The sequence below is a fragment of the Vicia villosa genome, linkage group LG6 (assembly GCF_029867415.1).
Source record: "Vicia villosa cultivar HV-30 ecotype Madison, WI linkage group LG6, Vvil1.0, whole genome shotgun sequence".
Lineage (NCBI taxonomy): Eukaryota > Viridiplantae > Streptophyta > Magnoliopsida > Fabales > Fabaceae > Vicia > Vicia villosa.
Window position 1 is genome coordinate 68101603 of NC_081185.1, and position 72089 is coordinate 68173691.

The window sequence follows — 72089 nt, forward strand, 5'->3', positions numbered from 1 at the left end:
AAAATTGGGATGTTACAGCACGCCTCCTGACCACCGTGTTAGGAAGACTTTCGACACAAGGAGTCAGTCCTTTACTCGAACCGGGATCTGATACCACGGATGAGTTATCATGAGGAGGAAGCATTCACATTGGGTCAAACACTCACTTATTAAAAGTTAAAAACTCACTCAAACAAATGAGAGAGACACCACATATTCACTCAAAATCTTAAGGTGCTAGGTGTATGGATCATCTCACTTATAAAGTGTTCAACCTCCACTTTTCTAAACAATGTGAGACTTAAAACTCACACTTATTTCTCCATGCAACTCACACGTTTTTCTCAAGAGTTGGTAAGTCCATGCTTTTGAAGAAAGAAAGTTCAATAACAAAACTGATATCTTATTAAAGATTGAACATTTTCGAGTTGATTTTCTCATTAGAAAGGAAGAGATCACCATAAACTATCATGAGTTGACTTTACAACTTGTTACTTGTAGACTAAAGATTTGTTAGATAAACTCAAATAAGACAATCCAAAGAAGTCTTAAGTGGCAATCAAAACTATCTCCTAACTAAGTAAAACTTAAACTAACCAAAAATAGAAAGTTTAACAAACTACTTCAATCATTTGCTTGGTTTATTTCATTCTTTGATAGATAAAATTAGTGTGATTTGAGGACTAATTTAGCTTTAAAGAACCAAGTTTATACTTTATAGCACTACTATCTATAATATAAGAAAATTAGTGGTTCTGGTTTTTACTAAACTACCCATCCTTATTTTTTTTACACCTATTAAAATTGTTGGTTTTTTTGTCTATCTACACAATTGTCCATTATAATCTTAATATTTTATTCAACTATATTATAACTTACTTTAACCATTCTTTCTCTCTCTTCACCTTTTTAGTTTTCTACCATAATCTCTCTATACTCCATTTACTTTTTATAAGAAAAATGATATTTATGATCCAAAAATTTAATTCAAAAATAGTATTCGGGAAAAAATCTATTATTGATTTAAATATTTTTATATACGAAAATTTACTATTGATCCATATATTTTTGTAAATGATGCCTAAACATAAATGATATTTAAATACGGGAAAAATTTATTATTGATCTAAATATTTTCATATACAAAAAATGATATTTATGATCCAAATTATTTTTATTCAAAAATGGTATACAGAAAAAAATCTATTATTGATCTAAATACTTTTATATACAAAAAATTACTATTGAAATAGATATTTTTGTAAACGTTACCTGAACATAAATAATATTTGTCTACGGGTAAAAAAAATCTATAATTAATATAAATATTTTTCTATATGGAAAATGGTATTTATGATCCAAAAAAAATTTAATTCAAAAAGGTATACGGGAAAGAAATCTATTATTTATCTAAATATTTTTATATACGAAAATTTACTATTGATCTAAATATTTTTGTAAATGATACTTAAACATAAATAATATTCGTATACGGGAAATAATCTTTTATTGATCTAAATATTTTTCTATATGAAAAATGGTATTTATGATCCAAAAATTTTAATTAAAAAATGGTATACGGGAAAAAAAATATATTATTTATTTAAATATTTTTATATACGAAAATTTAGTATTGATCCAGATATTTTTATAAATGATACCTAAACATAAATAATATTTAAATATGGGAAAAATCTATTATTGATCTAAATATTTTTATATACGAAAAAATAGTATTTATGATCCTAAATTTTTTTATTCAAAAATGGTATACGGGAAAAAATCTATTATTGATCTAAATATTTTTATATACGAAAATTTACTATTGATCTAGATATTTTTGTAAACGTTACCTAAACATAAATAATATTTGTATACGGGAAAAATTCTATAATTGATCTAAATATTTTTCTATATAATGGTATTTATGATCCCAAAAAATTTAATTAAAAAATGGTATACAAAAAAAAATCTATTATTGATCTAAATATTTTTATACACGGAAATTTATTATTAATCCAAATATTTTTGCAAATGATACATAAACATAAATAATATTTGTATACGGAAAAAAATCTTTTATTGATCTAAATATTTTTCTATATGAAAAATGGTATTTATGATCCAACAATTTTAATTCAAAAATAGTATACGGAAAAAAAATCTATTATTAATTTAAATATTTTTATATACGAAAATTTACTATTGATTTAAATATTTTTGTAAATGATATCTAAACATAAATAATATTTAAATACGGGAAAAATCTATTGTTGATCTAAATATTTTTATATATGAAAAATGATATTTATGATCCAAAATTTTTTGATTCAAAAATTGTATACGGGGAAAAATCTATTATTGATCTAAATATTTTTTATACGATAATTTACTATTCATTCAAATATTTTTATAAATGTAACCTAAACAAAAGTAATATTTGTTTACGGACAACATTTATTATTGATCTAAATATTTTTATATACAAAAAATGGTATTTATGATCTAAAATTTTTTTATTCAAAAATGATATAAGGGAAAAAATCTACTATTAATCTAAATATTTTGATATACAAAAATTTACTATTGATTCAGATATTTTTGTAGATGATATTTAAACATAAATAATATTTGAATACGAGAAAAAATATATTTTTGTCTACATATTTTTATATAAGAAAGATGATATTTATGATCCAAGAATGATATAAGGGAAAAAAATTATTATTGATCTAAATAATTTTATATACGAAAAATTTATTATTGATCTAAATATATATTTTTTTAAATGTTCTATTTAAAATAAATATATTATGTAAACAAATGCGCGTATCAGAGCAGAACCCGTGCGTATGCACGGGTTTGTTACTAGTTGAAATAAAGAGAAGAAGTTGGTGGGGCATGGGTTGTTACTATGAGACACGTGAAGACTTCATTTGATCTTGGCTATAACCATTAATTGGTCGAGTAGGGACACCTCCATATATGTACTTGATTATAAGATCACTCATATTCACTATTATTACAATTGTACCAATGATGCAGCTATATTATCGAATCTTCCTTATCATGGAACTGGACAAGTTTTGTGTGATTCTCTTGTCAATAATTTCTATATTTCTAGTTATATTAAAAAACCAATTCAACTCTAATAATGTTTATACACGAAATGATAATAATCACTGCAATTTTAAATATCAAAATTTAGATTTTAGAAATGACATCCAACTTAATAATATTATTTTCAAATAACTTTATACTTTCTTTGTTTCCTCATATTGTGGCCAAATAAATCAATTTGTCACTTCATTAGATTGACAAAGAGGCTTATGTGGTCTTGTGAAAAGCAAATTGGGTCATCGATGGGATTTATGTGGTCCTGCAAAATCTTCAATGTTCCCCGTACAAAATCTTCAAATTTTCAATTTTTATTACCAACTATTGTTTTCCCTTTACGTATACTTGTTTCCACCATTTTATTGCTCTGTTATGAGAATTACAGTTTGAAAAGTAAAATAAATAAAAAAAATATTTAACAAAAACTAATCACGTTTTATCACTAAGTGGAAATTAATTAGTTGTTATTACAAAATCAAACACAAAATTCATCTCTAATAATGTTAATATTCTAATAATGTTAATATGTCATGTTGCGACTAGGGCTGTAAAAAAAACTATAAACCGAATCGTACCGCTAAACCGAACTGGACTGAAGTTAGAATAACCGAACCGTTATATTTGGTTAGTGAATCAAATCATATTATACAAACAGTTCTAGAACCGAACCAAAATTATAACCAAATTGACGAAATTATAATCGAACCGAACATAAACGAAACTGAAAAATAGAAAATACAAAAAACAAATTTTAAATTTTTTTAAAGAAAAAAATTAAAAATAGTTTAATGGTTTGATTCTTCAATAAACGGTTCGGTTTGAGAAAAATTAACTTTTAACGGTTCGAAATTTCAAAATGCTATACTAAACCAATTATTATGGTTCGGTTCTGTGTAAATTGAAACAGTTTGATTCAATTCGAGTTCATTTTTATTATGATTCAGTTCGATTTAATTTTCACAATAAGCCATACCACGAACCGTTCTAGTTATGACTCAATCGATAGTTTCAATAATTTTAATAGGTTCAAGTCTTGGTTTAAATTTTGGAATTCCTCATTTTTCATATTAAAGTATGAGTTTAACTAAAAATTATTTGATAAAAGAAATTATTATATATCAATAATAAATGAATTTAAATGCTTAGAGATTTGAAAACTTTAAATTAGGGATTAGAGTTTTGATTCCCGACTCTTGGAGGACATAATCCATTTTTAGCTTTCTTAGTTAATGCCAAAATTTAAAGTTTTTAGTTTATTAGATAATATGCTTAAAAATAACATGTTTTATAACCATTATTTTTTACGAGTTTATAATTTATTTTCAATGCTTTATGATTTATTTAATAAGTTAATATAAATAGTGTATAGCTAAAAACTTTTTACATGTTATGTTTTCTTTTCATTTTATCCTTGTCTTTTTGTTGTTGTGGTAATTAAAGAAAAATAAAGTCTAAACTCAACATGATTACAAGAATATATTCTTCATAGAGGAAGTCCCAGAGAAATCAACAATATAAATTTCATTCACCTCTTATGGCATTTGTCATAATAAATAATGTCGTGCATATGATTAACTCCTAATCTTGCAAAAATATCTGCACAATATTGAGAATTAAGCGTGAGGAAGAAGTTTCGCATTGATTAGAAAAAAGAAAATTGAGCATTTTATAAGTGAGAGAACTCACACACCTATCACCTTAAGATTTTGGGTGAGTATGTGGTGTGTCTCTCACCAAGGTGTGTCCCAAGTGTATAATGCTCTCACTCGTTGACCCCCCAAAATTCCTCCAACGGTGGTATTAGAGCTTTTGGTTTTGAGTAAAGGGACCGACTTACTTGTATCAAAAGTACTTCCCACAGGTGGTGGATAGGAGGTGTCCCGTTAAAGAGTTTTAACGGCGGTACAAGTGTATCTGGAAGAAAGAGAAATAACTTCCACGTGAGAGGGAGCATTGTGTATAGACTCACACTTGAGAGGGAATGTTGAGAATAAAGTGTGAGAAAGAAGTCCCACATTGATTAGAAAAGGGAAGATTGGGCACTTTATAAGTGAGAGAGCCCACACACCTATCACCTTAAGGTTTTGGGTGAGTATGTGGCGTGTCTCTCACCAAGGTGTGTCTCAAGTGTAAAATGCTCTCACTCGTTGACCCCTCGAAGTGCCTCCAACACACACTTGTTAGTTTCGCGGTACACATGCACCATACGAATCTCCAAATCATGATCCATTATGTTTTAAACCATTCGCATTCGACTCAACCTACTCTTATCTTCACATTCTCCCAGTAACAAAACATTAACTTCTTCTTCTTTTTACTACCCTTTTCTCCAATTTCTCTACTCACACAAACAAACACGTTAGGACCTAAGAATTTAATGTGTTTTCCACCATAAATTTGTAGTGAATTATGAATGGAGCGTGAATCTCTTTCTGAATAAGGAAACCAGATAATTTATCTTTGGGAGAGGTAAGGAGTGTGACCATAATGTTTCCACTTGCAAATTTTTATAAACCACATTAACATAAACAACCAGAAGCTTCCATATTACCTTTTTTTACGAGAAAGATAAACAATACCATTACTGTTTAACAAAACAAAACGCCTCTCAATTTTCAAAAAATCAACTTTTTACTTTTTGAATGAGTTTTGTCATAAAGCTTTGTGTACTTGTTCTGGGTTTGTTGAAAAAAAAACAATGAAAAATAAATCAAACATTATCATTTCTTTCTAAAAAAAGTCACCAACTTTTTTGAAGACAAAATGCCACTCATTTTTAAAAAAAAAAAAAAACAGTTGCAACCTTAAAGAGTGCTAACAAGTGAAAAGGAAATGGTTGGATAAGAAGAGAAATAGTTTTTTTATGTGAAAGAAATTTCATTCAAGGAAAGGAGCTCAAAATAGACACAAAGGAATCCGCTGCAGGAAACCCCCCAATCCAGGTTCTAGACCCGTACAATTTTCCAAAATTGACTAAGTTATAGGCATCTATATTATAACTTCTATTAATAAAAACAATAGACGACAAGTTAAAACTTCCTAGAATTCCTCTACAATCCGAGGCTATGGGCTCGATAACTACATAATCCTTAATAGCATTAATGTAGTCCATAACCACGAGTGCATCCGTCTGAACGATAAACCTCTCCATCTTCAACTCCTTAGCCAACATAAGGCCCCATCTGACATCCAAAATCTCGGCCACGTCTGGCTCCACCGTAACAAACTCCCTATTACACGCTGCCAAGGAGATGACCTTACTTTGGTTTTTAATGAGGCAACCATAGGCTGCAACGCCATCCTGAAAGATTCCCACATCAATTTGTATAACTTGCATATCATTTTGGCTTCCCAACTCCTATTCAGAATGCTGCAACTAATGTAGATATTAGCGACATGATTACCACCTGCAAAGTTGCGATGTGATTTTTACGTGGCAAAATTGCATAGTGTTTTTTACGTCGCAAATAAGTGGTGAATTGCGTTCTTGCGACGTGTTTCGTCATGTTGCTAAATTGGGTATTGTGATGTGATATTTTGGTTTGTGAAGTGATTTTTACGTGGCTAATCAATGTTTTTTTGTTGTGGCTTGTTCCTTATGAATCCACCACACCATTCCTTTCTAGAGTTTTGATTTATTTTATCTCATTTACAAAATTAGCCTTCTTATTTTAAATTCAAATAATTTTGATCTTCATATAACATTTTTCACTTAAAATTAAGGAGAAGTTTATTTTTTAAATGACATGTCATTTGTCAAACGTGAAAAATCATCATAAAAGAACTTTTAAAATACAAAAAATTAGGTTAAATTATAGTTTTTATTCCCGTACTATAGTTCACTTACGAAATCACTCTTCTCGTTTTATTTTGAAACAATGATCTCTCTCTATTTTTGGTCAAAAAATATTGATGTGTAAAAAAACAATAGCGATAGACTTTGAGTGATGTAGACACAACCGACTAACCCATATCATTTTCATTTTCTTATATTTATAAATTTAGACTAAAATAATTTTAAAAAATTAATATACATTAAATCAAAATGCAAAATTAAATCTTCTGTAAGATAACTTTTCCGTTTATTATGGTTCCTCCTAACTTGAGGGTTAATCTATATAGTTGCGCGTATAAAATATTTGATTTATATTAAAAAAAATACAGTTGAAAAATATTTGTTATTAATTAAAATAAGAAAACAAAAACAATAATTTATAAAAAACAAAAATAAAAACAGGCCAATAATTTATTCATTTGTTTCCAAAATTTATTCATGTGTTCCTAAAATCAAACTCAAAATCTTTTCATGTCTTAACATTATTTCTCAACCTCAAACCCTTCAAAACCAAACCGAACCATGATAGACATTTAAAATATTTTTAACAATAAATAAAAAAAGAATAAAATATATTTAAAACTAAAAGAAAAATATTGATTTCCTGAATGAACTAGAGATATCGAGCGGAGTAATTGATAATGAATATATTGATTTATTGTTTTTTTAATAAACTATGTTGATATGGCAACATTGGAGTGTGCTGATATGACAATATTGATTGATTTTTTACTTTTAATCTTAAGTTCCGTTGCTTTTCTTTAATCATTGGAGTGTGTTGATATGACAACATTAGTTGCTTAAATTTAAGATATGGAACTTCATGAAACAACCTCAAAAGTGGAGAACTTAACATTAAATATTATTATTTTTTAACCAATTCAATTAAAAAATGATCATTAAATTGTAGTACAAATAAAATAATATAAATTAGTGGAGTCATATATATGTTGCTTATTTATAATTATTATTATTATTAGAGTAAAAATGGTTGAAATTGTTTAGAGATTACTTAAATGTAATATGCACTAGTACAAAAATGTTAATTTACACCCATTTTTTATTAAATTTACACCCATTATTTTTAATAAAAATCGGGTGTATATCCACCGGGTGAGAAATGTCTAACGCATTTACACCCATTATTTTTAACAAAAATCGGGTGTAATTGGGCGTAATTACGTTTTTAATTACACCCTATTTTAATAAAAATCGGGTGTAATTACGTTTTTAATTACACCCTGTTTTAATAAAAATCGGGTGTAATTGGGCATAATTACGTTTTTAATTACACCGTGTTTTAATAAAAATCGGGCGTAATTGGGCATAATTACGTTTTTAATTACACCTGTTTTAGTAAAAGTCGGGTGTAATTGAACGTAATTACGTTTTAATTACACCCTATTTTAATAAAAATTGGGTATAATTAGGCGTAATTACATTTTAATTACATCCTGTTTTAATTAAAATCGGGTGTAGATACGTTCTTAATTACACCTTATTTTAATAATAATCGGGTGTAAATGCGCCATTTATGAATGAACAATTATATTATATTTAAATCTATTTACACCCTATTTCATATACACCATTTAGTTATATTTCATTTTCAGTCATAATATTGCAAATACTATAAAATCATACATATAAAAATCATATTTTAACTAAGTCAAAATATTTTTAATATTAACCAAAAGTATACAAAATCATGTGCATTCATAATATTTCAAGTACTATTAAATCATACACATAAAAATTATATTTTAACCAAGTCATAACACTTTCTTCATATATAATTTTACGCCATGCTTGACGGTTAGCTTCAGTTGTTCTCTAGTCCAATTGAATCCAACCGCTTTCCACATGTACCATTGGATTCATCCATGGCCAAAATACCACGCCCTGGAGAAGCAATTGCTTTCCACAATTCAATCCGAAGGAAGACCTTCTACATTCGTGTACACCGACTTCATCTTCTCAAGCAAAGTCAAAGTAGTTATCGGGGTTACCTTTTTCTTCATATTCACCAAAACTAGATGATTTTCAGTCCCACCGGAAACAAGTTCATAGCCTTTCTCACTCAGAGCCTGCAATATATTCAGTGTTAATTAATACACAACAGATTAATCTCTTTGGTCCAACAAGGAGACTGGCTCTTGTGTTGATTAACTCCAATATCTATGAGAAGAGACTACTGAGTTATCCTTTCTAATATGTACCTGTGCAAATAATCCATAAACACAAACAAACACAAACTCACCTTTTTCATTTCTTGTCATACTTTGCTTTTAACTACACTATGCACACATGTACGATCAATGTAGTTGCCAAATTGTTAGTTATTTTATTCCATTCACTCACTAAAAACTGCCATATTCTCATGCAGTTTCATATTGATGTGAATGGGGTTCAGTTGAGTTCTCAGTGGATATTGGCCATAAGTGAGAGTGTGTCTTAAACGTGGATATTGGCCATAAGTGAGAGTGTATCTTAAACTTATCTAGTTTCAGTCTTCCACTAGTTATTTGAAATAATTTAATTAAAAACACAATTATATATATTTGACTAAATAGAATTTTCATTCCTTAGGCAACTAAATAGTTTAATCATGTAATACTGTTTTCAATATTTCAACTATAGTAATTACTTTGATTTTTTTACTGACTAATTACTTAGATATAAATTAGTAAGTTGTATATAGAACCCAAGAACAATCAACAACGGCAACAAGAGAAAGTTGAAGGTACAGAAAAGAAATTTACCTTTTGTGACATTAGGATGGTTAGTTTATACCAAGCAACAACTTCTTGTGTAAGTTCATGCCTGAGAGTAGCAATTTCAGCTTCTGGCCTGCACCCTTAGTCCATCATTTTAACTGATTCTGATTCAGCTTCACACCTTACTATTATTATTAACCACTTTGAACACAATTATTTAGTACTACTTACTCTAACAAAACCCAATTCAAATAAATCATAGATAGTTCATAACTGATTCTGACGCATATAATTAAAGTGTCACTGCAAAGTTAAGCCATCAAGGTGAATCACGCATTCAAAGTTGCCAAAGTTTCATCGAAGAGAAAAAATTGATCATACTTGTATAATAAGGGAAACTCCATCAAAAGTCATGAACGTTCTTACCATTAAATTGATCTTACCATTACATCAGGGAAACTCCACCTTGAAGATCTGGATAGAGTAAATGTTTTGATTTCACGCCATGATGATCGTTTGTGTCTTGTGAGCTGTGATCAACATAAGCACGAAGCAAGGTATGAATCTCATTCATGCCAACATTATGCTAAAGCTGCATTTGAGTTAGGAGGTCGTCCAAACGACGTTATCGAGACTATGCAATGAAGATGAAGCCATGTTATGATCTAACACCCAATTCTAAACAAAGAATAAGAGATTGCTAATAATACCACTAGATGATTAAGAATCTAAGAAATATAGAGTTGGTAGGACGAAAGAATATTTTAAAAAGGAAATTTGATGTATCTACATTTCTCTTTGGCTATATCCATTATAAATGGTTGAGATTTATATAGTTTAAATTGAAAACTTGAGCTGTTGGGTATAGCTTATTGTGGAGACGAATTCTCTAGCAAAACAAATTTTGACTTCTCAAATGACTCCATCCAACAATAGTTCACCGTTAATATGAATAGATACTGTGGCATTATATTCAACCACTTTTCACAATATCATTACCATGATGCACTGAAAATTTTAGATAGCAAGTAATGAAATAGTAAAACCATAACTAGAGAAAACTGGTAATAACAATGTTTGGATTACAAATCAGATCAAACAAATTGATCGATGTTTTAGTTCCGAGTACATTTAAAAAGATATTCCCAATACCAAAGATAAAAGCCAAAATAAAGAACATTAAACAACTTATACAAGTACAAAGCACATTTAAATGCGGATTATACACGCAGTTACCAACATTAAAAGGCAATAGAAAGAACATATAAAACCGGAATGACGAATATGGTACCTGAGAGGTTGCAAATGACTTGAGATCAGACCTTGGAATGTAATTAAGGCCACAATTCCATCCAGGAACACATATGGCTTCCATATAATCAGCAAAAAGTGATGCCATAAAAGCCGCATTGACAACATATTGAAGAGATTGACCTTGTCCATGGTTCAGTTGTATCAAACCCCCTGCACATTTTCATGTTAACACACATCTTGCAAATTTTTTTGAAGCTTAACAATCACAATGGCACATCTTTGTATTGAGTTATTCAAGTTTATCTACTGATATAAATAGTTGTGATATTGTCCGGAAGAACTTATAGAAACAACTTATAACATGTCCAGAAATAATTTTCATCTTATTTATATAAGCTCTCTATAATAGTTTGTACATTAGTACTTGCATAATAAGTGTTTATGCTAAAAGTGCTGAATGAAGATGAAAACAGTCATACCTTTAGACCATTAAAAGACTTTGAATTGATGAAGATAAGAGCACATGGTAAGACTAGTAACATTATGGTACATACTCAACATATCTTCATAAGGGTAACCAGGATTAAGAAACATCCTGAACCTCTTGTTGATAAGTGCATTGTGGAAATCAGATCAAGGTTGGTTGTGGCACCTCCTAACTTTGTTATCAAAATTGTTGACAAGGATGGGGCAAGAGAGTATGCAGATTTGTGACAATGCATTAGACTTGTTTAAATTTTAATTTGGAAAATGTTAATTCGAGCCTTAAGGTGCATGTTAATGAACCATTTCTAGCAAAGAAGAAAAAAAGAGACAACATATTCTATTTTGTGACATGAACACATCAATTACAAAGTTAAGTAGAATATGAGTTACTATATAATGATCTTTCTATTCAAGCTTATAGACGTGAATACGATCACCATGAAAATATCGTTGAATTTAAATGTGTTTGAGAACATGATTTTTTTTAATAGTAAATTTTCCTTGGATATTACTAGTTTCATATCACTAATGCCTCTGTTCTTTCTTCTATTCTTATAAATCTAATCAAACCTTGTACATGTTTAGTACATGTTTAGATCGATAAAAGATAGGGTAACATTTACATGTGCAAGGAGAGCTTAGTTAAAGTTATTGAAGCTGAAAACCTAAGCTAAGCACTTTATAGTACTTTAGCTATAATAATGTAATATAGTACTTTATAGCCAAGAATTGAGCCAAAGTAATATAATTTATAACCTCAGAACATTAAGAGATTCACTATACTATTAAATTATATTGTTTGGTATCAGTTTCTATCACTATACTAATACTAACTAGTGAACATCAAGAAGCTTAAGAATACATACATTAGATAGTGTAAGTATTCAATGCAATCCAAACACTAACAGAAAAAAATGCTCGAAACAGCCCCATTCTACCAATAAAGAAGCCTCATTTTCTAATTATTTTAAGCAAACCATTTAATATACTTATGCATCAAACAGCTACAAGTATAAGAAAAAACTCACCAGCTAGCAAATAGAGTGTGAATCCAACAATTTAGTTGGAGAAACCACTGTGGATCTGTCAATAAATAACCACAATACCAAATATTAGGATAAGATTCATACAATTAAGTCAAAAGGAAACAACAGGGTGAGATACAACAGCAAGCAAAGACAACTAACAAAGTAAGAAAATTCATCCATCCATCTTAGATCATGAAGCTAAGATAACAAATACATGTTCATCCTGAAATTCTGGACTCAGACACGCGATGTCGAGAAGGATGTTACGACATTACTATCTGAATGCTTTTAAACAAATGAACAAGAAGTAAACAGAATAACAACACAAGAAAGTTGTTAACCCAGTTCGATGCAAACACACCTACATCTGGGGGCTACCAAGCCAGGGAGGAAGTCCACTATAAGTAATATCAATTTATAGGTAATACAGATCAAGATTACTCCTTTCACTTAATATCTACCCAATGCAACTTCAATCTAAACAACTTAGATCAGAGATCCTACTCACTCCCCCTCAATCACAGCAGTGATGAAAAACAGTCAACGAATAACAAAAGAAGACACACTTCTAAGACACAACTTGATCTTGCTTAAAAGCTTTGATCAAGTACAATAGTACTCTTGCTTAAAAGCTTTGAGTACTTCTTACAACTCAAATCAAAACACCTAGACCAAGACAACCATCATGATGATTGTTTGGCTTACAAGAAAGCTAGAACGAAAACTTAAACAACGAACTCTTAAAGCTCCTCAACCAAAAACCCTAACGTCATCAGCAGCTCTTACGTAGAATATATAGCCTTCATAAAAATACAGCAGCTGGGCCTTGGATCCACAAATAGTTTTAACCCTAATAAAACTAATCTCCATAAATCAAGGAACTAAAAATAATAACCATCAAAGACGTCCTTGAATCAGATCAGAATCCATCATTACCAAATAAAGCGCATAGGATCTTATCAGATCACATAACCATAAATAGAAATAGAAAAGAACGTAACAGCTGCGAATGTCATGACATCGGCCTTGACATCAGGTAAAGGCCTGCATAAGGAAAAACTTCACAACAGTAGAATGCATGTCATGACACCAAGTTTGACAAGATAGAACCACAATTAGTTTTACCAAAAATTACAGCCAATCAACAACATCTACAAACTCCCCCTTTGGCAAATTTTTGGCTAAAACACTAATAGATGTAACCAAACAAATATCAGAGCATACACAGCAGCCGACAACAGAAAAATAAATTCTGTAAGCAACATCAGCATCTATATCAGAGCATACACAACAACCAACAACAGAAAAATAAATTCTGTAAGCAACAACAGCATCTTGATTAATCACCAGAAAACCAGAAAATATCTACTTAATCAACTGTTACAGAAACCACTTGTCATTGTCAGGGAGAACCAGGTAACACCCAAAGTAAAGAAAACAACAAAAACAACCATGTCCAAGAAAAACCAAAAGACCACCAAAACAACAAAAACAACCACCACTATTACTCCCCCTTTTTAGCCACAAAAGGAGCCAAAACACAATCATAATCAGAGCTAATCATCAGACCCATCACTGTCTTCATCACTAGAGCCACCAGGATTGTCATCACTTGAGCTACTAGTCTCTTCAGCAGCATCACTATTCCCACTTTCAGCACCCTCAGCCTCAGCATCCTCAGCCTCTTCCTCAGCCTCTTCCTCAGCACCTTTGTCTTCATCCATATTGTCACCATCCTTTTCACCAGCAAGGTCATCATCTATGGACTGCTCAAGACTCTGGATGAGCTTTTCAAGTTTCAGCTTCCTGTTGTCCAACTCTTGACAGGTCTCTTTCAGCTCAGCAATAAGAAGAGCTTTGTTCACAGACTTGCTGGGTTGTGATGTCCCAGCAGATGTCATGTCATCAGACCTCTGCAGCAGCTTGTAGTGAAAAGACAAAGCACTCTCCCTCTTACATACAGAATCTTTACTTTTCAGAATTCCAGGGTGTTGCTTGAGGATTATCCCACATATCAGAGATGGGAAAGCAATGGGAAGCTTGGTAGCAGAGGTACCAACATGTCTCATAGTTTGATCAAATATGTAAGTCCCATAGTCAAATTTTGTCTTGGTTCCCACAACATATATGAATCTTCCTAGGCCAACAGCAATGGTAGAAGTGTGATTGGTAGGCACCCAGTTAGCAGCACCAATTTTGTGCAGCAATGCATACCTGACATTAAGAGAACTAGCAGACAGTTTGCTTTTTATGGGCCACTTCTTAACCTTACCACCAGTGATTACCTTGCACACCTCATTATCAGTCACTTCAAGCTCAGGTTGAGCCTCAGCATCTCTACCTAGATATAGGTTGATAACAGCAGGGGAAAAATCTATACACTTTCTTCTAACATACACCTTATGAAAATCATCAGTTCTTCCATCACCACAATCTTGAGACAAATTCACAATAAATTCCTTCACAAGCATTTCATAACACTTAGAGAAATGAGTAACAGTTTTAATCAAACCTGCAGACTTGATGAGCTTCATGACCTCTTGACATTCCAGAGCATCATTAGCTAATTCTCTTTCTAGAGCCAGCCTTCTTTGATAAACAAACTTCCACTGGATAGCATTTGAAGCATAGTGCAAGTAAATGTTGTCCAAAGGAACATCACGAACCTTTGTGGAGGATTTTGTGACAGCAATCTTCTTCTTTGATGGGATGTCAGGGACATCACTTAAGACATCATCTTCAGGGGCAGAAACACTTCTTTCCTTCCTCTTCTTCACAGCAGTCTTGCTCCCAGTGGTTGAAGGTTCAGCAGGGACCTTCTTGATCTTCTTTATAGTGACCTTCTTTTGAGGAGTAACTTGAGGAGTAGCTTGAGGTTTGGAAAGATCTTGATCACAAACCTGTTTTCCCTTACGAGTCTTGACTCTATGAGAGATGCTAGAGATGAGCTCATCATCAGCAATGTCAATAGAATCATCCAGATCATCCAGATTCACCACATCATGCACAGTAGGGCCTTCATTAGGGGTTTCTTTAGAAGGAGCAACAGGAACCTCTTCAGCTTTCTCAGGTTCAAGAGTCTCAGCATCTTTAGTACCAGATGTTTCAACATTGATAGCTTCAGATGTCTCAATATCTTTGTCACCAGGGGTCTTCTCATCATTGTTGTCAACAGATGTCTCAACATCACCCTGATCTTTGCTAGCATCATCTTGACCATCTTGATCATCTTTGCTGTTCTCAGAGGCAGGAATTTGGGCTAGAGGAACAGATATTCCATCAACCTGATGCCCTTCATTCAAGATTCTTGTGACAATATCTGCAATCGCATTGTGAACATAAGCAGAGCCCTCTCTACCTTGAACAGAAAAAGTTTCTGGAACAGATCCACCAGTTGATTTTCTTGCATGCATCTTTCTTGGAGGATTACGAACAGGATCGGTAGCAGGAACAGAGTTCAATGGTACAACATTCAACACAACATCTTGATCACTCACCACATTGGGTGCCCTAGATCCTGATGCTGCTTCAGAGGAAGGAGAAGATTTCTTTGAGGGAGAACTCTGAGACATGGTGAGAGAAAATGGAAAGCTGGGTAAAGGTTTGTGAATGCAGAAAAACAGAGAGATAGCGTGAGTGTGGAGGATAGGTTTTGAGGGAATGGAAACCGTTTGGGCAGATTGTAAAAAGGGGGGAAAACACACTTTAATGTGTAATGATATCAAATATTTGGAGAGAGAAATAATGCTGGCCCCACACCCAATTAATTGCTATAATCCTTCACAAAGACAAATGCCTAGTTTACTTCTTAGATTTTCAAATTGATTTGCATCCAAAGCTTTTGTGAAAATGTCAGCCAGTTGAAGATTTGTAGCAACATGTTCCAAGGCAATTATTTTATCCTCAACAAGATCTCTAATGTAATGGTGTCTAATATCAATATGCTTGGTCCTGTTGTGCTGAATGGGATTCTTTGAAATGTTAATGGCACTTAAGTTATCACAATATAATGTCATGACATCTTGTGTGACATTGTATTCTGTTAACATTTGTTTCATCCAAACAAGTTGAGAGCAACTACTTCCAGCTGCAATGTATTCTGCCTCTGCAGTGGATAAAGACACACAGTTTTGTTTCTTGCTGAACCATGAAATGAGATTATTCCCCAAGAAGAAACATCCTCCTGAAGTACTTTTTCTGTCATCAGCACTTCCAGCCCAATCTGCATCACAATATCCAGTGAGAATAGGTTCACACCCATGAGAGTAGAGCATCCCATACTCACAAGTTCCATTGACATATTTCAGGATCCTCTTGACTTGATTGATATGACTGATCTTTGGATCAGCTTGATACCTAGCACACACCCCAACAGCAAAAGCAATATTAGGTCTACTGGCTGTGAGATACAGCAGACTTCCTATCATGCTTCTATATAAACTTTGATCTACACTGGTTCCCTTTTCATCTTTTGACAACTTTAAGTGAGTAGGAGCTGGTGTTCTTTTGTGAGTAGCATTTTCCATTCCAAACTTTTTAACAATGTTTTTAGCATACTTACTCTGAGAGAGAAAGATTGAATCTTCCATCTGTTTAACTTGCAGCCCAAGAAAATAAGTTAATTCTCCAACAAGGCTCATTTCAAATTCTGATTGCATCTGATCAACAAAATGTCTGGTCATCTTGTCTGACATCCCACCAAACACAATATCATCCACATAGATTTGAGCAATCAGGATCTTTCCTCCTTCATCTTTAACAAAAAGTGTTTTATCTATTCCTCCTTTTCTGTACCCATTACCAGTAAGAAATTCAGTTAGTCTCTCATACCAAGCTCTAGGGGCTTGTTTTAGGCCATAAAGAGCTTTTCTTAGTTTGTACACATAGTCAGGATGATTTGGATCAGCAAAACCTTTAGGTTGCTCCACATAAACTTCCTCACTCAAGTATCCATTCAAGAAAGCACTCTTCACATCCATCTGGTATAGTTTGAATTTTAGAATACAAGCAACTCCTAGTAGTAATCTAATTGACTCAAGTCTAGCAACTGGAGCAAAGGTTTCATCAAAGTCAATCCCTTCAACTTGAGTGTATCCTTGAGCAACTAGCCTTGCTTTGTTTCTGACAACAGTTCCCAGTTCATCTGACTTGTTCTTGTAAACCCATTTTGTTCCAATGACATTAGTACCTTTAGGTCTTGGTACCAGCTCCCATACTTCATTCCTTTCAAACTGGCCTAGTTCTTCCTGCATGGCATTAATCCAGAACTCATCTGTTAATGCTTCCTTGACATTTTTAGGTTCAATTTTTGACACAAAACAAGAGTTTGAAACTACTTCCCTTGACCTTGTAGTAATTCCACTGTTGGGGTCTCCTATAATAAGTTCACTAGGATGATTCTTTTGAACTCTTATAGATGGACTCTTGTTAGGATGTTCAGTCTCAGATTCTGTGATAGTAGGATTGCAATCATCTTCTCTTGTAGATCCTTCAGCTGTAATATCCCAGAATGTTCCGACATCTTCTGTGACATCTGCTTGAGTGTGAACATCATCAACCACAACATTTATGGACTCCATTATTATTCTGGTTCTTGAGTTGAACACTCTATAGGCTCTACTGTTTGTAGAGTAGCCCAGAAAGATTCCTTCATCACTCTTGGGATCCATCTTCCTTCTGTGATCTCTATCAGCAAGAATGTAACACTTACTACCAAACACATGGAAGTATTTGACAGTGGGTTTTCTTCCCTTCCAGATCTCATATAGGGTGGTAGAGGTTCCTTTTCTTAAGGTAACTCTATTATGGACATAACAAGCAGTATTCATGGCTTCAGCCCAGAAGTAGATAGGAAGATTCTTAGCATGGATCATGGCTCTGGCTGATTCTTGAATAGTTCTATTTTTTCTTTCAACAACCCCATTTTGCTGTGGAGTAATAGGGGATGAGAATTCATGATGTATTCCTTCAGAGGAGCAGAAATCAGCAAACTTTTGATTCTCAAATTCCTTTCCATGATCACTTCTAATTCTCACAACACCATTTTCCTTTTCTCTTTGAACTCTTTGACATAGATCCTTGAAAACATCAAACACATCTGACTTTTCTCTGATGAAGTTTACCCAAGTGTATCTGGAGTAGTCATCCACAACCACATAAGCATATTTCTTTCCTCCAAGACTTTCTATTTGCATTGGTCCCATTAAGTCCATATGGAGCAGTTCAAGAACTCTGGAAGTGGTCAGATGTGTAACCTTTGGATGTGACATCCTGGTTTGTTTTCCTACCTGACATTCACCACATATTCTTCCTTCATCAATTTGTAGCTTAGGAATTCCTCTCACAGCTTCCAGAGAAATAATCCTTTTCATACCTCTTAGATGAAGGTGACCAAGTTTCTGGTGCCACAGCTTTGCTTCTTCTTCTTTAGAACAAACAGTTGAGTAGCTGGATTCATGAGACACCCACAAGTAGCAGTTATCTTTGGATCTGACTCCCCTCATTACTACTTCCTTTTCTTCATTAGTAACCACACACTCAGCTTTAGTGAAGTTGACTTGGTATCCTTGGTCACAGAGTTGACTGATACTTATGAGGTTAGCAGTTAGTCCTTTGACCAACAAAACACCTTCTAAATTTGGTACTCCTGAACAGTCTAGTTTTCCAACTCCTTTGATTTCTCCTTTAGCTCCATCACCAAAGGTTACATAGCTAGTAGAATGATTCTTGATATCAACAAGCAGATTCTTGATTCCAGTCATGTGTCTGGGACATCCACTGTCAAAATACCAATCTTCTTTGGCTGAAACTCTAAGAGATGTATGGGCTATTAAAGCCATATTTTTAGGTTTCCATTGTTGCTTCTGGATGGGCATGATCTGCTTAGGTTTGTAGTAAGGAGCTTGATCTGGGTATCCATATAATCTGAAGCAAAAAGGCTTAATGTGCCCAAATCTTCCACAGTAATGACATCTCCATCTTTGAAACTTTCTCTTCATTTCACTTTTCTCGTGATGTTGAGTCACATGTTTTGACATAGGTTTCACCATCTCAGCTTCAGGTTTGGTTCTGCTACTGTCTTGTGAATGTTTCTTTGCACCAACAAATCCTATGCCAGACATATCTCCTGAACTTTTTCCAATCTGCAAGATCTCTTCCAACATATCTGAGCCACTGTTCAACATTTTTACAGATTTTGACATCTGATCGAGTTTGGATTGTAACATGATAATTTCACTGTTTAATTCAGATATAGTTTTACTAAGCCCTTTGTTATCAGCCTCCAACTGAACTATGTATTTCTTCTGCTTTTCACCTTGTTGACAAACTTCAGCACTTCTGATACACAGCTTTCTGTAGGAGGTTGCCAGTTCTTCAAAGGTTAGCTCATCTTCACTAGAATCTTCATCAGAATTGCAAACCCCAGTAAGGGCTGTAACATGTTTGGCTGATTCTTCTTCAAAATCACTTTCAGAATCTTCATCAGACCAGGAGACTGACAATCCTTTCTTTTGTTTCTTGAGATAAGTGGGACATTCAGCTCTAATATGTCCATACCCTTCACATCCATGACATTGAATCCCTTTGCTGTGATTGTATTTTTCTTCTGGTTTAGCTCTTCTGCCAGAGTCATAGGATCTACTGATGTCAGATGAGATGTTCTTGGCATTAGGTCTTGGCTTCTGATCCATTCTTCTCATAATTTTGTTGAATTGTTTACCAAGCATAGCTATAGATTCAGATAGATTCTCTTCTCTACTTTCCTCTGCTTCTTGAGAGTTGGACACAAAAGCTATGCTTTTGTTCTTCTTTTCAGAATTTTCACTGATCCCCATCTCAAAGGTTTGAAGAGATCCAATTAACTCTTCTACCTTCATTTTGCTGATGTCCTGTGCCTCTTCTATAGCTGTAACTTTCATATCAAATCTCTTAGGTAGGGATCTAAGGATTTTTCTCACCAGCTTTTCATCAGACATTTTCTCTCCCAAAGCTCCTGAGGTATTAGCAATATCAAGTATATTCATATGAAAATCCTTAATACTTTCATCATCTCTCATCCTCAGATTTTCAAACTTCGTAGTTAGCAGTTGAAGTCTTGACATCTTCACTTTGGAGGTGCCCTCATGAGTAGTCTTGAGGGTATCCCAGACATCTTTGGCTAGTTCACACTGGTGTACCAGTCTGAATATATTCCTATCAATTCCATTGAATAAAGCATTTAAGGTTTTAGAGTTGCCAAGCGCCAATGCCTCTTCATCTTTGTCCCATTCTTCCTCTGGTTTAAGAGTTTTCTTGCCATCTTTATCAGTAATGACAGGATGTTCCCATCCTTTGTTCACAGCTCTCCATGCTTTACTATCCACGGATTTCAGAAAAGCTACCATGCGAGGTTTCCAATAATCATAATTGGAACCATCCAGAATGGGTGGTCTAATCACAAATCCACCACCTTCTTTGTCCATAGTACCAGAAAATATTGTCCCTAGATCTCACCCAGTAAAAACAGGCAGGGTGCCTGCTCTGATGCCAATTGAAATTCTGGACTCAGACACGCGATGTCGAGAAGGATGTTACGACATTACTATCTGAATGCTTTTAAACAAATGAACAAGAAGTAAACAGAATAACAACACAAGAAAGTTGTTAACCCAGTTCGGTGCAAACACACCTACATCTGGGGGCTACCAAGCCAGGGAGGAAGTCCACTATAAGTAATATCAATTTAAAGGTAATACAGATCAAGATTACTCCTTTCACTTAATATCTACCCAATGCAACTTCAATCTAAACAACTTAGATCAGAGATCCTACTCACTCCCCCTCAATCACAGCAGTGATGAAAAACAGTCAACGAATAACAAAAGAAGACACACTTCTAAGACACAACTTGATCTTGCTTAAAAGCTTTGATCAAGTACAATAGTACTCTTGCTTAAAAGCTTTGAGTACTTCTTACAACTCAAATCAAAACACCTAGACCAAGACAACCATCATGATGATTGTTTGGCTTACAAGAAAGCTAGAACGAAAACTTAAACAACGAACTCTTAAAGCTCCTCAACCAAAAACCCTAACGTCATCAGCAGCTCTTACGTAGAATATATAGCCTTCATAAAAATACATCAGCTGGGCCTTGGATCCACAAATAGTTTTAACCCTAATAAAACTAATCTCCATAAATCAAGGAACTAAAAATAATAACCATCAAAGACGTCCTTGAATCAGATCAGAATCCATCATTACCAAATAAAGCGCATAGGATCTTATCAGATCACATAACCATAAATAGAAATAGAAAAGAACGTAACAGCTGCGAATGTCATGACATCGGCCTTGACATCAGGTAAAGGCCTGCATAAGGAAAAACTTCACAACAGTAGAATGCATGTCATGACACCAGGTTTGACAAGATAGAACCACAATTAGTTTTACCAAAAATTACAGCCAATCAACAACATCTACACATCCATCCATCTTAGATCATGAAGCCATGTAGCCTAACCAATTAACTATTTTTATCCATCACTTGCATTAGAATTATTAGTTCTGACTTCAAAATAAATGTATTTGAAGGCAGATAACCTGAGAGGGTATAGTTGAAAGAGAACAATCTGGTTTTATTTCTTTTCAGTGTGTGTTTACGGTTCTTATAGATATGACCAATTGACAGCTTTTTTTCTCCAATTAGTCAACTACAAACTGGACTCTTATATTTCAATGTATGGAAGGCATTTAATCCCCCATTGCCTTGTCATTATGAGTTTACCTTGACTTGCTCATGCCACTAAATTTAGGCAACAACAGAGGTTTAGGTAAGAACTTTTCCAATCTTTTCAAATTCAAGGACAATAACAAATAGTCAAGAATATGTGTATGACTAAATTAATTTCATTGAATCTATTTCCGAATCCAAAACAATGAGAGCAGAAACTCATCTGAATAAAGTTTGACTATAAGCTCACCATATCAACAACTCTTAAACCCAACCTAATTAACAATTATCTAACACAATACAAGGCAAATAAAGTGATATAATCTAAAACAATTTAGTTGTGAACACAACATATAACGCGGGAAATACCAATGATCTCGAGTAAGAAGCCTACCAATGATGTATGTTGAAGCTCTCTTGATGAAACTTGATGATTTACACCTGAAGCCACAACCGAAAACCTTGATTCCACCTGAGCAAATCAGCCACAACTGAGCAAATCAGCCACAAGATTAACATTGAAATACGAGTAACTATAAGATATTTTATAGTTGATTGCGTACTCATTCATGGGTTTTTCCAGAAAATACGAGCAACTCATTCATGGGTTTTTCCAGAAAATACTATATGTTTACCTTGAAGTAGAAAACGCGAAAAATAGATCGACACTCGCCGAAGAGAAATCTTGAAAAGCTAAAGAGGGAATATCCAGCAGAAGAGACAACAATTATGAGAATACGAGACGTTGAGTTGCGATGCTGAGATGAATTGAGATATTAGCATCGAAATGTTGAGTTGAATTGAGATTGTAGCATCGAAATGTTGAGTTGAATTGCGATTGTAGCACCAAAATGTTGAGTTGAATTGCTAGCTAAATGGTTTCATCAAGAAATTGGGAGAATACGAAATTAGGGTTTAAGAAGAGTCAAAGTTCATGATGGGTCTGAGAGGAATCGAAATCAAAACCGACGAAGGATTTGAGATGAATTGGGGGAATTGCGCCGCTGTTGAATCTGCTTGAAGGATGGGTTTTGTGTGTTGCAGGTTTAGATGCGTCAATGAAACGAATATTTTGTGGGTTATAAAATTAAATAATTTTTTTAAGCAATTTAAATTTACACCCGTTTTAAATTTAATGGGAGTAATTGAGATTTGATTATAATAATATTTTTAATTTACACCTGATTTTTAATAAATAGAGTGTAATTTGTCACATGTTAATCCTTAAAATAAAATTTTATTTACAAAATTGCCATCATGTTTCTAATTTACACCCGTTTTTAAAATATCGGGTGTAAATTTTTAAATTATATTGTTCATTTTGTACTAGTTGACAACTTAGATCCACAAAATATGACACAAACTACCTAAAAAATTCCATCCATTAGAGATGCTCTTATGTGGCCAACACAGTCTCCAATTTCAATTTAAATAAAAGTATCATGCAGGTCTTACCTTTCTACAGGTATTTGACTACTTAGTTTCTTAGAAGAAGTATTAGAACTTAGAAGGTTCATGCATTGTTATGGAAATTACAAAGGCACTTTCTCCATTGCTTATTACTTTTGGGTTTAGGGTTGTTAAATGACGGCTTCAATGTAAATAATGCACATGTTTCAATCAATACTCATGTATATCAAGGTTGTACGAATTTGACTAAAACACACGGTTATTAGTTTGGGCACATAATATTAGTGTGAAAATGTGAACGTAAGTAATAGTTTTTTTTTTCCTTCATTTTATGGTAGAAAACCTAATCACGTTTTATGGCTTCCTTTTTAGAAGAAAATCTTATGACTAACAAAAGGAAGATCAAGAGGAAAGTTATTGTTAAAGTATGGTAATTATTATGTGGGAATGCTTCATAACATATATAGTAATGTAGCCACATCACGGGGCCTAAGTGCTCATTGATGATTAGATTTTAGGAACATAATCACCTTTTAAAACAGTGAAAAAAATCTAATGAATGTGTGCACTGAACAACTGTCGCATATAAAAACAATGGGCGGCGATAGTGATCATTTTTACAACTTAAATAATTTGATTAACAAAATAGAAAAAGAAAAAAATCAAATCCTAAAAAAAGAAGTTTGATTAGAGTTTTTTTTAATAGGCAATTGATTGATAAAGCTCGCACTATGAGTGCAACCCTTACAATCAGAGAATACTAGAGAATGATTGAATCAGATAAAGGAAGTTTAAACCAATCGTAATAATTGGATCTAAACTTAGAATATCTGCTCGATAACCATCTCCAAGAAAGAAAAATAATATTAGAACAAACAACATCAAAACAAAAAAACTCTCCCGTCGAAGATAATAATAAGCAAGATCCCTGATATTATAAAACTGAATTTATATTATTAAATTTTGATTAGGCTTTAAAAGGGTGACCCATAACTTAATTAAAATGGCCACTGGATAAAATGGATGGGCGCGACCATGTGGGCTATAGGTTGTTCAAGAGGAGTTTGGGTCTCTCGATTAAAGCTCAAGTCTATCACAAGTTAGCTAGCTGTCTTAGTATGTGATTAGTGAGATGTCTTTGAAAAAGATTAATTTTGACTAACATTGTCGATGAAACTGCTCTCCAAATTGAGGAGAAAATCTCTTCTTTAATTAAGGAGGAAATCGCTCCTCTCCCAACTCCCATGAATTCTTTGGAAGTTAAAGGAAGACTGTTTCTTTACTATTATTCCATCTAGAATTTTTTATAAAGGTTCTCGCATCTACTATCTATATATTAGGCAAACAGTGCCGACCCCGTGGGATAGGAGTGTGGGATGCATATCCGAAATATTCCAAGACCAAATTGGTCTTAGAATGTTTCGGAATTTAATAATTATTAAAAAAATTAAAATCAATGTGAATCAATACAATTAATAGGTATAAAATCAAGGTGAATCAATAAAATGAAGGTGAATCAAAATTTCCTAAACAATTTTAAAGTTAAAAATTATTTTACTAACTTATATAAATCAAAAACATTTTAATTTCATAAGTAAATTTTGAATTATATAGAGTTAAATATAAAATTTATTCATTAAATAAAATTAAGATAAAATCTTTTTTTAATTTTTTTAAACTAAATAAAAAATTATAACTCATTTTTAATTATGAATCAGAATAGAAATATATAATAATAATTATTAATTTTGTAAGTGAAATATATAAATATATAATATATAAATATATAATAATTATTATAAATTAAAACACTCATTTTTATAATTTTTATAATTATTATATAAATATATAAATATATTTATAACTAATATATAATAATTATTATATAAATATATAAATATATAAATATATAATAATTTTATAAATATATAATAATTATTATAATTATTATATAAATATATAAATTAAAACACTCATTTTTTTAATTTTTTTTAAATATATAATAATTATTATAAATATATAAATATATGAATAAAAAATTATAACTCATTTTGTAAGTGAAATTATTTTAATTTTTTTAGTTAAAATTATTTTAAATTTTAAAATATAAATAAGAATATAAATATATAATAATTATTATTCATAACTCATAAATTATATCAAAATATATAATTATTATTACTATTCATTACTCATAAATTATAACAAATTTATGATATGTGAATTAATTAATATCTTAAAATTAATTTTTGGGATTTTTAATTTTTTTTTTGTTTTTTGGGAGATGTATCTCCGAATTAATCAAAATCCCAATTTTGAGATTTTTTCGGAAATGCACTTTCGAAGTCTGGAAAAATTTTAAAAAAAAATATTTCGGAAATGCATTTCCAAAGCGGGATAAAGTGGGGTTTTCGCTGGGGTGACCCCATAGCGAGGTGGGTAAAGAAAAAACCATAAAAAATTTAGAGGTTTCTAAATGGTTTAAAAACTAGTGTTTTATAATATATAAAAAGCTTGTTCATAATATAATTTGAAAGATAATGCAGCCCAGCGGTTAATAACTTCTATTACAAACATGTAGTTTTGTGTTCGTTTCCTCCATTTTGGTATGTTTTTTCAATTTAATCTAATTCTTATAGAAATTCTATAGCCCCTGATGAACTACATTCATTGACGTTATGTTTAAAATAATACCAGTACATCAACTTATATTTACATACTATTAATGAAATGTAAATCTTTTTAATATTTCAATTTTTTCCTTTTTCATTTTTTAGATAATAAAATTTTAACTAATATAATAATATAATTAAATAATTTGTTGGTGATTTTAGTATCATCAATGTAATTTTGGTAGTAATGTGATTTACTGAAGGCCGATGCAATTATGCGTTAAGCTTGAAACGAGTTAGGGTAGTGCGGAGTGCACGCTCGTGGAGCCAAACGTACAATTGAATACGAATAATAGAAACGGGGTTCCAAGGGGCGGAGCCCCTGGCGGGGTGCGGGGCAGCGCCCCGTCGGGGTCCAAGGGGCGGAGCCCCTGGCGGGGTCCAAGGGGCAGCGCCCCTGGCTGGGGTCCCGCTGAATAGTTGCACCCATTTCCAACGGGCATAACCGTTTTACCGAACAGGTGCTTCGTTTCCAACCAACATAACTGTTTTACCGAATAGGTGTGTCTGTTCGTTTCTATTATTGGTCTCCTATATAAGGAGTCTTTTGGTCTCGATTTGAAATACGAAATCATATACTTCCTCTACATTCTGATCTGTTCTCCATTGTCAGAAACAGATTGATTCTTCAAGAATTATCCCCGCAAAGATTTCGTGAACCCAGACAAGTATAGGGTCGAAATACTTTGTTCGGAAAGTGAACGAACACGATTCTTGAAGATATCCAGGATTATCACACCTATATCTAACAAACGAACAAAGTATTCATTCTGATAATCATGGCTAGAGGAGGAAGCACCGTGAAGGAGATGACTAAAAGTTTCGGAAAATTGGACAAGTTTCAAGGACAAGACTTCAGGCGTTGGCAGAAGAAGATGCATTTCATGTTGACAACGTTGAAGGTGACGCACGTCCTGTCTACACCAATTCCAGAACTTGTAGAGGATGACACGGTTGAAAATCTGAGACGCCGATCAAAGTGGGAGAACGACGACTACATATGCAGAGGGCATATTCTTAACGGTATGTCTGATCCCTTATTTGATATTTACCAAAACGTGGAATCTGCAAAGGAATTGTGGGATTGTCTCGAAGCCAAGTACATGGCAGAGGACTCATCTAGTAAAAAGTTCCTGGTGACCGACTTCAATAATTACAAAATGGTTGAATTGAGGTCTGTCATGGAACAATTCAATGAACTCCTCCGAATCCTTGGACAATTCACACTGCATGGATTGAATATGGATGAAACAATATCTGTCTCAAGCATCATAGACAAATTGCCTCCTTCATGGAAGGATTTCAAACACAATCTGAAACATGGAAAAGACGAACTGTCTTTGATCCAACTTGGAAGTCACTTGCGCATAGAGGAATCTCTACGAGCGCATGAGGATAACAAAGGAAAAGGCAAAGAAATTGTTGGACCCTCGGTTAATATGATCGAAGAGGGTGGTAAGAACGATAACAACAAAAACAAAGGAAAGAAACGTGCTTTCAATAACAAAAAGGGCAATTTCGGTGTTAACAAGAAACCGAAACTAGAATGCTGGAAGTGTGGCAGAACAGGCCATTTCAAGAAGGATTGTCGTTTCGGCAAAAAGCACGACAACGCGAACGCAAGTGGTTCAGGAAAGGGGTCTAAGGACCAATCCGAAAACCAAGGTCAGAAATCAATTTGTGACTTGAATAGTTTGATTAAACATTCGGTTTCACTAACTTCTGAGGCATTTTATGTGCAGGATGATGCTATCGCGTGGTGGATTGATTCTGGTGCCACAACACATGTTTGCAAGGATCGTTTCTGGTTCAAGACATTTGTTCCAGTGAAAGATGGTTCTGTTCTATACATGGGAGATGATCACTTCGCTCCCGTTGAAGGCAAAGGAAACGTGGTGCTAGAATTCATTTCTGGAAAGACTATTACTTTGTTTAATGTATTGTATGTTCCTAAGTTACGTAAGAATTTAATTTCTGGTCCTGTATTAAATAAGCTTGGATACAAGCAAGTGTGTGAATCCGATAAATATGTTTTATCGAAGTCTGGTGTGTTTGTAGGATTTGGTTATTATAATAATGGAATGTTTATGATGAATTTGAATGGAGTTCCTAAAGATTCTGGTTCTATATTTATGTCTTCTTCGAATATTATCAATTTTTCATTATGGCACGCTCGTTTAGGACATGTACATTATAAAAGAATGCATGAAATGTCTAAAAACGATTTAATTCCTGTTTTTGATGAAAATAATGAAAAGTGTAAAACTTGCATGTTAACAAAGATTACTAGACAACCTTTTAAAAGTATAACAAGGAAATCTATCATTCTTGAGTTAGTACACAGTGATTTATGTGATTTGCATGCTACTCCATCATTAGGGAATAAAAAATATTTTGTCACTTTCATTGATGATGCATCTAGATTCTGCTATGTTTATTTGTTGCACGCTAAGGATGAAGCCTTAGATAAATTCAGAATTTATAAAACTGAAGTTGAAGTGCAACGGAATGTGCTGATTAAAACATTGCGTACTGATAGAGGTGGTGAATACTATGATCCTGTATTTTTCCAATCCGTAGGAATCATTCATGAAACTACGGCACCTTATACACCTCAACAAAATGGTGTGGCTGAAAGGAAAAATAGAGTTCTTAAAGAAATGGTAAATGCCATGTTATCTTACTCTGGTTTGAGTGAAGGGTTTTGGGGAGAAGCTATGTTAACGGCTTGTTATTTGTTAAATAGGGTTCCTAATAAAAGGAACAAGATTACCTCATATGAACTTTGGTATAAGAAAAGACCCAACTTAACATTTCTACGTGTTTGGGGTTGTAGGGCCGTGGTTAGACTCCCGGACCCAAAAAGGAAAACTTTGGGCGAAAAGGGTGTAGGTTGCATATTTGTTGGATATGCTGAACACTCCAAGGCTTATAGGTTTTATGTTATAGAACCTAATGACTCGATTTCTATTAACACAATTATAGAATCAAGAGATGCCATATTTGATGAGAATTGTTTCTCTTCTATACCTAGACCAAAGATATCTATACCTAATTCAGAGGAATCTCTAAGGGATGATCATTCAAATAATGTACCAAGTGAGACACTTGAACCCCGTAGAAGCAAAAGAGCTAGAAAATCTAAATCTTATGGATCTGATTTTCAACTATATTTAGTTGAGGGATCAAAGGATCAGATTGAGACTCAATACTATTATTGCTATAGTATAGAGGAGGATCCTAGAACGTATGATGAAGCTGTGAAATCTCGAGACTCTGTCTTTTGGAAATAAGCAATTGATGAAGAGATTGGTTCTATCATGGAAAATAATACTTGGGTATTATCTGATTTACCACCAGGATGCAAACCATTGGGTTGCAAATGGATCTTCAAAAGGAAGATGAAAGTCGATGGTACAATTGACAAGTTTAAAGCTAGATTAGTTATCCAAGGCTTCAGACAAAACGAAGGGATTGATTATTTCGATACCTATGCTCCAGTTGCCCGTATCACTACTATTAGATTGTTGATTGCCTTGGCGGCTATTCATAATCTAGTGATCCATCAAATGGATGTCAAAACAACATTTCTGAATGGTGATTTGGAAGAAGAAGTGTATATGAAGCAACCTGAAGGATTTGTAATGCCTGGTAATGAGCACAAAGTGTGTAAGCTAGTTAAGTCGTTGTATGGGCTGAAACAAGCTCCGAAGCAGTGGCATCAAAAGTTTGATGAGGTTGTTTTGTCTAATGGTTTCATTCTAAACCAAGCTGACAAATGTGTATATAGCAAATTCGATACATCTGGTAAAGGAGTTTTCATTTGTCTATATGTTGATGACATGTTGATCTTTGGCACCGACCAAAATCAAGTTGATAAAACAAAGAATTTCTTGTCATCAAAGTTCTCCATGAAGGATATGGGAGAAGCAGACGTTATTCTTGGTATTAAGATTAAACGGGAGAATAAGGAAGTTGTAATTACGCAATCTCATTACATTGAGAAAATACTCAAGAAGTTCAATTATGAAAATTATTCTCCAGTAAGTACTCCCATGGATCCGGGAGAAAAGCTTATGCCAAATACAGGTAAACCTGTGGATCAACTCGAATACTCAAGAGCTATAGGCTCTTTGATGTATGCTATGATTAGCACTAGACCGGATATTGCTTATGCGGTTGGAAAGTTGAGCAGACTTACTAGTAATCCTAGTAGACATCATTGGCATGCGATAACTAGGGTATTCAAGTACTTGAAGGGTACTATGAATTATGGATTGTCATATATGGGATTTCCTTCGGTGTTAGAGGTTTATTCGGATGCTAGTTGGATAAATAATGTTGAAGATTCATCCTCTACAAGTGGATGGGTGTTTTTGCTTGGGGGAGGTGCCATCTCATGGGCTTCCAAGAAGCAAACATGTATAACTAGTTCCACAATGGAATCTGAGTTTGTAGCATTAGCTGCTGCTGGTAAAGAAGCAGAATGGCTAAGGAACTTGGTATATGAGATTCCAATATGGCCTAAACCGATATCACCAATTTCTATCCGTTGTGATAGTAGTGCCACACTGGCTAAAGCATATAGTCAAATATACAATGGAAAGTCTAGACATTTGGGTATTAGACATAGTATGATTAGGGAATTAATCATGAATGGGGTGATATCTATTGAGTTTGTTCGGTCGCAACAAAACTTAGCTGACTACTTGACGAAGGGGTTAGCAAGAGACTTAGTGAAGAAGTCGGTAATTGGGATGAGATTAAAGTCCATTTAAATCTATTAGTTATGGTATACCCAATTCCCTTCTAATACAACGTTAGAAGCAGAATTCAATGTGGAAAGATCATAGTTAAAGATTGGAGCAATTGTGTTTATCTTCCCAAGGTATGTGCTCAGACCTGCAAGTGATGGCTAGGTTGAAGTATATCTTCTTAATGGTTCTTTTGAAAAATTGTTAATGCAGGTGCAAGATTAAAAGGATCACCTATGTGAGCATGAAGTTTTGCCGCTTCAAGAAGCTTGGACTTGGCTTCCTATATGCTTATTAATGGATAAGGAGACATGGCTTGTAAAGTGTCAAGTATGAATAGTAGAGTATTGTAAGAAACCTATGTGTAACACCCCAATTCTACCCAAAGCATTTAGGCAAGAAAATATCAGAGTATTAAAAAAATTTCATACAACACAATTAGGATGTTACACTAAGTAACCAAACAAACACCTTGAAAACAAACGGACATCACCGATGTCAAAAGCATACACACCTGCCAATAACATGATACATAACACACGAAAGATATGAACATATATATATACATATATCTCTCACTCTCAAAGAGGAGTTTTCCAAAATAAAGTGTTTACAATACACATCAACACATTATCACATATACATGTTCAAAGCGTCATATATAAATAAATAACAACAGACTCCCGACTCCCCGGTGTTACGTATCAGAGCAATTGACAAGACCGACTGGAGAACTACCTCTTCCAAAAGACTCCCAAAGCGGCTAATCTGCAGGATGCCACTCAAGCATCAAATCAGCAGAAGGGTGAGAATATAATTCATAATGAAAGCATGACAATTATAGTAATGCCAACAAGTATCATCAAGAATCATACAACAAAGTAATCCACTCATTCAACCACAATCAATATATAAGTAATGTGACACATGAATGATAACATAAATTATAAAGACAGACAATGATGAATGAGACTCGACTATGCATATGCATGTGGTACCAAATCCGGAGTAAAACTCCCCTTGTCATTATGACAAATACACCTTTGCCGAGCATTATGCTGGGACTTCTTTCCCTCAGGAAAATACACCTTTGTCGAGCATCAAGCTACGACTAAACGTCATCGAGCATTTAGCCCCCACTGATGACCTCTTGCCACTCGGGCAAATACACCTTTTTACCGAGCATTAAGCCCCCACTGGTAATAATTTCCAATTCAGGCCACCTGCTAATAGCATTCCGCCATTAACGTAATGAAATGTTATGCTGTGCAAATATATGACTCTATTACACGACAACAACATCATCAACAATATAACACGGTCACATACCCACGTTACACCGTTTATATTCTATCCAAAAGGATACATCACCAATTAATAACATCGTTATCAATTACATCACACCATAATTACCACACAGGCATTAATAAGCACACAACACACATTCACCGTTCAAACATACTGGCCACATCGGCATAGATGAACGTATAACACACTTATACACATCAAATTAATATTGGCCATCGGCCCACAACTTCATCAATACATAACACATATGAACATGATCTCATGTTATCGACAACTAATCACATACCTCGTACCAATATGATAACATTCACACAACACATCTTCATTATTTATCATTCACTAGTTCACAAAACCATTTATGCAAATCAACCAACCACTACTACATCCTACATCATTAACAATTACAACCAAGCACTATGATTATTTACCAATCATATCGCGCATATAAACAATTATGTGTTTTCATCAACAACCCTCATAACTAACTAATAACAAGCTAACCAAGCCTATAATATCATATAGAACATCCAACTAGCTTCCTAACACTTCGAACGGCGTACGAAACGGAGCTACGGATCAAAAGTTACAAGGTTTCAAAGTTTGGAAAACATAAACATACTTCATAAGTTAACCCTACATAGTTCTATCACTAAATCCTAATAAAAATAATAGGAGAACACATCCTATGAATCATTTAATTAGATAATAATATAGTTCATTGCGTTAGCTTTCCAACGCTTCGAACGGCGACAAAATCGGAGTTACGGTTCAAGAGTTACGAAGTTTCAAAGTTTTGGAAAAACAGAAAAAGCTGTCATCCGCTTCAGCTCCGCTCAGCGGACCTCGGCAGTGAATTTTCTGCAACAGGACCTCCGCTCAGCGGACCCACCTCCGCTCAGCGGACCTGCGTAAACCCAGAAAAAACCAGAACGCACCAGAACGGTTCCAGGCCCCTTATACCCACCAAAACCACTCCTAAACATCATTATAACACCAATACAACACATACAAACCATAGAAACAACCTAACATCAAACTTTTCATGGTTGATTCATCACTCTAACTCAAAACCTAACTTTATCTCCAAACTCAAACAAGCCATGGTAATGGAAAACAAACATGATCAATGAAGGTATCTATCATCACACTACACATACACACCACAAAATCATGTTTATAACTTCTAAACTCACAAAACTCACAATCCACCATTTTTGTCCAAACATAGAAAAGAACAAGGACAAGAACAAGAACAAGAACAAGAACAAGACTATAAGAATCATACATCCAAGATAAATTAGATTCACCCCCTTACCTTGCTATAGCAACGATCGGAACTCGAATCGGTCGAGAATCCACCAATCTACACTTTTTCCTTCTTTTCCTCTTCTTCTTTCTCTCTTCTCTTTCTTTCTTTCCTTTCTTTCTCTTCTTTCTATCTTTGTTTTCTTTATAAAGAAAATATCTTCCTCGCGGAAATGACCAAAATGCCCCTACGCTCAAATATCGTTCAAACGCCCCAAAACGCGGAATATTACCTTAATAATATTTCCGGTACCAAAAATATGAAAACCTTCAATTAAATATTAGTCCGCCATCCCGAACTAATACCGACTGAAACAACTCCAAAAACGGTACAATTCCAATAAACGTCACAAACGTCCAAATCAAGTATATACTTATTTTCCGGGCGTTACACTATGTGTACTATATCTTTAGATATTCAAATGGATTGACGGGTTCAATCATTGTGACACCCCGATTTTCGAATATTTGAAATGTGTATTTGTACTAAGATGAAAATTCAACCGCAAGACATTTTCTTCTATGCATTTGTTTGATCGTTATACATGTAAGTAAATCAAGGATTATACTAAAATGGGGGGAGTTTGTGGGTGATTTTAGTATCATCAATGTAATTTTGGTAGTAATGTGATTTACTGAAGGCCGATGCAATTATGCGTTAAGCTTGAAACGAGTTAGGGTAGTGCGGAGTGCACGCTCGTGGAGCCAAACGTACAATTGAATACGAATAATAGAAACGGGGTTCCAAGGGGCGGAGCCCCTGGCGGGATGCGGGGCAGCGCCCCGTCGGGGTCCAAGGGGCGGAGCCCCTGGCGGGGTGCGGGGCAGCGCCCTGCCGGGGTCCAAGGGGCAGCGCCCCTGGCTGGGGTCCCGCTGAATAGTTGCACCCTTTCCCAACGGGCATAACCGTTTTACCGAACAGGTGCTTCGTTTCCAACCAACATAACTGTTTTACCGAACAGGTGTGTCTGTTCGTTTCTATTATTGGTCTCCTATATAAGGAGTCTTTTGGTCTCGATTTGAAATACAAAATCATATACTTCCTCTACATTCTGATCTGTTCTCCATTGTCAGAAACAGATTGATTCTTCAAGAATTATCCCTGCAAAGATTTCGTGAACCCAGACAAGTATAGGGTCGAAATACTTTATTCGAAAAGTGAACGAACACGATTCTTGAAGATATCCAGGATTATCACACCTATATCTAACATAATTAAAGGTTTATCATACAAATAATTCACTTATTATTGAAATATTTAATTTTTTCTTATAGTTCAACTTCCTTCATATTACTATATCAATTGGAATAATATATAAATTTTAGTGATAAATATTAGTATATATTTTATCTTTAAAATATATAGCAATACGCATGAGTGACTATCGCGGACGGTTTTATACAAATGCAGCCTCACCCTAACACAATGTTTGGTAAAAGTTAGAATTCTTTTCATTTGTGTGTGAATTTTTTTATAAACCAAGAACATCTAAAATTAGAAAAGATGTGAAAACGTACTGATATGAGTCACTTTAAATCATTTATTATTTTTAATAATATTTACAATTTAAATAAAATAAACCTTTTTAAAATTTAAAATTTATTTTATTAGGATCCAATTTTAAATTAGAACGGAGTCTTCAAAATGTTTGGGACGGTCATTTACTATAACATCTTGTATTAATGTTATAGACCAAAAAAGTTACTGTTTATCCACAGCTTAGTATTAAGAATTAAATAAAACTTAACAAAGGGTTCTTGGTTCCTAAAAGATAAATAAGTTAATGAATCAGTGGGCCCCTTCAACCTATAAATCTTTTTTGGAGTAGTGGCATTGTATAATCTTATAGTTTAGGATTGTTTATGTCTTTGTTACATTTACCTATGGAAGTTTAGAAATAGTCCAGTATGTTCAGTATTGTATTCCTAAATTAGAGTTTAGAGCACTACTTATTGGTTTAAAGAAGATATTTAGTAACAACTAAATCACTTTGTATTATATTTTTTACTTGGATCTATAATACATTGAATTAAAAATAGTAGTCGTTTCTTGTTATATTTGTGAGAATTTTAAACAGTGCTGACTCCAGGATCCCCTTCGAGCATGGTATTGTCGGGCCATATCCTCATTGAATATGGGGATAGGGCTGGTCCTGATTTTTCAAAAGTCCAGAAAAATAATAAAATAAACCCTTAAAGAAAGTGAGTAATTAATCAAAAGACTTAGGGAGTGCGTTTGATTTGCTAATAAATGAGGTACTGGACAGGACAATTTTTTTTGTATTCTGTTTGATGCAGAAACTAATCATGGTATTGGACCAAAAAATTGGCAAGGTACTGGACAAAACCAGAATTTCTTGTCCCTCACTAAATCATAGGACAACTTTTTGTCTCAAGTACTAATTATAAAAAAAATATCAAAAAATTATTTTTTACTCTCTTTCTTATTATTTAATATTTTAATTCATAAATATAAAAAAAATGTTATAATAAAAATTATATTGTTGTCCAGTCCAGTAATCACCAAACACGGTATAATACAAAAAAAGTTATCCTGTACTGTTCTGTATTGTCTAGTCCTGTTCTGTCCAGTACTTCATATTTTGCAAATCAAACGCACCCTAATATTATAAATGTTGTGAATTCAATGCCAAGAACAAAGTATAAAACAAGGAAGAAGAGGAACACAAGAATTGGTTATAACTGCTATTCTTTTACTTTCTCTTAAAACAAGATTACAAGTTTACAAGAATAACAAATAACCTCTCTCACCCTAAATTAGGATTTGCAGCTTAGCAATGATGAGAGACTAGTATGCTATTTATAATAAGACCTAACATACTAACTAATGGGCTTTTTCAGCAAGGCCCATTGCACAAGCCAACTTAATAAACAAGCTAACTTAACAAATTAGGGTTTAAACACTAAAACCTAATTTAACATGCTAACAACTCTAGCATCTTCGACATCTGCATGCTAGACCCATCTTCGACTACAGCATGCACACTTCGACTCCAGCATGTGAACAATCCTTCGACTTCATGCTTAACTCTGTCGAACTGTCGAACCAAGAAGCTACCCTTCGACAATACTAGAGTTCAATCCAATATCTCACAAATCTCCACCTTGGACCTAACTCTACAACGTCAAGGAACAAACTAGCTTTCTTCATGCAGCTTTATCAACTGCATACAGTGGAAAAACTTGCAACTCGGCAATGTCTTGGTGATCATATCAGCAGCATTGTCTTCAGTCGAAACCTTCAGCACTTGGACTTCTCCACGCTCGATTACTCCTCTGACGAAATGCAGCCTCACATCAATGTGCTTAGTTCGCTCATGATAGGCTGAATTCTTCGACAGGTGTATTGCACTTTGACTATCACATTTAACAGTGATACCTCGACCTTGAAGTTTCAGCTCCTTCGCAAAACCTTCAAGCCACAATGCTTCTTTCACAGCTTCAGTTAGGGCAATATACTCCGCTTCAGTGGTTGATAGAGCAACAACCTTCTGAAGTGTTGCATTCCAACTAATTGCAGTGCCAAACATAGTGAAAACATATCCAGAAATAGATTTTCTAGAATCCATACAACCTGCATAATCAGAGTCGACATATCCTTCTATTACTGCTTTACTATCTTCACCCAAGGCTCCACCATAAATTAGGACTCTATTCAGAGACCCATTTATGTACCTTAAAATCCACTTCAATGCTTGCCAGTGAGCCTTTCCAGGATTCGCCATGTACCTGCTTACAAGACTGACTGCGTAAGCTATGTCGGGTCTAGTACAGACCATAGCATACATCAAAGAGCCGACTATATTAGCATATGGGATGCTATTCATATAGACTCTTTCGACATCAGTACTGGGACACTGATCAATACTCAGCTTGAATTGAGGGTTTGTTGGAGTCACAACTGGCTTCGAATTCGACATACCATACTTTTCAAGAATCTTCCGTAGATATGCCTCTTGAGATAAGCATATCTTCGACTTCTTTCTATTTCTCCGAATGTCAATTCCAAGAATCCTGGAAGCAGCTCCCAGATCCTTCATATCGAACTCCTTATTGAGTTCAGCCTTCACCCTCATCACATCTTCAACACTGTTGCTTGCTATGAGAATATCATCCACATAAAGCAACAAAATAACAAATGAATTACTAGGTCGAAATCTGAAGTAAACGCAGTGGTCGAACTGACTTCTAATGAAACTTATGCGTGCCATGAACTTGTCGAATCTCTTATTCCACTGTCGAGGAGATTGTTTCAGCCCATACAAAGATCTCTTTAACTTGCACACATAATCTTCCTTCCCCTTTTCGACATACCCTTCAGGTTGCCTCATCAGGATCGTTTCATCTAGATCACCATACAAGAACGCAGTCTTCACATCCATCTGTTCCAGTTCAAGATCGAACTGTGCCACCATGGCAAGCAACATTCGAATGGACCTATGCTTCACAACAAGAGAAAACACATCATTGAAGTCGACACCTTCTTTCTGAGTGAAACCCCTTGCAACTAACCTTGCCTTGTATCTTTTCGACGTCACTCCTTCAATTCCTTCCTTAACTTTGAAAATCCATTTACAGCTGACTAACCTTGCCCCATCAGGTTTCTTGATCAGTTCCCAAGTATGATTATCATGAAGAGATTTCATCTCATCATCCATGGCCTTCAGCCATTCAATCTTATTTCGACTCCTCATAACTTCCTTATAGTCTCTAGGTTCTTCGTCTAGAACCTCACTTGCAGAGATTAAGGCATAAGCTATAAGATCTGCATATCCAAGTCTTTGAGGTGGCTTGATGACTCTTCTCGACCTATCTCTCGACAATAGGTAGTCATCGTCAGTTTCCTCAACTTCAGCATCTTCTGCTTCTTCTTCGACTTCATCTGGGATATGCAATTCAGCATCAACATGCTCCACCTCAACAGGAATCTCTACTTGTTCCAGCTCTTCGTCAGATGTTTCTGTACTTCGACCAACATCATCAGTTTTCTTAAAAGCCATTTCAGCTTCATTGAAAACTACATCTCGACTGGTGATACACCTCCTGTGACCTGGCTCTAGGCACCATAGCCTATAAGCTTTGACTCCTTCAGGGTATCCCATGAACATGCATTTCAGAGCTCTAGGTTCGACCTTGTCTTGCCTAATGTGAGCATAGGCTATGCAGCCAAATACTCTCAGTTTTTCGAGATCTGGTGGATGTCCCGACCAAACTTCTTCAGGTGTCTTCATATCTAACGCTGTCGAAGGACATCTGTTTATCAGATATGTTGCTGTCGAAACAGCCTCAGCCCAGAACACCTTCTTTAAACCGGCACTAGTCAACATGCATCTGACTCTCTCCAAAATAGTTCGATTAAACCTTTCAGCCAAACCATTTTGCTGTGGAGTACCTGCAGTAGTTCTATGCCTTGCAATACCAGAGGCAGCACAAAAACTGTCGAATGCCTCATTGCAAAATTCAAGGCCATTGTCGGTTCTCAACCTCTTGACTTTTCTGCCAGTCTGATTTTCAACCAGAGTCTTCCAACTTTTGAAATTCTCAAAAGTTTCATCCTTAGTCTTCTGGATGAATACCCATAATTTTCTGGAATAATCATCTACTATGGATAGAAAATACCTTGCTCCTGAATGTGATGGACACCTTGCAGGCCCCCAAAGATCAGCATGGATGTAATCAAGGGATCCATGTGTTCTTTGTTTGCCTTTGTTGAACTTCACTCTGCAAGATTTTCCAAGTACACAGGGTTCACAAAACTTCAGCTTTTCGATTTTGTCTCCACCAAGCAGATTTTGTTTCCCTAATTCGACCAGACCCCTTTCACTGACATGGCCCAATCTCATGTGCCAGATTTCTGTTTTCGACAAAGGTTTCGTGGATGCAATATTTGTCGAACCACTTACAACTTCAGCCTCAAGGTGTCATACCCCAAAATTTGCCCGGTCAATTTATGTCTTTTAATTCATCAAGGATCAAAATTAAGAATCATGGGGTTTGACATTCCTATTGTCAAACCTGCGTTCTTATAGAATATTCTGAGTTAAAATGAGGGTTAAGGTTAGAAGGTGTTTAGGCTCAGCCATCTTCGAGATTTTTAGTCCGTTTCACAGTTGATCATATAGCTTATGATTTTTTGTTGGACTATTAATTTTGATATTCGATTTGATCATTTTTAACTATTATTATTATTAATTAGTATTGTCTGATTATTAATTTTAATATTTGGTTCGATTATTTTCTATTATTATTAATTTTAATAGGTTTATTCTTTTATTAGTTTTAATTGTTATTTATCTTTTGAAATACTAAATACAAAACAAAAAAAAATTATGAAAAAAAGAGAAAGAAGCTTTGTTCTCCAAATGGGCCCATATTTCTTGATCCAAACTAGATCCTAACCTTGGTAGAAGTCTCTTGGCCCCAATCCCATGCCTTTTTATTAGTTATTCTATTTATTTTGATTTAATTAATTTTAACATCAATGTAATTAGAATAATTAATGGAAAATTAAATATTTGGTTTTAAAATATATTATGGGATCAAAATATAAGACTGTATCAACATCGTGATTAAACCGGAACTGGAAAGTTTAGATGTTGATTTTCAATCAAGAATCAAATCTCCAATTAACCAAGATCTAACCTATAATTGTTAACCTAATCTCATCTAACATATATATACAGGCTTCCGAGAATACAAAAGGGGAGGATTCTGGCCTCCAGGAACGGAACCGAGTCCATGAAAACTCAAGGAGAGGACCAATTCGTTTTCCGAGTTAGCTCCTAATTCAGATCAGATAAATGGTGCTAGTCGCTTCCCTCGTGATGATTGATCGAAACTGAATCATCAGCGTCCATCAAAATGCCTGCAAACGTATATGAACGCTCACGGTTTGAGCTTCGAATTTTTTTGGATCGAGCCCCATCATGGACGCATCATAAATCGATTTTGGATACGGATTCATGTTTATAACTATGTTTACGACCTCTCTGTGCTATTTGATTGAAATTTTATTGCAGGTTTTGAAGAACACCATGGCTAGGGTTTCGGATTGATGATTTGGGGGTACATGATTTGAGGCCGAATTGCCCAAAATTAATAACAGTTTTGCACTCAGGGGATGAAGGTCGATCGATCTGGGTTGTTCATTGGGGTTTATCGGTGGTGGATTGCAGGATTTGGAGGAGAATACTTGAGGCCACGTTTGCAAACTGTAGCGGAAAAACGTTGCCATTGCTGGAATTTCACGAGGAAGAAGAAATACTACAGTGCTGGGCGCGAGTTCTTTTAAATTTCGTTCATGACGATTTAATATTTATATTAATCACGTGTTACTTAAGTATCAACTAGCGCACGTAGTCCAGTTGGCTAAGGCATGTATTGAGTGAGCTATGGCGCACCGGTTCGATCCATGGCTGCTGACATGTTTTTTGTTATTTTCTTTGGTAATATATGCTTGGAGATTCGGTGGTTTCTACACACGTGCTCCCACCATGCATCATCAGCCAACAATCCTTGGATGCAACACGCCACCAGATCCAACACATCAGAATGTGAGCCTACCATATGCCTCCAAGGACCAACTACACAGGATCTCAGCCCAGGTTTCCTTTATTTATATATATATATATATATATATATATATATATATATATATATATATATATATATATATATATATATATATATATATATATGTTATTCATATTTTATGTATATAGATGTTTAATTATATTAATATATTGTTAGTGTAGATAATTTATTTAAAGTAGGATTAACAAATAAAATTAGGATTAGGGTTAGGATTATAATATTTTCTCGATTTATTTTGATTACTCGATTATTCGAGTTAATTTATTTAATTATATTAATATTAATAAATCACAATTTGTTGTTCGTGCCGATTAAATCAATTAATCGCTATGGTCAATGATAATTTTAATTAAAATGATTATTTAATTAAAATACAAATTAAATTCTACTTGGTTAAATGGTTTCGACTATCTTATTAGTCGCGATGATTAACCTTTCTATTCTTTCTCTCTTCAAATTTGTTATTCTTTTTAATCGAATCAATCGATTGCGAGGGGTAACAATGCAAATCAATTCATAATTATTTAAAAAACATCATAATTCGTTACCAGTAATAATCAAACCAATTGATTAAAATTGGTAACGATACAACTTCAAATCTGTTAACTATGGCGATTGAATCTATTGATCGTCGCGGTTAATAGTGCTAAATTAAACCAGGGTTGTACGCCCAAATCCTAAAACACTTCTCAAAACCTTTCAAAACCACAATACTAAACTCTGGATTTTCATCCTCATCAATTAGATAATTCAAAAACGCTTTTCAAAGCACAAACAATTCCAAACATCTTCAATTCTAAATCCTAAGGCGTACAACCCTGCCCCGAACTACGTTGACTCTGATTCTCCATAAGGAGATACGTAGGCACTTGGCAACAAGGCGAGTCCCCCTCTTCCAAACTCTAATCATGTTCAAATAATTAGCCTTTAACTCTTATTACTCTCTGTCACCTTTCTTTATAAGCCTTGCCATAAACTTTTATCTTTGAGATGTTAGCCTTTAGGAAAGGGTTGAGGGTGCCTAACACCTTCCCTCGACCTGAATATAGTATCTTACCCTGATCTCTATACTGCGTAGGGTTTCCTATTCGCCCTTCAGAATAGGTGGCGACTCTAAAAGTCTATTTTTAGGGCAGGTTGCTACAGCTGGCGACTCTGCTGGGGAAGAACTTAATGGTGATTACTATGCTCCTATAGGTTTTGGCAGGGTTTAGGTTTGGCAAACTTTTAGGGTTTGGCTAATTTGCCATTTTTAGGGTTTGGCTAACTCGCCAATTTTAGGTTTTATTTTTTTTATATAAATATTTAAATTTAAACTTTTATTTATTTATTTATAAATACATTTATTTTACCTCAATTTAAATTAATATTTTATTTAAATATTTGTTCTACTGCATTGTTATAAGCGGCCGGATTCTAAGGTTAGTTTTTAAATATTTAAATTTAAATTTATCTATTTATTTACAGCCTTAAACTACAGTAATTTAAATTTTTATTTAATTACTATCATACTATATTGTCAAATTATAAGCGGCGGGACTTCGAGGTTAGTTTGTTTTTAAATATTCAAATTTAAATTCATTTGTTTATTTATCTACATCTATTTACAGTAATTTTATTTATTTATTTTATTATAATTTAAATAAATACTGCTTTGGTTGCTTATATACAATTGCTGCTTTTTATATTGTCGGGATATTATAAATTATTTGTTTAAACCCTAAGTGTGGGAGTTAACTTTGAGATCAATAGGGGAGTTTGAATCTCCTACGAGTCTCATTGATAACTCCACTCGGAGTGGGTTGAGTATTCGGAAATGTCCAAAACGAGGCTTGACTTTGTTGAGGGCAGGACTGGATACTTGGCTGATCTCTCCGGGAACCTACCCCAAAAATTCGAACCTCATGGATAAAATGAGTTGTTCTAAAACCCAAAGAGACAAAAAGTCTCGGAGGCTACGAACGACCCCATGAGACCTTCTAGAACCCCCCATAAAAAGGTTGGCTCCCTAGAGCCCCCTACGTCGAACCTATGAACTTAGGACTTTTGTGCTTTTGTGCTCATTATATGTTTGCAATTTATATACTTCGAATGTCTATACGTTTCAATTTTGCAGGTATCCCTGCGTGGTCCCTAGCCTGTAGGGATTCTAACTTCAAAGATCATGTCTTTCCCACGAAGGACATCACCATTTATGCATCCCTTAGCCTGTAGGGATTTTATTTTTATATCCTCGTATTCTTGCAAATACGTGTCCTTCCCACGAAGGATATCTTCGCTTACGCACGTCGATTGGCTTCTCGATAGCCATGAGACTAAGTGACTGTCATGAACAGTCACTCCGCGCCCGCACCTACGCACTCCCTAACCTGTAGGGATTTTACTTTTATATCCTTGTATCTACAACTGCGTGTCCTCCCACGAAGGACATTTCCATTAACGCACGTCAATTGGCCCCTCGATGGCCATGCGATCTAGTGACTGTCTCGAACGGTCACCTCGTGCCTACACCTACGCACTCCCTAGCCTATAGGGATTTTCTTTCACACTCGTGCGTTTTCACAACGACGCGTCCTTCCCCGAAGGACAACTTCATTAGCATGCGTTCGATTGGCCTCTCGATGGCTATGAAATCTAGTGACTGTCCTGAACGGTCACTCCATGCTTATTCCCGCGCACCCTCTAACTTGTAGGGTTTGGATCTCCATTTACACATCACATCCCTAGCCTGTAGGGATTTCTCTTCGTCCATATCGTCCTTAGATAGGTTGTGTTCCGCATAGAGAACCTTCCCACGAGGGACAAATTCATTGGTACACGTCAATTGGCTTCTCGATGGCCATGAGATTGAGTGACTGTCTTGAACAGTCACTAGCCTCTATCTTCTACATACTCCCGAATCTAAGGGATTTCCCTTAGCGTGTCATAACATTTACCCAGTAAAGATTCCAAGAGGGTCTAATGTCGCCTCTAAGGCTATCCCTAGGATCATATGTTACACGTCTGCATTGCATACACGAAGTTACAATATAAGGAGTCTCTCGCTTACGCATGCATTCGCATTTTCATGCAGTCATAAATTTGCATCTACATTTGCATTTCTATCTTCACCCGCATCCACACTTACCGCGCTAGCCGGTTTCCCAAAATTCCCAAAGAAGATCAAAGGATCGTAGACTATGGAGAAAGGAGGATAAATTATTGAGAAGGATCTTAACCTTACAAGGAGAAAAAAAGATGCCTTTCGCCATGCCAGCCGCATGTCCATGCCTTGTCATAACAGGAGTATAAATACAATAAAGGTTTTCATCGAGCAAGGACCAGTTCAACAAAGAGTTCCCTCATAGATACACTCAAGATGTATCTAGTTATAAAGGGGTTCATCTTAGAACATATCAAACTTTTGAGGACGCTCTACGATAACCTGGGGGCAAGGATTAGTCCAACTGGGGCAATATCCTGAACAAAGAGGCATGACTACGATGGAGGGAATTCGACATATGTCAGCCCCACACCAAGAAAAAAGGGTCATAAGTGATACTATCCTTAGGAAAATCAAAAGAGGTTCAGTCAAAGGAAACTCATGAAGTTCCGATACGACGAAAACCCAGCGCTAACGATTTATTCCCGCCAGGTTTGACATGTCCAAAGAAAATTCGAGGTTGCCCTCACTTCTACAAGTTTAAGAATCTAAGGAGTGAAACAAGGTCAGTGGATCTACAAAGGAGATTATCCCTAGGATCAATAGGTGTTTACCGTGCTCACAATTTCAACCCTTACGACCGCTAAGTGTTACCCAAGATAAAAGTTGTACCTTCGGATTAGTAATTCTAATGGGACAACCATGCAGGTTTTGGAGTCAATTCATTCACTCACTACTATGACTTTCCAGTCACACACTCCTATTTTTAGGGTTATTAACAAACTTGAGGGAGAATGACGAATACAAATAACTAAGTCCAGCTAAACATATGCTTTCAAAGTAAGACCGAGCCGAGGATGTACAGGCATTGCTTCAATTCCCAAACAGTGGAGATATAAGGATGTTAATCCCTCGTTACCCCCTCGAGCCAGGAGTTGGAGTTTGTTTCTACTTTTCAAAAGAACCTTGATTTTAACCAGGGGCAGGGTAGATGTCAACTAATTCAATGATGTATTTTGGTTGCCAAGAGAATCAGTCAATCCAAGCATAAGGTTCAAGCATATCTTCTTCCTCGCATTCATCCAAGATTGAGGAAGCAATGGAGGTAACATTTACAACACCTTCTTCCTCATTACATCATTCAAGATCGAGGAAGTATCAAAGGCGAAGCTTACAAATCAAAATCAACATAGCAGTCAAAACATGCAATATCCAAGAATCAATCTCAAAAGGAGCTTTCAAGAGTAAAAAACGCCCGCTAAGTCAAAATGAAAATTCCATAAAAGGAAACAAAAAGACTTAGGCAAAATTGGGGCATCCCGATGGGTCAAATTCAAAAGAATTAGCTCATGCAAAAATAAGGGATAAAAACAAAGGCGAAATACAGAGAATAATCCTGTGATTGCTAAATCGTCAAAGCTTTGCATCAATGCTTGGATCTCTACTAAGGCTTCTGCGTAACATCAGGACTGAAACAATTCTCTTGCAAACAAAGCACATCCATTGGATTAGGCGAATTTTTAGGATCTGGAGAACATCAAGGAGAAAGGGGTGGGATAAATAAAATTTTGAGCCTTATATCCATTGTTTCTTAAAACATGAACCAGGCCAAGTTACAACATTTAAAAGTCCTAATTGAGGCAAGGTTAACTACGAAAGCATATTAAGCAGGAATTTGTTATACTGACTCCTATGTTTGTTAAAACTACTTCTAATCACTATGCTTCTTCAAGCAATCTTTTCAAAACCATCCAGTCCTAATTCATAACGGACTTCGATTTCAAAACTTGCATACGCATTCCATTGGAGCTACTTCTCAAAAAGTACAACACCATCTACGATTATACACTTAGCATCGAGGAAATCTCGAAATAGGTTAATTAAAGGTGATCATTTCTAATAAAGACCCTGGAGTCGGGGGAACCACATCTAGGGGGTTCTCCTAAACAGGGGCAAAAAATTTCAAGGAGCACAGGGGCATACAATCGAACATCCTATTAACTAGGGGCAGTCTTCCTAAGGTTCAATCGACTTGGGGCACATCTCAAAGCAATCTCAAACAGGGGCATGTCAGACATGGGAAGAATTCAAATTCAGAGGATAGAACACAATGGATAACCTTCCATGACCTGGAGATCAGGGGCACACCCTTCAATCTAAACATCGAAGCATATGACAAGGCTATTCCCTAGGGCACTTCCTTCATAAGCATCTTTCTCCATGAAAATACCGGGGCAATGGATATCAAATCCGCAAGACACACAACAAAAGGAAAAAGGCGTTCTCGCACTTTACAACATCGAACAAATTCTTTCTCCTAACTACGATCTTCCGAGCTCAAACAAGACAGGTATTGGGAAATCGCGCTAGCATCATACCCCATCCTAGCAAACAGACCTGCAACTCCAGCGAACTATATACGCTTTGGTTATTAATAACCTACCGTTGGAGCATCACACAAATACATACAAATCACGCATTACATACATTGGTTGATACATTACACCGTAACTCTTTATGTGGTCTTCTTCAAGACAAACATTCACATCCATTCAAAAGACCTTTTTCGGGTAATCTTACAGAAGACATTACTTCGTTCCACTCATTACGTCAACCAAGCATAATCATATGCATAAGCATACATAAACATTACAAAGCCAGCATAAGCATAGTCAGGGTATAAGTGCAAGCATGGAATAAACAAGTTCAAAGGGTTTGAGGAGATAAAACCATGAGATTGCATCAGCATTAGCATACATGCATACGCATTAGCATTAGCATATACATATCACAAAAGCCCAATTTTTATTGGCAATCCAAACCATTACAAAGTCCAGTTCCCGTCTGGTAGTCAGTCCTCGTCTGACCGTTTCATCAGTATACATACAACATATACATGTGTAAGCATTCACACATACGCATTATACAAACAACAGGGGCATGTGCATAACGCATAAGCATGATGCATACGCATTTACAAAACAAAATTCTACATAGGTAAATTTCGCGATAACACTCGCAGATAACCCTATTGGTGGTACAGGTAAATTCTGCGATAACACTCGCAGATAACCCTGATAACATAGGTAAATTTCGCGACAACACTCGCGAATAACCCTATTGGTGGTACAGGTAAATTCTGCGACAACACTCGCAGATAACCCTGGTAACATAGGTAAATTTCGCGACAACACTCGCGAATAACCCTATTGGTGGTACAGGTAAATTCTGCGACAACACTCGCAGATAACCCTGGTAACATAGGTAAATTTCGCGACAACACTCGCGAATAACCCTATTGGTGGTACAGGTAAATTCTGCGATAACACTCGCAGATAACCCTGATAACATAGGTAAATTTCGCGACAACACTCGCGAATAACCCTATTGGTGGTACAGGTAAATTCTGCGACAACACTCGCAGATAACCCTGGTAACATAGGTAAATTTCGCGACAACACTCGCGAATAACCCTATTGGTGGTACAGGTAAATTCTGCGACAACACTCGCAGATAACCCTGGTAACATAGGTAAATTTCGCGACAACACTCGCGAATAACCCTATTGGTGGTACAGGTAAATTCTGCGATAACACTCGCAGATAACCCTGGTGAAACAGGTAAATTCTGCGATGATATTCGCCGATAACCCTGTCGGTGCAGGTGAACTTGCTAGAATTATAGCAAGCAATCCTATTGGGGTCCAAACTGCGATATAACTTGCCAGAACTATGGTAAGTGAGAGGTACAAACTGCGATGTAACTTGCCAGAACTATGGTAAGTGAGAGGTACAAATTGCGATGTAACTTGCCAGAACTATGGTAAGTGAGAGGTACAAATTGCCAAGTAGCTTACCAGCACTATGGTAAGTGAGAGGTTCACAAAATGCGAGTAGCTTACCAGCACTATGGTAAGTGAGAAGTTCACAAGCTGCGAATAGCTTACCAGCACTATGGTAAGTGAGAGGTTCACAAACTGCGAATAGCTTACCAACACTAGGGTAAGTGAGAGGTTCACAAAATGCGAGAAGACTTACCAGAACTATAGTAAGTAGGGGTTCACAAACTGCGGAAGCTTGCTGACCATAGCAAGCCAATTACACAACCAACAGAAGGTCCTCGCTATTCCTTTTCAAGAACCTTTTCAGGCAGTCTTCTTTAAAGCGTATTCCATCCTTTCTAGGAGCTTTTCCAGGCATACAAGATTTTTCAAACGATTCCTCAATTGGGTTTATCACGTTAGTCCCTCGGCAGTGATATTCTCCAAAACATCACCAATAACACGCAAAGGTTTTATCTTTCTTTTCAGAATTACTAACATACTACAACTGACATAGCTAATAGTCGTGCATCATTCAACTAACATATCTCATTCATACATAATGCATATACATACATCGCTCTCATTTATTTTGAGTGGCTTACTCTTTCATACATCGCATGCATCATAACATCGCATAAAATTCAGGTTGCCTTTTTAGGCTGTGCTACAACCAGAGCATCTGGTTCCTTCCAGAAAGCATTTGCTTCATATTCCGAAAAAATGGTATTTACCTTGGGTGGCATCTCTAAGCCTATCTCCCACGAAATGTCTTCCCAACAGATGCAAATTTCAGGGCATTTTCAGTGTCCAATCATCTTCTACCTTTAGATCACGATAGGCAGACGTGCCTATCTAACTCTTCAGGTTTAAGAAGATTGAACAGGGGCAGCTGTCATACCCCAAAATTTGCCCGGTCAATTTATGTCTTTTAATTCATCAAGGATCAAAATTAAGAATCATGGGGTTTGACATTCCTATTGTCAAACCTGCGTTCTTATAGAATATTCTGAGTTAAAATGAGGGTTAAGGTTAGAAGGTGTTTAGGCTCAGCCATCTTCGAGATTTTTAGTCCGTTTCACAGTTGATCATATAGCTTATGATTTTTTGTTGGACTATTAATTTTGATATTCGATTTGATCATTTTTAACTATTATTATTATTAATTAGTATTGTCTGATTATTAATTTTAATATTTGGTTCGATTATTTTCTATTATTATTAATTTTAATAGGTTTATTCTTTTATTAGTTTTAATTGTTATTTATCTTTTGAAATACTAAATGCAAAACAAAAAAAAATTATGAAAAAAAGAGAAAGAAGCTTTGTTCTCCAAATGGGCCCATATTTCTTGATCCAAACTAGATCCTAACCTTGGTAGAAGTCTCTTGGCCCCAATCCCATGCCTTTTTATTAGTTATTCTATTTATTTTGATTTAATTAATTTTAACATCAATGTAATTAGAATAATTAATGGAAAATTAAATATTTGGTTTTAAAATATATTATGGGATCAAAATATAAGACTGTATCAACATCGTGATTAAACCGGAACTGGAAAGTTTAGATGTTGATTTTCAATCAAGAATCAAATCTCCAATTAACCAAGATCTAACCTATAATTGTTAACCTAATCTCATCTAACATATATATACAGGCTTCCGAGAATACAAAAGGGGAGGATTCTGGCCTCCAGGAACGGAACCGAGTCCATGAAAACTCAAGGAGAGGACCAATTCGTTTTCCGAGTTAGCTCCTAATTCAGATCAGATAAATGGTTCTAGTCGCTTCCCTCGTGATGATTGATCGAAACTGAATCATCAGCGTCCATCAAAACGCCTGCAAACGTATATGAACGCTCACGGTTTGAGCTTCGAATTTTTTTGGATCGAGCCCCATCATGGACGCATCATAAATCGATTTTGGATACGGATTCATGTTTATAACTATGTTTACGACCTCTCTGTGCTATTTGATTGAAATTTTATTGCAGGTTTTGAAGAACACCATGGCTAGGGTTTCGGATTGATGATTTGGGGGTACATGATTTGAGGCCGAATTGCCCAAAATTAATAACAGTTTTGCACTCAGGGGATGAAGGTCGATCGATCTGGGTTGTTCATTGGGGTTTATCGGTGGTGGATTGCAGGATTTGGAGGAGAATACTTGAGGCCACGTTTGCAAACTGTAGCGGAAAAACGTTGCCATTGCTGGAATTTCACGAGGAAGAAGAAATACTACAGTGCTGGGCGCGAGTTCTTTTAAATTTCGTTCATGACGATTTAATATTTATATTAATCACGTGTTACTTAAGTATCAACTAGCGCATGTAGTCCAGTTGGCTAAGGCATGTATTGAGTGAGCTATGTCGCACCGGTTCGATCCATGGCTGCTGACATGTTTTTTGTTATTTTCTTTGGTAATATATGCTTGGAGATTCGGTGGTTTCTACACACGTGCTCCCACCATGCATCATCAGCCAACAATCCTTGGATGCAACACGCCACCAGATCCAACACATCAGAATGTGAGCCTACCATATGCCTCCAAGGACCAACTACACAGGATCTCAGCCCAGGTTTCCTTTATATATATATATATATATACCTTTATATATATATATATATATATATATATATATATATATATATATATATATATATATATATATATATGTTATTCATATTTTATGTATATAGATGTTTAATTATATTAATATATTGTTAGTGTAGATAATTTATTTAAAGTAGGATTAACAAATAAAATTAGGATTAGGGTTAGGATTATAATATTTTCTCGATTTATTTTGATTACTCGATTATTCGAGTTAATTTATTTAATTATATTAATATTAATAAATCACAATTTGTTGTTCGTGCCGATTAAATCAATTAATCGCTATGGTCAATGATAATTTTAATTAAAATGATTATTTAATTAAAATACAAATTAAATTCTACTTGGTTAAATGGTTTCGACTATCTTATTAGTCGCGATGATTAACCTTTCTATTCTTTCTCTCTTCAAATTTGTTATTCTTTTTAATCGAATCAATCGATTGCGAGGGGTAACAATGCAAATCAATTCATAATTATTTAAAAAACATCATAATTCGTTACCAGTAATAATCAAACCAATTGATTAAAATTGGTAACGATACAACTTCAAATCTGTTAACTATGGCGATTGAATCTATTGATCGTCGCGGTTAATAGTGCTAAATTAAACCAGGGTTGTACGCCCAAATCCTAAAACACTTCTCAAAACCTTTCAAAACCACAATACTAAACTCTGGATTTTCATCCTCATCAATTAGATAATTCAAAAACGCTTTTCAAAGCACAAACAATTCCAAACATCTTCAATTCTAAATCCTAAGGCGTACAACCCTGCCCCGAACTACGTTGACTCTGATTCTCCATAAGGAGATACGTAGGCACTTGGCAACAAGGCGAGTCCCCCTCTTCCAAACTCTAATCATGTTCAAATAATTAGCCTTTAACTCTTATTACTCTCTGTCACCTTTCTTTATAAGCCTTGCCATAAACTTTTATCTTTGAGATGTTAGCCTTTAGGAAAGGGTTGAGGGTGCCTAACACCTTCCCTCGACCTGAATATAGTATCTTACCCTGATCTCTATACTGCGTAGGGTTTCCTATTCGCCCTTCAGAATAGGTGGCGACTCTAAAAGTCTATTTTTAGGGCAGGTTGCTAAACAAGGGTATACAAGCCTTGTTTCTTCACGCCTCTCAAGACTTCCTTCGAACCCTTCATGACTCTTAGGATACTTTTCTCTCCTTGGAAAACATATCCTTTCTTGTCGAATTCACCAAGAGAAATCAGATTTCTCTTCAAATCAGGAACATACCTGACTTCAGTCAACAACCTTATTGACTCATCATGGAGCTTGAATCTCACAGATCCAACACCTGCAATCTTGCAAGCCTTGTTGTTTCCCAGCAATACTGATCCACCATCTTGATCACATAATTCCTCGAACAAGTCTTTGTTTGGAGTCATGTGCCAAGTGCAACCTGAATCCATAATCCACTCCTTCTTAGAGTCACTGCTTGAAACCACAAGAACATCAGATGATTCGAAATCATCTTGAACAATGGCAGCGTTGCCATTATCCTTACCTCCATGATATTTCAAGCGTTCAGGGAACACCTTTCTTGTGTGACCCTCCTTCTTACAATGGTAGCATCGAATGCCAGATGCTTCGCCACTGTAAGTCTTCGACTGGCTTTTGCCTTTCTTCTTGTCGAACTTACCATCCTTTCGTAAGAGTTTTCCTTTAACGCCCAAACCTTTGCCAACAGTCGAAGGTTTATGCTCCTTTCGTTCATTCAAGTCCTTAGAGTACAAGGCTGATTGAACTTCTTCAAGCGTCAGGGACTCCCTTCCATACAAGAGAGTTTCTTTGAAGTGAGCATGTGATCGAGGCAAAGAACACAATAGTAACAGCGCTTGATCTTCATCATCGATCTTCACATCAATATTTTCAAGATCAAGAATCAGTTTGTTGAACATATCCAACTGCTCAGCCAATACTTTGTCTTCAATCATCTTGAATGAATACAAAGCTTGCTTCAGGTAGAGTCGATTTACCAGCGATTTGGTCATATACAAACTTTCAAGTTTCACCCATAACCCTGATGCCGTCGTCTCCTTTGATACCTGCCGGAGAACCTTATCACCAAGGCTCAACAGAATTGCGCTGTGTGCTTTCTCGATCATATTCGTCTTCTCCGCTGCCGTCAATTCTGCATTCATGGCTGCCTCTCCCTTCAACGCTTCCAAACAACCCTGCTGAACCAGTAGGGCTTTCATCTTCAAGCGCCACAGACCGAAATCATTCACTCCGGTGAACTTTTCAATCTCATACTTTGTTGAAGGCATCTTCTCCACGCTCACCGCACCAATGTGTTGTGAATTCAATGCCAAGAACAAAGTATAAAACAAGGAAGAAGAGGAACACAAGAATTGGTTATAACTGCTATTCTTTTACTTTCTCTTAAAACAAGATTACAAGTTTACAAGAATAACAAATAACCTCTCTCACCCTAAATTAGGATTTGCAGCTTAGCAATGATGAGAGACTAGTATGCTATTTATAATAAGACCTAACATACTAACTAATGGGCTTTTTCAGCAAGGCCCATTACACAAGCCAACTTAATAAACAAGCTAACTTAACAAATTAGGGTTTAAACACTAAAACCTAATTTAACATGCTAACAACTCTAGCATCTTCGACATCTGCATGCTAGACCCATCTTCGACTACAGCATGCACACTTCGACACCAGCATGTGAACAATCCTTCGACTTCATGCTTAACTCTGTCGAACTGTCGAACCAAGAAGCTACCCTTCGACAATACTAGAGTTCGATCCAATATCTCACAATAAATAATATTAATATTACTAATTTTTTTAATATATTATTATAAAATAAATCTAATAATTTATCTACCGCTTTTTTCTTTTCTTAATATTAGAAAAGTGGAAGTTGTTAGTAGTAATTTAATTATATAGAGATAATTTTTAGTTGTTTTGTGACATTTTGGTAAAAAGTCAAAATTTATTGTAAAAAAGTTAAATTAATTAATGATTTATAAAACGTTTGATTTGTAAAATGAGAAGTACCGGACATAATAGTACTAGACAATACAAGACAGTACAACAAAATAATTTTTTGTATTGTACTATGTTTGATGATTAAATGCATTGAACAATTTTTTTCTCTATTTTTCTTAGTATGTTTATTTATCAGAAAAATAATATGATTTTTCCTATAACTTTATTTATTGATATATAAAATATTAATATTTATGAATCGAAATATTAAATAATGAAAAGGAGGAAAAAAAGATAAAGATATAACTTTTTTACTCTACTTTGTTTAATATATTTATGCAGCAGATAAAATAATATAATTTTTACTATAGTATTTTTTATTGTTATATAAAATATTGATATTAATGAATCAAAATATTAAATAATGAGAAGAAAAGAAAAATGACAAATAAGAATTTTTTTTCTCTACTTTGTTTGATATAATGAACCGAATAAAAATAATATAATTTTATTATAATATTCTTTATGGATTTATAAAATATTAAATAATGAGAAAGAGTGAAAAAAAAGAAAGATATTTTGATGTTTTTTTGATAATTTGCACTTGGGACAAAAAGTTGTCTCATGGTTTAGCAGGGGACAGGAATTCATGGTTTTGTCCTGTCCCTTGTCATTTATTTGGTCCAGTACCATAATTAGTTTGAGTAATGCTATTTAGTACGAAAAAATTTGAATAAGAAACACAAGAATGTAGATGTGTCATTAATTTAGTGGATAATTTTTAATTTATTTATAATTTAATGGGTTAATGAACTTTTTGGTCCCTCTAAATATTGCAGATTTCGATTTTAGTCCCTCCAAAATTTTCCTTTAAGAAATCGTCCCTTCAAAATTTTTTGTCTAAACTATTGGTCCCTAACGTCAAATTTGCTAGAGATTAGCTACGACTTTAGCCACTGATTAGCTACGAAATTTGACGTTAGGGACCAATAGTTCGGAAGAAAAATTTTGAAGGGACGATTTCTTGAAGAAAAATTTTGGAGGGACTAAAAACGAAATTTGAAATATTTAAAGGGACGAAAAAGTTCATTAACCCTAATTTAATTTCCTTTTTAATAGGGATCGTGAGGTGGTTGTGATATTGAATGGTTGAGATCTATTCTTGTCTTTCTTGTTTTAATATTTTCTTAGTATTAAGCATTTTCCAATTAATTTATGCATCAAACAAGGTTTAAAGAAAATTGTCCTGTCCAATAACTTATTTTTTAGCAAATCAAACACACCCTATAAATATTGTGTTAGGTTAGACTAACTTAAATCAAGTTGTTTTAAACTTATTAATTTAATTTATTATCCATATATTCATAAGAATTAATTAAAAATAATATTAACATCCAATATTTTAAATATATTATTATAAAAAAAATTTAACAATATTTTTATAAAACAAGATGAAATTACTAATAATTATATAATTATATGAGAGTATTTCTTATAATTTAATCATATAATAAACTTTTTGAATATTTAATTACAAAAAATAAATATTATCCAAAATTTATATTAAAACAATAAAATCAAAAAGGTTAATAAAATTAATATTATATATATATATATATATATATATATATATATATATATATATATATATATATATATATATATATATATATATATATATATATATATATATAATAAAAGGTAGCAAATATATGATAATAAAATTATTTAGATCAGTTGGTAATATATATGCATTTCTCAAGGTAAATTTCCTAGGTTCAATCCTTGTCTTAAGTAGTTTTGACATTTTATTAAAATAACTAATTAAAAATATGAAACCTTAATATTATGCTCAACCCACAACCTACCACAACCTCAACTTTGAAGTAAACCTACCACAACCTCAACTTTGAAGTAAAGTCTCCTTACCGCTGGGCTGTATACACCACACGTTGGAGAATTTAAAATAAACATATATAAATTCATTTTTTATTACAATTCATTAAGCCCACACTTAAATATTTGAGGCCCCTCTTTTTTAAGGTCCTGGACCGTGGGCCTATGCCCAGGCACAGGACCGGTCCTACACGGGGAATCGCCTTTGGAGTTGATGACGTGTATTACAGTGTTATCTCCCATTAGGATATGAGAAGGTGTTGTTCCACGACTTCCTGAAAAATAGGTAGTTAACCGTCCTCCTAGTCAGGGGAAAATGATTACTACAAACTTTAAGCTTTCCCTAATTTACAAAATATTAAAATTTAAGTTACATTAGGTTAGGTCTTCTCTTTAAATACACCTCTACAGTCCATAGGCTTCAAAATCTGCATCCAGATATTTCTTAATCCACATGCTGAGTGATGCACAAATTGTGTAGTTAAATCTCTTGAAATCTTGGAACACAAATATCAAGTTTCCTAAATTGACTTAACATCCATTTTTTGCAACTTGTATACAACTGGAGATATAAAACTTGTTCCAGATTAAATCTTCTTGACCTACAAAAATAATTGAGATATATCCAAAAGGAATATCTTAGAATCAAATCCAATTTGTGAAGATTTAAAACAGTTTGTGCTAATGTTCTGGTATAACATGTCATAACATTTGTTAGAACATCTTTCCTAAGCAACATGTTATACCATCTTCCATAACATCTTTGCAATAAACTAGGTTTTAGCAAAATTGTGTCAATCATATAACCATGGTGCTAAAAATTCCCTCTTTGGCAAATTTTTGCTAAAACAACCAAAGACCAAACATTTTGGAGAGCGGAATAAAACCATAAAGTAGAGGAATAAAACTATAGAGTAAATTGCACGAAAATATATCAAAGATAAAACAGTTACCAAAAAGCAAGCTACGTGCTAAACATGTAAATTTTGTACACGAGGAAGAAGATGCAAGACTTTCCTCCTTAAACAAGAATCAATTCTAATTAGAGAGAGACAAATCTTCCCCTCAAAAGGAAGAAACACCTTTACTGGAAGCACAAGAGAACTCCTGAACGTAGTATTGAACTATCCCAGTTCAACACATTAGAAGAAAATAGAGTAGAAGCAACATACATAACTCAGAGCACAAGACACAACTATGCACATAACTCAGACCACAAGACACAAGACAGAAAAAAGCACAAAAAAGAAAGAAGAAAAAGACACCAGACAAGATGTTAAAACATCCAACGGGGCATCCTGCAAACAACCACATCAGTTAGAAGGAAAAGAAGACAGACTTAAAGACACGCAAGATGGACAATCATGCTCCCCCTAAATTGTTGCATACTAGACTTACACTCACATAAACACTTTTCTCCCCCTTTTTAGCCAAAAATTGACAAAAAAAAGAGCAATTGAAAAAGAAAAAAACTAAGGAAGACACACATAAAATGCAAACCAAACTGCATTTACTAAACTGCAAAAGGAAGAAAGGGAAAAGAAAAAAACAAAAACAAAAAGACTCGATAAAGGAAATCAAACTCAACAAGAAACACACATTTTTTTATAAATGACAGCCTTCAGTAGCTATCCGACTCTACCTCCCGAGCCAATGAAATTGACCCAATCTTCATCAGCATTTGAGTTTGAATCAAGTATTTGATTATGCTTTTTCTTAAGGGACTTCATCTTAGTTATAGATTTTTTCACTATTCTGGATGTTCCAGTAGATGTTCCAACATTTGTGACATTGTTAGACACTTCTTTCTTTGAACCAGAAGACACTTCCCTCTTAGTTTCCAGCAAAAGACCCTTCTTTGCATCAGCAAGTTTGGAAGACTTACTCATGTTGAAACACAACTTGTAAGGATGGTGAGGTAGTAATGCCTTTAAATACAAGAAAAATTACCTAGTTTGTAACGACTCCTTGTTTGTAACTACACTCAGTCAAGGAAAGCGTTTTTGGAAGATAAGATCAACTGTAGTAATAGTGCACCACTCACCATGGGAGAGAGACACGTTCTTGTTCAACTTTCTCTTTTTCCAAGCTTTGACTTTTGGAAAATGTTACAACATTTGAAATTGTTAGAACAAGATTTGTATCTACACCTCATCTCTAAGTTATGATGATAACAACACATATATTTTATGTGTAAACAATTTTGTTTCTATTTTTTCTTGAGTGTGCAGATCAAAAAGCTCTGTATGATTTATGATTGTTGTCTAAAGAATCATCAGAAATTCTGTTGTCGGAAAGACTACACTTCTCAACATGGAATGCTGAAAGAATCAGAAAGAAGATCTCCAGAACACTTCTCAACAAGATGCTGCTTCAAAAGTCTCAAGCGTCTCCAAAAGAAACAAAGTCTACCAAGATGTTGCTTCTCCAGATTAGAATCAAAATATACATCAGAAATAAGTTGTCACGTCAAGATCAGATGTCAACGATATGTTCGTAAGAAGAGTTGTTACTCATTATTCTAAAGACATAGTCAAAGATCAGCTACTAAGGATTCATTATATTCTAAAAGGACTCAAACACTATAGCTTGAATTGCTCGTGTTGTCCCACTATCAAATCAATTATCTATTCAGATACAAATTTGTTATAGGAAGATCTTCATCTTAAGTAAGAAAGGCTACTGTCATTATTTCTAAAAGACAAAGCTCTTCTCCTATTGAGTTATGATGTTCTTATGATATCCAACAAAGTAGTTTCTGAATTACTCATCAGATACATCATCAGAAAAATAAAGAAAAGAAAGTGATCTCTTTCAAGCTTACTACTTCAAAGACTTCTGGAGAAATGCTACTGCTTGTTGCTGCTTGCGGCTGCATGCTACTTGCTCACTAGGAAGTGAACAACCAAAGGTGTCGGTTGCCACTGCAAGAAGCCTGAGCTAAGGATTGCCACTATACAAGCCGAAGATGCTGTAAATGCAGATTCCAAACGCTAAAGAGGGTGTTTGTCGCAAATGCTAAAGCTGCAATGCTACAACAATGCGAAGAAGGCGAAGCTCAATCATTGGAGATCAAGAAGCTAAAGCCGAATGACAAGAAAAATAAGAGAAGATCTCTAAAAGATGAAACTTAACATTCATTATAAACATCTTTGTATAATCTTGTAAAAGCAAGGAGTTGTTGCTCATATCTTGCTTAACACTTTTGTGTTGCATCTACGTTAAACATTTGTGTAATTTGCTTTCAAGAAGCAACCTTGTAAACACAATGTTAATCAATTTTTATTGATTGTTCCTTGAGTGACTAGTCTTATTTTGTATACTCAAGAAGACGATGATTGGTTCTCATATTGGGAAATCTTCTTTAAGGAACCAGTTGGGACAAAATTCTTAAAGGATTCGTTGATCGTTATATCTCTTAAGGGACAAGTTCGGTCAGAATTCTTAAGGGATCATTAATTGGTTGATCAACGTGCTTTGAGAAAATCTTCTTTAGGGGACCGGTTGGGTCAGAATTCTTAAAGAAGTCATTGATCGTTATATCTCTTAGGGAACCGGTTGGGTCATAATTATTAAGAGATCACTAAAAGGGTTGATCAATGTTTTGTTTTTAGTCACCGCCAGTTGCCCCATGCAACTATAATCATTCCTATGATTAGTGGATTAAGTCCTTTTCTAAGGCAAAATCACCTTGGCGGGTGGACAGGACTAACCTTTTCTAAGGGGAACCTGGATAACACAATGTGTCATCTTTCAATTTCTTGCATTCGTTAATGTTTATCTACACAAATATTTTTCTATGAAGGGAAAAGTTTTGAAAACCCAACTTAAACCCCTCTTTTCTTGTGTTTTCTCTATCTTCAATTGGTATCAGAGCCAGGCTCTATTATTGATTTTAGAATTAAACACTTAACCGTGTAGATAGATCCATCTTGAGAAAAATGTTTAACTAGAAAGAAAGAAATTTTTATGTTCTAAACCATTGAATCTTCACCAAAGTCAATATATGAAGATTATGCGTTTCACGATAAAGGAATCCTCAGTTGCAAGGAACCTTGTTTGCAGAAAGTTAATTGTTTTTTAGTATGGGATGTTTTCAACAATCAAATTAGTCTACCGTTGACTTTCTCAGTATTGCTCAGTAAGAATTCTTTCATGTAAAGAAGAGTGAGGTGCTCATTTCCTAAGGTCATGTTTGAATGGTTTGGAGTCAATCAGAAGCAAAAGATATTTGATAAGATCCTCTACAATGAATCCTTCACTGTTTGAATAGATCTTCAAGATATCAAAGATATTAACACTATTCAACAAGATTCAGAAGTAAGAATTAGAGAAGACGTCATTCAAGGAAAAGACTGTAGAATCAGACATAAAATCTAGATGCAAGATTTTCTGATCCCTTCTCAAGATCATTGGTTGAATCAAAATGATGTTTACCTAAAAACCATCATTCCTCAAGTAAAATAATCTCAAGCTCAAACTCTCCATGGCAATAAGAAACTTTTAAGGAGATGAACAACTTCTCTTTGTTATCAGCGAACAAAGAATCAAGTTCAGAGAGTTGAAAAACCAGAGGATACAACCTTGCAAAGCAAGTAAGAACTCATGAATGGCAAAACTACTTTGCCATGCTTAGAGGATCAAATGTTACTGATGTTGTGAAGGAATTATGGATAAATGCTACCATTCCCTTTGAAGGAGATGAAATCCAATCCTTTGTGTTTGGGCATTTCATAAGAATCACTAGGACAATAATTGATGATGCAATTGGATGTCAAAATGTTGGAGCTTTCGTGAATGATTATTTGTTCTCATATGATTTTGAAGCAAATCTCATTCATATCTTTTGAACTTAGCTGACGCCGACCTAGAGTTCTCATCCCCAAATATTCTTCGACCCACCTTTAGAGTGTGGTTTCAGATTATTATTTCAAACCTTCTTCCAAGGGAAACTGAAATAGAAGAACTTAAAAAGGAAGACGGGCATTTCCTACTTCTTATTTCTTGTGACATTCGCATCAATCTTCCTAAAGTTATCTTTGATTATCTCAAGGAGACTATCACCGCTTCAAGGAACCAAATAATCTTTTCTATGCCACATGGAAGAGTGATCTCTGAGATTCTCATCAAAGCAGGGATAGTTACCTGGATAAGAAATAAAGGAAATGAAGATGTATTGAGAATTGAAAATTGTGATACATTTGATTAGATTGAGTAATCATTGTTAAGATGCTTCTATTCTCAATACTTTGTTTTTAAACACCTTTTAAATCAATGAACTTCGTTTATTATTTGATTGAGTGTGATTATGAATGTTTTGTTCTGATAAGAAATCATAACTGATTAATTCCATGAATGATCTGAAACATGTGATACTAAGATCTTAACGCATCAGCACAACTTCATATGAATGTCATTTGATAATACGCTCTTATCAATAAAAAGAATTATAGACTTGTCAGTGTGCTTGACTAAAGTCCAAGAACATAAGCGCTAAACAAAACCAAAGATCAATCTCTTTTTGTTTTCACTTAATTGATTTTCTAAAAGCGTATAAAGATTTAACGCTTTCACACATATTTGATTCTATGTTACTTGAATACTCTAAAGGCTTCAATATATACATACAACATTCATGGTAAAAGAATAAACTTGTGTATTTGATGATAACCTTGACTAGAAGAATAAATCTGGTTAATGTTTTCTCATAATTGAAGTCTCTTATGAATAACCTGAAGAAGAAACTAAGGTTACTTAAGATGAAACATTTGTGAAAAGATAATGTATCAAGTTCATCTGACATTCCACGTGTTCAAAGAACTGACGCCTAAAGAAGATATGGTTACAAGAAGAAAGATCAGAAGCCTCTAGAACAAGGTTTTCTAAGCGGGAAGAACTCATGTTATCAGAACATTGAGTACTTGAAAAGGGTAAGATTATCTGAAGATAAAGCGCATCTCTTCAGCATATAAACAACCAAATCTCTGTAAGTAATTTCTTTTTAATCTAAAGGTCTTCTCAACATTTAATGTCGCATAATTGGTCACGCTACTCATTTAATTATCCTTCCAAGTTAGTAGTCATTTATATTACTGATTGATGTTTCGATAAACAACTTCATAGGTAAAATTGCTTGCACGCTACACTTCAAATTTATGTTTGGAATTAATTTGGTGTCTTATCATCTGCCTTGAAAATAGTAAAAATTTATTTCTTCATTTATTTCCATAACATTTCAAATCTCAAATTATGTTTATCCTTTTCTATTTAAAGTTCTTTTTAGTGTTCATCCTTCATTCATCTTTTCTGAACTATATGCTTTTAGAAGTTCTTATTTTTTCTTTAATGAGTTCTAAAACATTTCACGGTGATGAAAATCTCCTTGAAGTTCTCTGTGAAATTAAAATCGGAAGTTGGCCCGTGCAATTGTAATCATTTCTATGATTAGTGGATTAAGTCCTTTTCTAAGGAAAAATCACCTTGGCGGATGGACAAAACTAACCTTTTCTAAGGGGAACCTAGATAATTGAATGTGTCATATTTCAATTTCTTGCATGCGTTAATGTTTATCTAAATGAATATTTTTCTAAAAAGGGCAAAGTTTTGAAAACCCAATTCAACCCCATTTCTTGTGTTTTTCTCTACCTTTTGAAATGACATTCTTCATGCCAATGAAAATGATTCTTTTGAGAATGCACACATCACTAGGTGAGGGAATATAGTTGGCACAAGCGTCCATACAATTACTACCATACTATCTTAGCAGTGCACTTCCAGAATTACCCTTCTTCTTCACAATGCAACTTTTACCTTAAGTTATGATGAGTAATACTTCTCAAAGCTTCTCAGCCATACCAAGCATAGGAATGTCAATACTTGCATGTAGCAAGGTCCCTAACATAATTATGACAGAACCAATGAATTTTTTCTTATCAGAATAAAATCCTTGAACCTTGATTGCAGTAGCATATTACACTACAATGTCATGACATACAATTTGACATTGTACTCTTTTAGTAACCAACCCAGTTGTAAAACTCATCTTTCTTCAGCAATGAACCTAATATTCAATATATACTAAGATTCAATTAATTCTAATCCAAGTGATCATAATATCATCCAATAATATAATTTACTTCAGATTTTGGCAACAACCTTTTACTCCAAGACTCACAATCATTATATATTTCATCTCTAAAACAATTGATGATCACAGACCAAAATTCACTATGAATAAAAGTTTCCAATCAAGAACAAAAGTATTTTTCTATTGAGAACTCCCTTACTCAGTTCCTGTCACCCTTTTAGAATCTATCACACTTTCTGGAGTATCAAACTGCTGAGTTGATATGTGAAGGTGTTTTGCATGTTGGCTGTATTATTGGTAAAACATACCTGGTTGATTGTGTTTATGCAGGTTGCATATATATGTGGAGCTAATACAGGTTTTGTAATGAATGTCATGATTGATGTCATGACATCCATGTGTGATAGCAGGAGCTGTTATTATTTGTTAATTGTGTTTCCTGATTTATCCTTTTTATCAGTTTAGGAAACTTTTTATTGAGTGCTGCATATTTCGTCCATAAGATCCTATTGACAGCACATTGTGTAACAGACAGTTGGCGTGTGAATTAGGTTAACTTTGTTAGCCCTAATGTGTTTCTAAAAAAGCCCAAGGCCCAAGACTGCTTATAAAAAGACCTGCAATCCTAATTTGGAACGCAGACAGATGATTGTAATTGTGAAGAACGGCCGTTCTGTAACTGTCTCTTGTGATCCACGCTATTATCTTTGATGATTGCGTTGAAATTAGTTTATGTTTTAGTTGTGTCACTCTAAGCTTTTAAGTAGGAGTGTGGGTCTCTTGATTGAAGCTTTTAAGTAGATCAAGGTGTGTTTTTGAAGGGTGTCTTCTATCTGTAATTGTTTATTGTGTATGTGTTATCACTGCCGTGATTGAGGGGGAGTGGAATGGATCTAGTTCTAACGTGTTCAGTCTTGTCTCCCAGAATTAATTCTTTAGATACTTTTTGCCTTTGTCTTGGTCTTCTTTGAAATGATGTAACTCCAGAGGGTTCTGATGTATCATTTTTATCTGGAACATTTACTTTAGAGTCCTTGATCTTTTGTTCAGGAACATTTACTTTAGAGTCCTTGAGTGTAATCTCTAGATATGTAAAACTTTCAAATAACTTTGATTTTTCTAAGTTAAGTTTGTCATCAAATCTAACATGAATTGATTCTTCAACAATGCGTGTTTCCATATTGTATACTCTGTAGCCCTTCGAGCGTTCTGAGTATCCCAACATGATACACTTTTGTGCCTTAGAATCAAACTTTTTCAGATAAACTTTAGTGTTCAAAATAAAACAAGTACATCCAAATGGATGAAAATATGAAATGTTTGGTTTTCCTCCCTTGTATAATTCATAGGGAGTCTTTTCCATAATAGGTCTTACAGAGATTCAATTGTGAATATAACATGTCATATTCATAGCCTTTTTCCAAAAATGCTTAGCCACATTTTGTTTCATTGATCATGGTTCTAGCTATTTCTTGCAAAGTCCTATTCTTCCTTTCTATAACTCCATTTTGCTAATGAGTTCTAGAACAGGAGAAATCATGATATATGCCATTAGAATTGAATATCTCTTCAAACGGTTGGTTTTCAAATTCACCATAATGATCACTTCTGACTCTAACAATCTTAGAATTAAATTCATTTTGCATTTTGGAACAGAAACTAGTGAATGCAGAATGTGACTCGTTCTTTTGCTTTAGGAATATCACCCATGTCCATCAACTATAGTCATCAACTATAACAAGTCCATACTTCTTGCCATTGACAGATGTCGCTTTTACTAGACCGAACAAGTTAATGTGTAGAAGCTCTAAAGATTTGGAGGTGAAAACCACACTTATGGATTTTAAAGATGTTTTAGAAAACTTACCTTTCTGACATGCTTCACAAAGAGGATCTGAAAAGAACTTCAACTTAGGTAAGCCTCTGACTAACTCAAGTTTGTTTAGCTGAGATATCCTTCTCATGCTAATATGACCCAAGCGTCTATGCCACACCCATTTCTCTTCATTTACAGACCTTAAGCATTTTACATTTTGAACTTTAAGGTCAAAAAACTTAATTTTATAAATGTTGTTTTTCCTCTTCCCAGTGAATAGAACTGTGCCATCCTTTTGATAACAACCTTGCATATCTTTTGATTAAATATAATGTCATAACCATTATCACTTAATTGACTTATGGATAATAAATTATGCATGAAACCTTTAACATAAAGTACATTAGAAATAGAAGGAATAGATCCATTACCAACTGTTCCAGATCCTCTAATTCGTCCTTTCTGATTTTCTCAAAAACCTTCGTAGCCAACATCTTTAAGCTCCAAATTTTGGAACATATTCTTTCTTCCCGTCAAGTAACGCGAGCATCCAGATTCCAGGTACCATGATTGGTGTCTTGACTCTGCTACATAGGATATCTGCAACATAAACATTTTATCTCTTGGTACCCATAATCTTTTGGGTCCTTTAAAATTATTTTTCCCAGAGTTTATAACAACTTTAGGTTCTTGTGCATCAATGATATTTTGTGTCTATGCTTCAGGATATAGATAAGAGAAATGAGATAATGGTTGATTCTTTTTAGGTGATCATCATCATAAGGATCATAACCAATTCATCTTTTTCCATTTCGACTTACACAATAGATTATTGAATCCATCCTACTTCTATATTTTTTTTATTTAAGAATTTCTGGAATTCTTTATCATATTTATATATGATAGTATCTTATGATGGAAGGGCTTTAGAAAGAAAATTTTCAAGTTTTGAACATTTTTTATTTAAAAATTCAGTTGATTTTTTAAAACGAAAACATTTCCTTTATGTTCAGAAACTTCTTTCTTTAGTTTTCCATACTTTTCAATTTCATATTCATGAACCTTTTAGAGGTTCTTAAATTTCTGTTGAAGCTTCTGATATCTTTTTAGAGATTCAGATAAACTTAGTTTTAATTCAGCACGAGAGAGTTCATAAAATACCTGTTGTGAGTCTGACTCATTGATCGGTAAAATAGCAAGTGTACTATTTTTCCTCTTGTAATAATAGGGAAAATTCCCCGAATATCGATCTCAGGGACTGCGCAGGAATAATGAGTTCAATTCAAAGTTCAATTAAACAAAAACTTCAATTGGGTTTTGTTTGGTGATTATCACTTAGCGAAAAGTAAAATAAGCAGTAAATGAAATTGACTTTGTAACAAATATGAGTAACATGCTAGGGATAGTGGATGATTGACAATGTAACAACTCTGAAATTTCTATTGCAACAACTTATTTTCAATAATCAATTACCGGTTCTTAAGGTTGTTTGATCCTAAGTCCTTAGTGAAAAAACCTTTGATCCTTCATCCTAAACCCTAAGTCTTAGAAATTTACAATGAAATCAAGCAATTAGTTATCAAGAATATCCGGTTGCTATAAGGTATTCCTAGTCCTAGGTAATATCTATTATAGCATATTCTCATGAAAGCATTATCATTGGTGGTCCGCCTAAATGATAATCATAGATCAATTCCAATTTTTCCGAAAGGAAAAGCTTTAAAAACATCAAGAGAATAAATTAATAATTGAAAACATGATAGTTATCGCAATTGCAAACTCAGAGTCATTACAAAGTGAAATCAGAGCCACCCCTAGCATTGAGGGATTTAGCTAATCATAGTAATCAAAGAAAACACGATAATGAATAAAGACATTACAAGAAATTAGAGGAGATTGAATCTTCAATTGCTTCCGGTCATGAAGATCTTCTTCTCTCCCAAACCCTTGCTTTCTCCAATCTTCTCTTCTATTCTTTTCTCTAATCTCTCCAAAAAGTCCCCTTCTCTCTTGCCCTAAAGTTGTTTTTATATTGTGTCTTCCATTCAGGTTGAAACCAAATACCAAAAATACCCTTAATGATCCCATTTGAGTGAGGAAACATAGAAACAAAAATTCAGCACGCGCTCATCAACACGGGCCGTGTTGCTGCACACGGGTGCCCGTGTTGATCTTCTGTTCCTTGGCTCAAAAGACACACTTCCAGGCACTTTCTCACACGGGCCGTGTGTGAGAACACGGGTGCTCGTGTAAATCTTCTGTCTTTGGTTCAAACTTGCGTTTCCAGCCACATTTCAACACGGGCCGTGTTGCTACACACGGGTGCCCGTGTTGACCTCTGAAATCATCTTTCCTGGCTTCTTTTCATCCACTCGTGCGCGCCACAAGTTCCTATTTTCACATGCATCAACCTGGCCAAAAACACTAACACTACCAAACAAAGGCATAAAGAAGATCTTTTGACATAAACTTTAAACCAACTGCAATGCAATACTACAAATTAGTAAATACGATAAACTTAACTTAAAAAGCAATAAAACAATAGAATGTGTTACCGAGATGATAAATTTGTGCCGGATGAAAGACAAAACTTAATAGAAATGGTGACCGATCACTCATTTTATGATGAATATACCTCTCACGTTGCGGCCATGAATGCCATGTTAGCATGCTACTCATCGGAGTCAGATCTCGATGCTTCAGAGTCAGTATTATCACATGTTTCCACGAGACCTTTCTTCTTTCCCTTGAAGCTCCCTTTCTTGAAGTATTCCTTTCTGGTGCTTTCTTTCTTGAGCATTGGACATTCATTTCTGTAATGTCCTGACTTCTTGCATTTGTAGCACATAACTTCTCTGCTTGATCTTCCTTTGACAAATGTTTCAGAACAATCTTCTCTATTTCTTCATCCTAGGAAGTTGTTTTATATTTTCTTCTAGAGTTGCTTTACTCTTCTAGACGAAAGTGACAACTCGTCTTCATCATCAGAAACTTCATCGTCAGAATCTTCAAAATTTTCAGCTTGAAAGGTATTGTTCTTTTTGGACTTAGTCCTTTCTGATTTTGACCTTAGAGAAACTAATTTATCTCTTTTCTGAGGTTCATCTTCTTCCACCTCTATTTCATGACTCCTTAGAGAACTAACTAGTTCCTCAAGATTTATGTTGTTCATATCCTTAGAGAGGTTTAACGCAGTTACCATAGGTATCCATTTCTTACATAGACTTTTGATGATCTTCTTAACATGATAAGCAGTAGTTTAGCCTTTGTCCCAAACCTTGAGTCCTGCAACCAACGTTTGAAACCTTGAAAACATAATTTCCACAATTTCTTCTTCTTCCATTTTGAAGACTCATATTTTTGAATTAAGGCCAAGGCCTTAGTTTCTTTAGCTTTAAGTGTTTCCTTCATGAGTCATTCTCAACAAATCAAGAATATATTTTGGTGAATTTATATTTGTAGTTTTCCCATATTCATTGTAAGATATGGCGTTAAGAATGATAACTCTAGCTTTATGATGATTCTTGAATGCATGTTTCTGTTCATCATTCATTTCATTTGAGGGAATGGGAATACCCAACTCCGTAACAGGTGTTACATAACCATTTGTAACAATCTCCCAGAGATCAATATCAATCCCTATAAAAAACTTTCTAGTCTATCTTTCCAGTAATTAAATCTATCTCCATTAAAGGATGGAGGTTTAGCATTATAACTATCTCTTGTATGAGTGTTGGCAACGACAACCATTTAAAAGTTTTTCTCACACTGAACCTCTCTACATGGTTAAGTGTTTGATAGAAATCAACAAAGAACCAGGCTCTGATACCACTTGAAGGTTGAGAAAAACGGAAGAAGGGGGGGGGGGGTTAGAATTGGGTTTTCTAAACACTTTGATTATTTTTCAAAAGGGTTTCAAAATATTAGAGAGATAAATCAAAGGGATAAGGAAAAGAACAGTTTCGTTTATCCAGGTTCACCTTTGAAAAGGCTGATATTGTCCGCCCGCCAAGGTGATTTCGCCTAAGAAAAGGACTTAATCCACTAATCTTAATAGATACCTTAGTCCTCTCAAGTATACATACTAACAACCTAGTCACTTGAAGAATACAAATCTCAACATATTTACAAATGGAATGTTTAGAAGATATTGCTTCTAAAAATAGATTGAAACATTAACGGTTTATCTCAATTGTTAACAAAATATATGAGCAACAACTCTTGCGTTCTTACAGATTCATAGAAACTAGACTTCTCACGATAAAGTGTTTACTGCAGTTTCTTTAAGATCTTTCTTTCTCTCTTTTTCTCATTGAAGTTTATTTACTGAGTTTGAAAATATTGCTTGAGTAGCGTTTCTGTTCGACAACTTCATCAAATGAGAGTATCTCAAACATATATTCCCATGAAAAGATGAACATTGAGAAAGGACAAGACGAACCTTTCCTTAAAGTAGCGGCTCCAAAAAGTATTGGGAACAGTGAGCACACAAACGGCGGAATTGTACAATATGTCTTGCAAAAGTGGAAAAGGTGATGTACTGTTGAACCATGTTGCTTCTTTTGCAAGTTTATGATCATCCTTCAGTTGTGATGTACTTCTTATCTGAAGTAGAGAATGCAGTGAAGAGATCAAGTAACATAGACGTTCCAAGAGAGAGAATCCTTCTGATACAGAAAGAAGTCTTCAGAGTCAAGAGTAGCAGCCCATCAGAACAACACATTCTGATTTCTAAACTAGAAGCAACAAGCATTTCTAAACCGAATTCTAATTTCTGAATAGTCGCTTTGCTTTAGAACATTTGTAGATCCTTTATCTAATGAGTCATTCAACATTATTTAGAACGGTTGACTTCTCTTTAGAATTGTTCCAGACTAGTCCGATGGCTAGGCATGGCCCAATCCAGTCCTACTCCTAGAGCGGCCTAGTGATGATTGGCCCAATCCCCTGAAGGCATTAGAGACGCCATCTCCCCTACCCGTCACTTTTCCGCTCCCCTCAGATCGAGGATTGTCCACTCGATTGGGAAGCCTCCATCTCAGTAGTAAGGCACACACCCTGCTCTCATTAGAGGAAGAACAACATCTTCTCGACAGACGATCATGTCCACCAGGAACCACCCATCTGCCTGACCAACGGCTATTTTCGGGCAGCCTCCCTGGATCCCTATACATGCTCCTAGAATCTTAGATGTCACGCATTTTGGGCCTAAATCCACGATCTAGCCCAAAATATGGACCAATGGACAAGCACCGAGGGATAATATAAAAAACATCTCAGTTGAGGGTCAGGTAACACAATTTTAAACCCTTGAAACACTCTCACGTATATGTACTCCTACTGACTCGTCGGATTTCCTTGCAAGTACACCCTCTGCTCCTCTTCGTTAGCACCGTGCAGACATCTTTGGCCCACTATTTGATTCTGCTCACTTTCCAGATTATGGGCTTCGTATGTGGGAAACTTGTTATCCCCGTCTTTTTCTCCCCCTCACACAAAGACCAAATAAATTCTTACCAATCACCATGGCCAGTCTCGACACAGATCACGATTTCATGCCTCTTCTTTCTACCCCGAGCAGAAGTCCAGCCCAGGCTTCATGAATCCTTTCATGGAGGACGAAGTCCCTTGGAAAAGGGATAGCACCATCGTGTCTCCATCCTCTAAAGACATCCTCGACCTTGGCAACCAGAACGCTGAGCCCAATCGTTCCAAGAAATGCCAAGAAAGAGCACCAAAATCCATCGAGATTCTGTTACCGGCCAACGCTGACATCGTCCTCGCAGTCCTAGTCGAGGCACTGAATAAAACCAATTATCTAATCCTGTGGAAAAATGAAAGGATATGGGCATTGGAAGGAGGTTACCACCAACGATCTCCCCCGTAGAGACACCTAAGATGTTCGTATAGACCTTCTCTCTAACCCAGAGAATGCCGTCGTGAGATTCCCGCAATCAATAAACGTGATCGTGCATATCGCTGTAAGAACGGCGTGTCCCCGACTTCCAAGAAAAGTAGAGAGAATCCTTGGGCAGAAACTCGGCGTACACCTCCTCAAGATCACTCAAGAAGCTCGTCTCCCCGACGAGACCACATGCGTCGAGGTTCCCCTGTGAAGTCAAGACCCTCCATCCAATGTGTTTTGACGAAGACAATGTAAAAATCAAATGATAATTTCTAAAATTATGGAAAATGCTTCAAGTACATTTTATCAATTCAAGTGTTCAAGACTCATCAGGTGTGAAAGCTAGCATCAAATAACGTATGACTTTTTTATTTGAAAACTAGCATGGATCTTGATTAATAGACATACAAGCATGCAATTATATTGATAAATTAGTGCTCAAAATATTTTATACATTTTAATCTCTAAACTTCTCAAATTATCATGAATAAAAAAACTATGGTTCAAATGCATAAAAAAACTTTAAAAAAAAAAGTTGTCAGCTTTTTTTAAGCTAGGTTTGTGTAACTGACTTAACAAAACCTGATGTTGTTTGAAATTTGAATAATTATTTGAAATTCAAAAAACTTTCTGCACTTGTTAAGTCAGGTATCTGTTAAAACTGACTTAAAAAGTCATGTACAAATTTGAAAAAACATCAATTTTTTAACAGCTTTTCATGCACTTCTTCATGAAACCTTTTCATTTTAACTTGACATTTGTTCATGATATTTTTCCATGACTTCACCATGATTCATAAAGATGTTATGCTCTTATTAATACATGAAATTTCACATTACAAATCAACTCTTCAACAACAATTTAACATCATTGTTATCATTCAAATTTCAAAACAAGTGTTTGTGTTATTGAACTTTTACAAAGAATTTTTTTGCATGCATTTTCATATTAGTCCAGAAAAATTCATATAATATTTACAAACACTTGAGCACTATATTCTATCATTATAAGTTGCTTGTTTTAAGGGAAGACCAATTATATTGATATATCACTCAAAGTGATAATTATTCTACAAATTTCATACTCTTAAAAATCTTGTTGTATTCATATCTTATTTTCCAGGATCGTTGGAGTTAAGATTATTTGGTTGTATCTTTCTATCTAAGATTGTTGGAAGCAAGAGGTTGAAAGTGAGAGGATTGTTCTCATTTTAACTTGGTTAATCCAAGAGAATTGTTTTTGGTGGTTTTTTTATTAGAATATTGTAGGAGAAGTCTTGGGTTTTGGATTGTACAATTATCCAATAATAGTGAAATCTCTTTCATGTTGAAAGGGGACAAGAGTATTCTCGGACTGTGAGGAGAACCATTATACGTCCCTGTATTCTTTACTTTTCCGCATTTACCACTTTCATCACAAATGAAAACCCAGAAAAGAAAGAAACACATGTATAAACTCTTGCACCAAACCCGAAAAATAAGAACGAGTATTCGAAAACCCGATAAATTTTCAAAGTCCTAATTCACCCCCTCTTAGGCACACTCTCAAATTTACAATTGGAATCAGAGAAGGTTATTGATAACCTGTTCCTAAGAGATCTAGATGGCTTCGACAAATCAAAACCTGGTTTTTAGAGACGGTGGTAGCAATA